Here is a 72,089-nt window from a genome sequence, read left to right on the forward strand (position 1 = left end):
AGAGACCAATAGGAGAGAGGAGTCAGGGGAGTAGGGGCCGAGCGGTGGCATTAGGATGGATTAGGGAGTCTGGGATTAGGGTTTGGTTGGTTTTATATATATACCAGGCCTTTTGTCGGGCCATAAGAAAATAAGGGTCGTGTTGTGCCAGCCCACATGCCTAGGGTGCAGCCCTAGCACGGCCTGCTCCTTTGGGCCATGCCAGCCTGGGCCCGCTCAGCACCAGGCCAGGCTGTGCTCATGTCGAGCCAAAAAAGCGGGCTTCATGCTGTGCTGTCGGGCCACGAGTTGCATGGACATCTATAATTGGCATAATGACTAGTTGAGCACTTGGGACTCTATAAATAGAACTTGGCCGGCTCAAGCTCACTCTCTTGGACATTTTGATCATTGATACACCTTTGTGAGCTAAGCCAGTCCTCTCCCACTCAATCTCTTGCTTGATTGTGCATCCATGTGAGTTGGGAGTAATCCAAAGTGCATTTGCTTGAGTGATTGCATCTAGTAGCACTTGGAGATCGATTTGTTGTGGTTTTCTTGTTACTCTTGGTGGTTGCTCCCACATAGACAACTTGGAGCAGTTGTGGAGTCTTGGCATGAGTTGGTGATTGTTCGTGGCCACTCCTGATCATGATTGTGAGGGGTTCTTGGGCTTGTTCCCTGGTGGAGCGCCAAAAGCCACTCTAGTGGAATGCTCATGACTTATGTACCCTCATCTTGTGTTTGTTCTTACGGCACCCTTGTGTAGAGTTTGGCTTGTGTATGCCAATTAGCGCATGAACCACCAAGTGAGTGAGTCTTCACAACAAGGACATAGCTTGCTGGCAAGCAAGTGAACCTCAGGATAAATCTTGGAGTCATTTCTTGGTATTCTTGATTGATTGATTGATCACTTGCTGGCTCGTTACCTTGCTATATACTCTCACTTGCGCATTACATTCTTTCATTATTGCCTAGTGTAGTAGTAACTTGCTAGTGTAGCTAAGTAGAGTAACTAAATTTAGTTAAGTGTTCTAATTAGTTAGCTCACTAGCTCCTAGATATAGAGACATAGCCTTTGAGTGCCTTGGAGATCATATCTAACTACAATTGTAGATAGCTGGCTTGCCTTTTGAATTAGAGCTAGAGCAAAACCAGTTTTCGCCATTTAGTTGTCCAACCGGTTGTTCTAGTGTTTTGTAGAGATTTTTTATTAGGCTATTCACCCCTTCTCTAGCCATTTAGGACCTTTCAAGTGGTATCGGAGCCGCGGTCACCATTGTTGATGGTCGTTAACATCAATCATAAATCGTTAACATATCCTACATTTGTACTTAATTTCATCACCAAACATAGGTCTAGGGGGTTAAACTAATAAATTTCACAAGTTTTAGTGAATCTATGTTTGCAGGAGGATTCAAAACTGGCAAGGTGGACCTATTCGTCAGAGCAAATCATATTTATCCGCGATGAAACCGATATTGGAAGACTCTAGAACCATCAAGAAGGCAACCCACCAAAGATCAAGCCAAGGCGATGATAGGTGGGGCCAGCCGGCCCCACCCCTAGGACGATCAGCCTATGGGCCCCACCTATCATGCTCTCCTTCGCATGTCAGTTCTCCACCACCTCCTAGATTGCATCTACGCTGTCCTTTTAAGTTAGTTTGATCCGAGGGTCCATAATTGATGCTACCCCCTATATATAGTAGCACCCATGCCCTCCTTGGAGCCATCCTGAAACCCTAATTCATATCTCTGATTTAGATCAAGACACACCAAGAGGAATAGGTCTAGAATTTTCCAATGTTAGATTAGTAGCTCAGGAGTGAGGGTCGAGTTGGGCTCATGCTCAAGTTCTGGATCTAGTCTTTGAGGCTTGTCAAAGCCTTGTACCTTGACATCTACATCTTGTAAGACTTATTATCAATTCATCATATTCCTATCTACATGGCTATGCTTACTTTTAATATGTATCTTGCTTAGTTGAGATTATCATTACTTTTGTGTGCAGGTTCATAGAGCGCTTAGCCTGCTAGTTTACCTTGGTTGAGCTAAGTAGCCGAGCCGCGTGTAAGCATGGTGCTTATATGATGCTCTATTTTTTAGTACACTCTGTTCCCTGGTTGTATAGTAGAAGTGAGAGGTGACAGCCCCATCTATCCTTCATAGTCCATATCGAATCGAGCAGGTTCTTAAATTGTAGGACCGTAGTCGCGTCAGTAGAGTTATCCTTTTGTGGTGCTCTACTGTCTAAGCGGCGTCCTGAAGTGCACAAGAGCAGAGTTAGTCTTAGCTATAGTTGGGTGTATATATATACTTTGACCATGTAATAAGAATATCATAGGAATCTACCTCACCCATTGTTCTCCTGAGTTAACTAGTTTACAATATCTTAGAGATCTATCCCCTGAGTGTCATTATGCTTAATTCCTATCATTACCTTAACCCCTTGCTCTAGCTATGATGGTATGTTGACTGATAGATACTCCTTTGATATTCAATAATCTTTACTCCATTGTTTCCCTGTGGTAAAATATAAATAACGATACCTAGAATACTCCTGGTAAAATGCTACAATGGTATTATGTGCGCTTGCGGAATCCTTCATATTCTATTTACATTAATAAATATCAACAAGCATTTTCGGCGCCATTGTTAGGAAAACAATTGGCATAAAGATTTAGATCATTAACATACCGCTAGCTTTAGTAGGATTACCACTGTTCTGTTATATTGTGAATAGACAAGACAACATACGCCATTTTGACCTTCCGGCAAGCTTCCACAAGAGAACAAGAAAGACATTGAAGAACCCAAGGTGCCTGAATATTCAAGATCTATCAACACTAGAACCCTACCATCTCATAGGTTTGCATATATATATATATATATATATATATATATATATATATAATTCTAACCATGTGTAGATTGGAGAAAAAAGGTCAATGTAGCACCCGGTTTTAAGAACAAAACCAGATACGCACCATATGTGAGCCCAGAAAGTCTAATATCACATATAGCTACAAATAAAGGTAATATTAGTAGACAATGCTTAATATATAACATACTTAGTATAAAGGACATAACCTTAGATAGCAAACAGTTGAAAGATAACTCCAATCTTCGGGTGAAGACTCTAGTTCCACAGGGACAACTGACTGGTTGATCACAAGCCTAATTCCTCTAAACTCTAGCAATCTATGGGGTTCATGAGGCTAAAAAGGCTAACACTGGTTCAACTGCGATTAGCATTTAATGAGTCATGATTTTAGCAATTGAGTAGCAACAAGTTTATTCACAAGCCCATATAAACACATGACCAGGTAAATATGAATAATGAATAGTATAAATAGTAATCATTAGTGAGCATCTTTATCATTAGTATCATTAGTGTTCATCATCTATTCCGTAAGGGTCCAAGGCCGCTCGTGACCATGAGCACGAATGATATACCAGTTTTACACTCTGTAGAGTTTGTACACTTTCACTAAAGTCGTGATTTACCCTTTCGCCCGAGGCGGCCAACCTCTTGACCCACTACCATGGAAGGTTAGTAGGGTTCACTATGAAGCCTTTCAAAGGTTCGTCTAACAAGTTAGGGCCATTAGATTCACTCGGCAAATAGATATATGAACCCCCCTATCGAATGGCACAATTTCATCACGACTATACACATAAGAGTAGAGGTTGTCCTATACCCGATTCGGCAAGCCATTCTTATACCAAGAAAGGTAACCACTAACAAGTTAGAAATGGTCCACATACTGAGCTAAAGCCAGAGCCATGTAGCCCTCATAGCTGTACTATAAGTCTTGGATATTCGCTTACATATAAGTCCTTAGGGAGAGGAATCTAGAGCACCATAAAATAGCCCAATGCTCTAGCCCCCTTGTGCCATGTTGTTAAAAACATCTTTTAATGTTTATTGCATATACCATTAGTCAAGTTAAAAGATCATGGCCTTAGTTGAGCACTAGCAAAGCTACCCAATGCAGTAACCCAAAGGTGTCAAGGAATCTAGGATATCAATTAGCTAGAAAAATTACTACGGTTGCCAAGGCAGACACATGCAGCATGAATTAAATTATTAAAGGTGTATAGGACAACAAGGAAGATCCCATGCTATACTTGCCTTAAAACTCTTATCCTTCTTCAAGTCCAAAACTTCAAAGGAATTCCTTCTTGATCAACACATAAAGCTCATCAACTGGACAAGATCATAAAGCACCACACAAGCATCCATGCAATCATACATGAAGCAAACAATAGATCTAAATTAGAATAGTACACCAAACATGTGAAATAGCAAGTGAAAAGGTTTGAAAGACGTTCTACACACATAGGCGCGAAGAGAACACTAATCAGAGCTATGGTTTGAGCAGGCCAGCCTGGAGGAGAGCTTGGCCTTGTGGTGGAGCAGGACTGCGCGGCTTGGGCCTACGCGAGAGAGTGGGAGAGGCATAGACCGATTGGAGTGGGCCAAGGGGAAAGGAGGAATCGGGCCAAGCGGATTGGCCTTTGGGCCAAATAGGGAGAGGTAGGCATTTTTTTCCTTTTATTTTTTTTTCAAAACCACTTTCAAAAAGAGTTTGAATCCTTTTGAATTTTGGACAAAGCCACTCATATTAATAAATCAAATGCGTAAGCATGTATGCTCAAATATGTTTCTACATCCTACGATGAATTTTAATTTAAAGAAAAAATATTATTTTTCAATATTTCATGAGCACAAAAATTCATAATAAAACCATTTTAACTCTATTTAAAAAAACAAAATTTAGGGTGTTACAATTCTATCCCCTTAAAATGAATCTCATACTTGAGATTTGGACGATGGTGATCAAAGAGATATAGATTCTCCACCTTTGGATTCTTCTTTACTTCATCGAGTAGTTCCATCTTCTTGATAAGGATCCCACTTTACTTTGCATACCTGTTGACCTTACTCCAAGTAACTTGCCAAACTAATTCCAAGATTCTGACAGACACTCCATACCATACTTAGGTATCTCCAATCACTAGGCCACCTTTCCTATAATACCAATTCTCTTTCTTAAAATATCCACCTTCCAACGAAGCCTGATGAATCTCTTAGTTAGAAGGAGATTCTACTACCAATCTTTAAAACATTAAAGATTCTGGTTAAGTTGCATGAACTTGGGATACAATTCTTAGTTCTTGGTGTCACCCATACCTTCTTAGCATAATTCTCTATTGCTAAGGGCATTGGCCATGACTTTGCTCCTTGAAGTAATAGCACTTTTCTAAGTCATAATCAATTTCATTCCAACAAGGATATCACAGGCTCAAGACCATCTTAGTGAAGATGTCTTGTAGATATTCTTGTGACCCTCCAAGATGTCACTTTTATGCCCAAGTAGATAGTACCTCCATGCTTTGTGATGGATGACTCCAGATCATACTTCAGATGTTCCATCTCTTGCTTTCTTGTATAAGCCTCTATTTTTTTCTTCTTGCATAAGGACATATCCCACACCTTTGACAAGGTGCATCATTGTAGATAAAAAGCTCTTGTCCTGATCTGACAAAGCTAATACATAGGCTTTACTTCATTCTCTTCTTGGACTCGTTCAAACACTCAGCTGAGGTCTCCTAATCCAAACAAACTTAAAACCTTCTCTAGTAATACTATCAATATCTTGATGGTCTTGGATAAACTTTCCTTGAACCAAATCTCATTATTAAAACTTTGAGTTTCTCTCACATCTTTGAGTAGGTTTCTATCACATCATTAACTTTCTTCAAACCAACCTTCTTGTCATGCTTAGTATATCATTGGGATTTCCTGAGACCCTATAGAACCATTTGTAGTTATTAGATATCTCATTCCTATGTCATCAGTGCCTACTTGGGTATGTTGAAAATTGACTCCCAATTGATAATAACTCAAAGAGAACATCAATTCTTGATGAATACATTAGTTCCTTGTAGATGACCCAACAAATTATCCATCTACGCTTGATGGTGATCTCTCATCCAGAGGCATAACCTATACTTCCAAGTGAAGCACCAGAACGTATGAAACCTTCGTCTTGCAACTTCTTCAACTTGGCTACCCCCCTTAAGAAAAGATCAAACAGGGGACACAAAAGGGTAACTTGCACCTCCTTCCAAATGAGCTAACTAGTATCAAGACGTTCTATCATCCCAATGATACTCTTGTATATGGGCAAGAATAAGAAATCTGAAATTCCTCATGAGTAGAAAAACAGCAGCACAGTAAAACAGCTGTAACTCTTAGTCTATTATTCCAATGAAGTTGTAGCTTATACCGTTGTAAAGCTTATTGAATCCTCCACAACTTCCTTATAGTATACTTTTCCAAATTCTGCAGTTCAAGTAGTCAAAAATAGGGCACAACAGAAATTGCTCCATGCTTTTAAACAGCACAGGTGCATTGTCTTGTGATAACTCCATAACCAAAATAGCTATCAGGGTGATTCTTATGGTCAGAGAAAGATATTGAAGTCTACTATTGTCCAGAAATTTTCTCATGATTTTTGGTCTTCCAAATAGATATATAAGCTGATAAAGATAGGTTGCTCCAAAAGACAAGATAGAGGAAATAGGAGAAACCAAAACCCTACTATTTATTGCGTTAATCCTTATACTTTAGGCCAATAAACTAAATGAAATTGTGAGAACACCCAACAAGATCATTGCAATCATTACAAAGATGCAAAATAATCATATGCATAATGATAATTCAACAAAGCAATAAAGGTGCACAACTCAATCATTGACTCAACTTGCGATACTATCGTCCTCATTGTACTAGGGGTAACAATCCTAAGACTCATCTTTAGATTATGCAAGAAGGTGATGAGGGATAGTTCTAAAAGCATATCAAATCAAGGAGTGAAGATGAGAACAAAGACTTCAAAATAAGCACCATGGTAGAGATGAATAACAAGGGTAGAGATATAGTAGAGAAGAAAATATCAAGGTTCATAGAGCAAAAGTTTTTGTAGCAACTTCTAAACCTTAAAACGATCAGTTTCTACTAGGCTTGCATCCTATAGTCAGCTCTGATACCACTTTGTAGCACCCAATTTTAAGAACAAAACCAGCTATGCACCATATGTGAGCCCAGGAAGTCCAATCTCACATATAGCTACAGATAAAGGTAATATCAATAGACAATGCTTAATATATAATATACTTAGTATAAAGGACATAACCTTAGATAGCAAACAGTAGAAAGACAACTCTGATCTTCAGGTGAAGACTACAGTTCCATAGGGACAACTAAGCCTAATTCCTCCAAACTCTACCAATCTGGTACCCATCCGAGATTTTTCCAAATATTTGAAAAGTAAAGCAAGCGTAAGTACATGTCATACTCAACAAATATAACATGGGGTTCATGAGGCTCAAAAGGCTGACACTGGTTCAACTGCGATTAGCTTTTAACGAGTCATGATTTTAGCAATTGAGTAGCAACAAGTTTATTCACAAGCCCATATAAACACATAATCAGGTAAAAATGAATAATGAATAGCATAAATAGTAATCATTAGTGAGCATCTTTATCATCAATATCATCAGTGTTCATCATCTATTCCATAAGGGCCCAAGACCGCTTGTGACTGTGAGCACGGCTGATATACCAGTTTTACACTCTGTAGAGGTTGTACACTTTCACTGAAGTCGTGATTTACCCTTTTGCCTGAGGCGGCCAACCTCTTGACCCACTACCAAGGAAGGTCGGTAGGGTTCACTATGAAGCCTTTCAAAGGTTCGTCTAACAAGTTAGGGCCATTAGATTTACTCAGCAAACAGATATAGGAACCCCCCTATCGAATGGCATAATTTCATCACAACTATACACATAAGAGTAGAGGTTGTCCTATACCTAATTCGGCAAGCCATTCTAATGCCAAGAAAGGTAACCACTAACAAGCTAGAAATGGTCCTCATACTAAGCTAAAGCTAGAGCCATGTAGCTGTCATTGCTATACTGTAAGTCCTGGATGTTCGCTTACAGATAAGTCCTTAGGGAGAGGAATCTAGAGCACCATAAAATAGCCCAATGCTCTAGCCCCCTTGTGCCATGTTGCTAAAAAACATATTTTAATGTTTATTGCATATACCATTAGTCAAGTTATAAGATCATGGCCTTAGTTGAGCACTAGCAAAGCTACCCAATGCAGTAACCCAAAGGTGTTAAGGAATCTAGGATATCAATTAGCTAGAAAAATTACTACGGTTGCCAAGGTAGACACATGCAGCATGAATTAAATGATTAAAGGTGTATAGGACAACAAGGAAGATCCCATGCTATACTTGCCTTAAAACTCTGATCCTTCTTCAAGTCCAAAACTTCAAAGGAATTCCTTCTTGATCAACACATAAAGCTCATCGATTGGACAAGATCATAAAGCACCACACAAGCATCCATGCAATCATACACAAAGCAAACAATAGATCTAAATTAAAATAGTACACCAAACATGTGAAATAGCAAGTGAAAAGGTTTAAAAGACGTTCTACACACACAGGCAAGAAGAGCACACTAATAGGAGCTACGGTTTGAAAGAAACGGCTATTGAAAGATCTACTCATAAGAGAAAATATAAAACTATAAGCTTCATGTGTTTTAATTATATAAAAGCTTATATAAATTGAATTAAGTCGAATTTAGATTTGAATTATAAAACTAAAGTAAAAAAATCATATTTTATTTATAAAATCTAGTTGCATAATTATTATTCAAATTAGAGTTTAAACCATGAAATTCTAAAAATAGTGACATGATAAACATTGTTACTAACACGTAGATTACGTCATTACGAACCTAACGCAACTTGAACGGGTCAAATCAGAGCTAAAACTGAGAAGATATGGCCTAATGAAGACAGCGACAATTTTGTAAATAGATGGAACTTGATTTTTGAAATTAAAATAAATAAAATCTGATTATAAACCGGCCAAGGACTGCGGGTTTAATTCCAAGAAAATGCAGGGGGGCTTTAGCAAAACTATAAGGATGGTAGGTTATATACTTAAAAACTTGGAGGACTCTTTAGCAAAATTACCTGCAAAGGGGTATCTTCTAATCTAGGCCGTTGGATCAAAGATGGACGGCTACCGAGGGTTGGGAGGATTTCTCCGGCCGGCACAGTGACTCTGGCATGGTGGTGGCCATTAACGGCGGCGAGGAGCTCACCAGCATGCACGGGGAAATGCCTATGGGCCATGTTACGACACGGGGAAGGCACCGAGAGAGAGAGCGGAGCATGACAAACTCACATAGGGGGTAAATCAAGGATGAGGATGGCATGGAGACGACTAGGGCTCATTGGAGCGGATGATGGCTCCCTACGAAGATTCAATGGCAGTTAACAGGGCATGGAGAGCAAGAGAGAGCAAGAGGCTAGGCTAGAAAGCTTTGTCACCTGGTAACGAAGGGAGGCAAGCGCTTGGAGACAGCACAGCGGCTTCCATCGTCGGGCACGACCATGGTGGCTTTGACCTCGCATCGGAGAGATCCAAAACATGGCAGGCGGGTGCTAGGGCTTGAGGTGGCATTGCCAGGGAGCAAGGCAGAGGCAGCGGCTTAGTTTTATACGTGCACTAGTCGTGGGAAGCACGCCAAATCCTAGGACGGTACGTGCGGCGGCGGGACTTCATCGGGACAGAGTTTGCTCCGGGCACGAGAGGTAGGGGACGGCGCCGACTACCAGGTGTAGCATGGCAGTGGCACAGGGCGAGGGCCAGGTTGTTAGCCAAACAGAGAGGGAAAGGGCATGTCCACGCTTAGGCTTAGGTTGCTAGGCCTCGGCTTTGGTGGGGAGAGGGGAAGTGGGAGCGAGCCTGCCTAGAGGGGAGCTAGGCCTCAGGGTGGAGCGGGCCTGCGCGGCTTGGGCCTGCATGAGAGAGTGGGAGAGGCGCAAGCCGATTGGAGTGGGCCAAGGGGAAAGGAGGAATCGGGCCAAGTGGATTGGCCTTTGGGCCAGATAGGGAGAGGGAGGCACCTTTTCCTTTTCTTTTTATTGTTTTTCAAAACCACTTTAAAAGAGTTTGAATCCTTTTGAATTTTGGACAAAGCCACTCATATTAATAAATCAAATGCGTAAGCATGTATGCTCAAAGATGTTTGTACATCCTACGATGAATTTTTATTTAAAGAAAAAAATATTATTTTCCTATATTTCATGAGCACAAAATTAATAATAAAACCGTTTTAACTCTATTAAAAAACAAAATTTATGGTGTTACAGTTGACATCACTAGAATTCAAATCACATCTCAAGTGACGAATACAGATGTTGCACTACTCACAAATTCCATCATGTGAGTCATGGTAAGTATGATCAACAAAGGTGAGATAGTCTTACTCATGGAGTCTAAACATGATGAGTAGTTATCTTTTAATTTCTTGCATTCCACTGCATGTTTACTTGGAAAAATCCTTGCATCCATTCCGTTTAATTTGAAATTTTTTCATATGAAATCCACAACATGTTTAGTTCCTTTCATATATCCATCCCACTTGCATCTTTATGAAAAAAAGAAAAAAAATATGAGCACATGAAGGCTCATGATTAGTAAAAAACAAAAATTCCTTGCCATGATCATGCTCTTTCATCTCCATTTAAGTACATCTCTATAGTACTTTCATGCTACCCTTGTCTGCCATAGTAAGTTTTGGTTTGGAAGTAATGGACATACTTCCAAAGGCTTTTTAAATTAAGTGTGGTGGTTAGGTTAAATTGCCTTCCTTAATCAAATTAGACATGGAGTCCAGTTTGGTTATTGAACTCAAAATTGCTTTAGTGGGCACTGGTTATTTCTAAACTAACCCCTACAAGGAACTCTCAAATTCAATCAGGGTAAGTCAAGAGATAAATTCACATAAAACATGAAACAAGGCATGTGATGAACTCCAATAACTTTGCACAAAAAAGACCCAGCTCATTCTTCATGGAAGGAAGAACTGTGAGTATCAAAAATTTATTCACTTATCTTTTATTGCAAGTTACCTATGCCTTGAACCATGTTAGAATGCAGCAACCACATAAAATTTGCTACAAGAACAAAATCTATGCTAAAGTAATCCTAAAACCATCCTTTCATTATCATAGAGGAAAATTACATAAGTTATGGACAACAACCCATGTTTCAAATTCATTGTATTCCCTTGGGTATGTGTCCATTAACATTTTACAGGAAGAATGAATATAAGCTATGCATGTTCAAGGTTTGGTATGAACCTACCAAACCACCACTATAGTTGTGGAAGTGGATGAACAAATTGATAGGCTAAGGCAACATCAAAAGACAACCTAGCATTAAGCTTTCCTAAGACTAAAGCTTGGATGCTGATGAGAAGCAGAATGCAACCCACTTTGTATTATCCAGAATACGTCTGCTCCCATCATGTTCGGAGATACCGATTCACACGTCGACAGTAAGAACCAAGACAACGAGATGCCACTACATCATGGCGTGTAATCACCTGTCAACAAAATGTCATCAATCAGTGGTGGTCTGTCGATGATGTCTCGTGAAATCATGAACAACCATGGGCACACCAAGACATCCCTAAGTCATTGGTGATGAAGCTTTCATGCAAATTCCAATGAGGTTCCTTCCTCGACTATCAAGATGGCTGGCGTATCACTAACAAACAAAGAAGAAGAACTCTCTGCCATGCCATTAGAGGATAAAGACAACCAAGGAACAACTTGAGTTTGTATCTCCAATGGACCCCAAGTCATCAACCAAGAATCAACAAAAATCAAGAAAGGCTGATAGAAGAAGAGCAAGCAATAGTCTGTATCCTCATCAGATGGTGCAAAGACAAAGCTTAATGTAAGGAAAGGTCTTGCTCAATGGACCATGAGCTCTCACCCATAGGTAAATTGGACGTACCTCCTTCAGTTAGTTCTATCACTGATCATCTAAGTAAAAAAGGAAGGATAAAAACATAAGGTATGTTCAACCAAACTTGATGCAACATTGAATCACATTCATATGAGAGTTCTATCATCCAAACTTGCTTTTGCACTCCGCAAAATTTAGGTCTAGGGGATGGAGTTCTTTAAAATATCTCAAAACATGTTGCTAATTTGTCTTGGTTGCTACATTGAATCACATTCATATGAGAGTTCTATCATCCAAACTTGCTTTTGCACTCTGCAAAATTTAGGTCTGGGGGATGGAGTTCTTTAAAATATCTCAAAACATGTTGCTAATTTGTCTTGGTTATCTCTACCTTTATGCCATGCTTAAACTGCTAAATCACAAGTAAAAATTTAAATAATCATACTCCTTTGGTTCACCATACATATTCTTGTTTCTACTTGAATGAATCTCTTTAGTCTTTCAAACTTTCTTATTCTATTATAAGTATGCTTTGGAATATTATTCGAACATAATTATTAAATCAAAACATATTTGTATAGAATTTTGTTGTATATGTGGACTAACCCTTGCGGGCAAATATTCAAATTTTATTGGGAATGTTAGGAGATCATTCGTAGAAACAAATCAAGGTTTGAGGTATTCTTCAAAACAATTTTGCACATCTTTGCCTGAACCTTGTTGAAAATGTGAAGTAGTGATGAATAATAAAGGCATATTATTTAAAACATGGGATATAGATTGACCTTTAACTCCATGGCAACAGTATCGTTACTTTGAATCATTTGTATACTCCTTCGGGTATGTATTTTCTACTAATCCCTTATAGAGAATAAATAATGAGAGGAGCAGAAGGTTCGATCAAAATACCAAGAAAGAACAAAAGATGGCATGATGAAAGAGTGAGAAAGAAGGAGTGCAACATATGAGACTAGATGCTCATGAACAACTCAAGATGCAAGGGAGGAAAGGACCACTGAAAGTTGTTGTTGGCATTTCTTAGCATCACTTGTTACTAGGTTGTCATCCCTAGCATAATCCTAGAAATGCGTGGTTGGTAATTATTAATGACACTTATAAACTTCAAAGAAAATTGCATATATTAAAGTATCTGCAAGCGCACAGATAATAAACTATTGTAGCATTTCACCCGGGAGTATACCAGGTATCGTTATTTATATTTTTACCATAGGGAGGAACTTATGGAGTGGTGTTGGCATAGAGATATTGACAAATATGCATACTTATGATAATAATCACTCTCAAGCTATTGGAGGGGTAAGTCAAAGGGTAAATAAATGATAAGTGTAAGATAATAGTGGTATTCCAGAGATAGAAATAGAGACTCAAAAAATGTAATATAGAGCAAAAGATTCCTAAGTCATTACTTATCTACTACGTCTTTTGTACACCCTAATATATACACTCTCATCTATAGTATAACTAACTTTGTATCTATGCATAAGGAACATTACTAAGGAAGATCAAGAACAGAGCTTGTCTACCTTCGCAATCACGTTCTATGTGGTCTACAAAACTTGCAGAATCTACATCTAATATGGATTGTGAATGAAATCCTAGAAGTTCACTAAAGTTCTTCCAAGGGATAGAAAATTCCTGCCCAAAAAAACCTAAATGAAACTTCTAAGTCGGTAGGTTGCAATGTACATAGGAATTCAATGGTTAGAAGCTTGCACCCTTGCTCATCAATATCCCAGGCATTTTCCCATCCTACGGTCTTAAAGATAAGATCAAATTCAGAATTCGTACCTATGGACTGGAGCAAGGCTAGATCATAGGATGGAGTAAGGACAAAATCTTGGTTCTTCAACATCTTGTATATGTCCTTCTCTCAGTCTCCTCGGAGCTTCAGCTGCTTTTCTTGGAGTAGAACATTCTTCTCTATAGGGGCAACTTAGGATGATTGTCCAACAGCGGGGGATGGAGGATCGATATACATGTCGGCACTCGCCTAGGATGATGAACTCCTTGTTGAATGAAACGAGGTCACCCGCTTGATCTTGCCTAGCAGCTTGCTCATCTTCCTCCCAGCGAGGGTTTAGGATTTTGAGTCCTCCAAACCGGACTTCTCCATTCAGGTTTATTCTTCGGGTGCATCTATTGGTCCCAGAGATAGAGACCTTAACGGTGCACTTGTTTTTCATGCCACTCCAAATTAGAGTATTGTTTCGCTCTTGGCTTGAAGGCGAATCGCTCTTCCTTTCCATTGATATGGAATTTAATTTCTCTAGCTCTAACATCAATGTGAGCATTTGTAGTGCTCAGAAAGGGTCTCCCGAGAATGAGGGTGTCTTCATGTCTTCCTGCATGTCAAGTACTACAAAATCTACAAGAACGAAAAAGTTTTGTATTTTTACCGGAATATTTTCGGCGATTCCCGTAGGATAGCGGACCGATTGGTTGGCTAGTTACAAGCACATTGATGTTGGTGTGAGTGTTGAATAGTTGAGCTTGTCGAAGACCTTTTTGGGCATGACACTGACACTTGCTCCAAGATCGCACAACACATTCTCGAAGTTTTAGCTTCCGATCGAACAATCGATAGTGGGACATCCTGGATCCTTCTTCTTGACAGGTGAAGTATTTAGGATGGACACACTACACTCCTCCATTAACTTGATTACCTCGATGGAAGGCAGTGGTCTTTTGTTGTTGAGGATGTCTCAAACTGCTCATCTATTTTGGTTCTCCAATTTCTGTCCTTGTTGGGTATGGTGGATCATGAGTAGACTTGCCACCTCTTGTAGTTATGGCATTTACCTTCTCAAGGTTAGTAGCAAAAGGCAGAGCAGCAACCAACTGGGCTAATGGTGATTCTATCTTTTTATTATAGCTAAGTTGGTCTTTTATAGTAGAAGAAAAACTATCTATTTTAGTATTTATGCTTTCTAGGACCTTATCATTAAAAGCAAGCTTCTTAGAAATATTCTCATTAATCCTAGCTTATTCTAAGATCAGGTCTCTCAAGGATGGTTGCTTTGGGGTATTAGAGTAATTACATGGGTACTTACGTTGGTAAGTCGACCATTGTTGTCTATTCCACCCTTGTCTCTGTTGTTGTGGAGAAGAGTTGTTGATGATGTTTTCATCCTCTTGATATTCAGGGAATTCTACCCCCAAATATTCTCCACATACATTTTGAGCATTAAATGCATCTTGAATAGCCTGACGATCTTTCTTGTAATTGGCTCGTTGTTCAAGCCAATTCAACGGTGTGTCCATCTTAGTTGATACTGCACACACCTCTTCTAGTACTTCTTCACTCTTATTACATGATTGGATGTTGCATGATGACCAGCCTTGATTAGAGGCTATCTTTTCTATAAGAATTTCACCTTTTCTAGGGGTGAGTGACATAAATGATCCTCTAGCAGTGGCATCGAGTTGTTCATGAGCTTTTTGAGTTAATCCATGGTAGAAACTTTGCATGAGCAACCAACTTCCATCTCATGATGAGGACAATCTGAAATGTATTCTTGAAAATGTTCCCATGCTTCTAGAATGGTTTCTCCTTTCTGCTGTTGGACGTTTGAAATCTTTCCTCTTAAGGCATTTGTCTTGCCTATAGGGAAGAACTTTTCTAGAAAGGCCTTTGAACCTCTTGCCCATGTGTTGATGTGATCTTTGTTGATGTAGAACCATTGCTTCGCTCTTCCCACTAGTGAGAATGGAAATAGGTGGAATAGTATGATGTCTTGAGCAATGTCCTTGATGACTACTGTGCTTCTAATCTCCAAAAAATTCTGAAGGTGAGCACTAGCATCTTCATATGCCTTTCCACTAAATGGAGTAGCTTGCACCATGCTGATGAGGCTTGGCTTGAGCTCAAACTCAAGGTTATTGGTTTTGAGTGTTGGTCCAGTGCGGATGTTCTCAGTGCTTGGAGTAGACAATTCACGCAGAGTCTTCTCAGCCATGACTTCAGGAACTGGTGTTGAGCTTCCTCTTGATTCGGTTGATTCTAATTGGAAATTGTTGGTGAATCACAACCAAGTCTGCAATACCCTATATAAGATATGAACAAAGACAAACAAGGGTAAGCCTACTAAGGCAGAGGTTATGATTTTATCAATAAGTATTTATTTGGTCAATTCTCTTAGCCACGTGCCCCTACCCGGCAACGGCGCCAGAAATACTTGTTGGCATTTCTTAGCATCACTTGTTACTAGGTTGTCATCCCTAGCATAATGCCAGAAATGTGTGGTTGGTAATTATTAATGACACTTGTAAACTTTAGAGAAAATTGTATATATTAAAGTATCCGCAAGCGCACAGATAATGTACCATTATAGCATTTCACCCAGGAGTATACCAGGTATCGTTATTTACATTTTTACCACAGTGAGGAGCTTATGGAGTGGTGTTGTCATAGAGATATTGACAAATATGCATACTTATGATAATAATCACTCTCATTCTATTGCAGGGGTAAATCAAAGGGTAAATAAATGATAAGTGTAAGGTAATAGTGGTATCCCATAGATAGAAATAGAGACCCATAAAATATAGTATAGCTAAGCAGGAGATTCGTTAAGAGCAAAAGATTCCTAAGTCATTACTTATCTACTAAGTCTTTTGTACACCCTAATATATACACTCTCATCTATAGTATAACTAACTTTGGATCTATGCATAAGGAACATTACTAAGGAAGATCAAGAATAGAGCTTGTCTACCTTCTCAATCACGTTCTTCGTGCTCTACAAACGGGGAGTGGACTACAAAGGACTCAATGGGAGTGTCACATCCATGATCTACCACAAGACCTAGAGTATAGAGGGCATCTGCAAGCAAACAATATCTAAGCACCATGCTTATATAGTGTCAACTACTTAACTCACGCGCATAATGAGCTAAGCGCTTTGCGAACATGTGCATAAACTCATCATTAATCATAACTATATCAAGCATACAACTTGAGCAAACTAGGAACATAATAAATAGCAACACAATAATATTAAAGTAGCACAAAGTCATAAATATAGAGATACAATGGCTATACCAGTCTCCAGATGGTAGATTCATAATCCTAAGCAATAGCCCACACTCTTGTTGAAACTTGCTAGCTAATCTATACTAGAAACTTGAAGAACTAGAGCTCTAATCTCTAATCTCTAGAAACCCTAGTTTTCTATCTAGCCCTAACTTATGATCTGATGACTTGATTCTTCCTAGAGGAGGGGCTGGATTATATAGCCCTAAGGACACAACATGAGCACTTGGATCAAATGGGCTTAAGCAATGGCTTAGATACATCCTAGGAGGTGGTGGGAAACCGATATAGCGACAAGACTGATAGGTGGGCCCCTAGTGGGCCAGGTGGCCCCACTTGGTAGCCTCTCGGCCTCCACTTTGGCATGGAGTCCTCCTGAGTCTTCTGGAACCTTCTGGAGTTGGTTTCGCATTGGAATTCTAATTTTTCCTTTGACATGTAGATCCCCCTTGACGGTTTTCTCATTAAACCCTGCTGAAAACACAGATTCACCAAAACTTGTGGAAATTGTTAGTTTAAACCCCTAAATCTATGTTGGTGATCATTTTCATGTATTATCTCGGATTATATTGATGTTTATAATGGTTGGTAACTACCGTCAATAGTCGTCTACCCTTCATCACATGGTGTCATCATGCTCCAATGATGAAGGTAACATCTTAAGGTAAATGATCATTATTTAAAAAGCTTCCCTTTGATCTTGGTATTCACATAAATGATGAAACAAACATGTCTGAGTTACAACTTTGCTTGATTCTTCCTGATTAACTCAACATGTCTTGTTCCTTAAGCTTGTTCATAGCACCACTTTCTTGATCTCATAATCTTAACCAAATGAGCTAAAATGTTGCATATCTTATCTCTGAAAGATGATAGTCATAATCATGTAAAGTTTGATACATTTGTAAAGATGGACAATCCTTCCATAGGTTAAGCAACTCCACTCTTTTTGACAAATTTATTCAAATATCACAATCATCCTTCTAATCATATCATCCATGTTACAAGAATGAACAATGCACATAACGTCAACCTTAACATGATTCGATGTGCCTAAGGTTAGAGAAGAATAAAAAAGTTTTGGTTCTGTTGGTGTTTTCCCACCAATAGAGCCCATGCACTTGATCTCTACCTTGTCTTTATGAGTAGAACACACTTCGAGCAAACTTTGAGGGAGTTGATCCCCCAAATTCTATAAATGAAAGTTCTGAACTGACAATAATGATGCACACAAGATGTCACCAGTTTCTATTACTAATGGTTGACTTCGAAATGATGCACCTGTCAAACCTAAATCAAACTCAAGACCAAGACAGGTTTGTCAAAATAAGGTGGCACCACCATTGAAAGCGCCACTACTGGAGGCGCCACCTCAAGAATCCTCGTCTTCAAGAGTGAACCGAGGGAGGACGCATGTCTTTCTCTGGCCGAGGGTATCATGACTCTTAGGAGGCCTTCCACCGCTTCAACAATAGACTCACAACCATTGAACAGACAAATGATGCCATACAACGTACGTTACATAATCATACACAATGGCAAGTAAGCATGGGACAAGAGATGGCTAGCCTCCAGCAACAACAGCAACAGCAAAATCAAAATTGGGAGGCTTTGTTCCAGCACCTCCACATTCGGCCACCTCGTTGAGCAACCATGACAACAACCAGCTTAGGGGAGAAGGCATCCCCCTGTATCTAGATAAATATTTCTTTTCCTTTTATTATTCTTAGTTTGCTTTTTATATATATTAAAATAGAAATGATGAATAGTTTCTCTGTTGTAATTCCTTTCAAGTACCTAGTTTTCAGTCTAGAATTCTCCCGAGTTTTAGATAAGATTGTTTTGATATAAGGATTTACTCTAAACTTGAAACAGGTGGGTAGCATATGCTTGATCTAAGTCTAGGTAATTGACGGATATGATATGAGAAGGTCTGAGCTGCTATTTATCTTGTTCCAAGTAACACTAAAGTTTTAGAGATTTATCTTTTGAAAAACAAAAAAATGCTACATGATGAGTTCCTGTATGAGAAAACTTGAATTCCCACCAGAGCCATACATGTTATTTAGGCTAGAAAAACTTCCACATATATGTTGCTTATAATAGCATTGAGTTTTGTCAAGCTTTGTTGACCCTTATGAGAGATTTGTCATGCTCTTAAAATCAAGATCACGTACACACCACCCAAATATGCACTACTCCTACACTGGGGGTAAGAGCAAAAACATGCCTTCCATCTAGATCCACCCAAAAATGTTCTATTCCTACACTAGGAGTGAACACAAAAACATGTCTGCTAGGTTTTCACTCAAAATAAATGCTCCAAGTTCTTGTTGCTATCTCTCTAAAGTTTTGTCGCAGAAAAGAGAAATGGGGCTATGCAAAAGTTATTCATAAAAAAAGAAGAAAAAAAGGAGTTGAAAAAAATGGACAAGTGTCCGAGATATTTAAAACAATGGGTACTTAGATGTCCGCCTAAAAAAAGATAGATGAATAAGATGGCCCCTATTCTCTAGCAAATATTTTCAAGTTTTCAAAAGAGAGAGATAAGTTTCCAAGGAGCAAAGTAGAATTAGGTTAGCCACCATATATTCCACACACATGCACATCTTGATTTGATTTGTATGACTCAGCTTTCTTTGGATCCTGTTGTTTGACTTTACAATATATGCATTGCAAGTATGCCCTAGCTTTCTCCCTACCTATGAACTCCACATAAAGCCTTAATGGTAGGAAGAGAAAAGGCATAACATTATTATTGCCTTGGTGAGGATCCACAAATACCACATATATCGAGAGACTTGAGAGTGTCATACAATGGAATCTCTGAGTTTTATTTTGAAAAACTTATAAAAACTCTAGGAACAATGGTGGAACAAAGAACTTGAGACATAGTGCTTGACTTGATCGTTCTGTCTTTCAATTGCTCAAGACCCAAGTGAAGGCTAAGAAGCCCTATGGTTAAGGTAATATGAGTAAGTTTTAAAGTTAGATCAGTTTATTCTAATCCAGAGGAAAATTCTTGATTGAACGCATGTGTACTTTTGAGGCGTGAAGCATTGTAGCACCTCCTAATCCATTGCTAAGTTTAGCTTTGCTCAAGGGACTGGCAAAGGTTAAGTGTGAGGGAGCTTGTTGATAGTCGTTAACATCAATCATAAACCATCAACATATCCTGCATTTGTACTTAATTCCATCACCAAACATAGGTCTAGGGGTTTAAACTAATAAATTCCACAAGTTTTGGTGAATCTGTGTTTGCAGGAGGATTTAATCAGAAAATCAGGCAAGGTGGACCTATTCGTCAGAGCAAATCATGTTTATCTGCGACGAAACTGACATTGGAAGACTCTAGAACCATCCAGAAGGCAACCCACCAAAGATCGAGCCGAGGCGCTGACTAGTGGGGCTGGCTGGCCTATGGGCCTTACCTGTCAGGCTCTCCTTCATATGTCAGTTCTCCATCCGCCTCTTAGATTGCATCTACGCTCTCCTTTTAACTTGGTTTGATCTGAGGGTCCAGAATTGATGCTACCCCATATATATAGCAGCCCCTACCCCCCTCCGTGGAGCCATCTTAAACCCTAATTCATATCTCTGATTCAGATCAAGACACACCTAGGAGGAATAGGTCTAGAACTTTCCAATGTAGTAGATTAGTAGCTCGGGAGTGAGGGTCGAGTTGGGCTCATGCTCAAGTTCTAGATCTAGTCTTCGAGGCTCGGCAAAGCCTTGTATCTTCACTTCTACATCTTGTAAGACTTATTATCAATTCATCATATTCCTATCTACATGCTATGCTTACTTTTAATATGTATCTTGCTTAGTTGAGGTTATCATTACTTTTGTGTGCGGGTTCATAGAGCGCTTAGCCTGCTAGTTTACCATGGTTGGGCTAAGTAGCCGAGCCGCATGTAAGCATGGTGCTTATACGATGCTTTGCCTATGAGTACACCCTGTTCTCTGGTTGTATAGTAGCAAGTGGGAGGTGACAGTCCCATCTATCCTTCGTAGTCCATACCGAATCGAGTAGGTTCTTAAATTGTAGGACCATAGTCGCGTTAGTAGAGTTATCCTTTTGCGGTGCTCTACTGTCTAAGTGGCATCCCGAAGTGCACAAGAGTAGAGTTAGTCTTAGCTATACTTGGGTGTATATATATATACTTTGACCATGTAATAAGAATATCAAAGGAATCTACCTCACTCGTTGTTCTCCTGAGTTAACTAGTTTACAATATCTTAGTGATCTATCCCCTGAGTGTCATTATGCTCAATTCCTATCAGTTACCTTAACCCCTTGCTCTAGCTATGATGGTATGTTGACTGATAGATACTCCTTTGATATTCAATAATCTTTACTCCATTGTTTCCCTGTGGTAAAATATAAATAACGATACCTGGAATACTCCTGGTAAAATGCTACAATGTTATTCTGTGCGCTTGCAGAATCCTTCATATTCTATTTGCGTTAATAAATACCAACAACCATCATTTGAGGCTCAACAACCTACGATATAAAAATGACTCAAATCAACCATATGGGAAAGCCACCACACCTAGACGTCACAAGCTATGATTATTGGAAGAGGAAGATGTGTGCACACTAGAAATCAATCAATAGAAAGATATGGGAAGTTGTGGAGAAGGACTTTGCGGTGCTTGATCCATCAAGTCCAACCGCAAGAGAAGAAGAGAAGCTTCAACACAATGACATTGCTATTAACCTCTTGTATGAAGCTTTGGATTAGAAGGTGTTTGAGCAAATCAAAGATCTTGAGAGAGCTCATGATGTGTGGACAAGATTGGAGGAGTCATATGATGGCATCAAGGCGGTGAACGGTGCCAAGCTATATATGCTCAATGACAAGTACACATCATTCAAGATGAAGGAAGATGAAACAATACTGGAGATGTTCTATAGGCTCCAAACAACTATCAATGATTTGAAGAGTTTGGGTGAGAAAGTTGAAGACAAGGACTTCTCTCATAGGTTCTTGAGATGCCTACCACCGAGGCTTGATACGTTGGTGACTATTCTTGTGAGAGATGGATTGGATACTTAAGCTATTCAACCCCTCTAGCCATTTAGGACCTTTCACCATGCTTGGCCTTGCGAAAACCAACCAAACTGGTTCAGAAATGGCTAGGCCAGTTTGGAAATGGCAAGGCCGATTTTCCTGCCTATTCCAAACCAATTTGTTTCCAAATCGGTTTTGGATCTATTTTCAATGTGGGAAACTTTGAGATTGCGTTTTAGACTTGTTTTCTACAAGACTAAGACCAGTCCCCACTATATAAATGAGAGGATCATGGCCAATTGAGCAATCTAACTTCAATCATAAAAAACACAACAACTACCCTTTTGCCCTAACTTCCTCTTTACCTTGTTGTTTGTCACATCTCTCATGAGATTTGGCGACGTTCTAGGTGTCCTCGAAAAGGATCATATATCATAGGAGTTCTGGTAAGCATGCTACTCTAAGTTGAAACTTGATGAGATTACGCCAAACTATGTCATTAATAATATCATCGCCCATGAGCTTCGCATGTGCATTAAAAATAACTCTTCTTCACCACCATCACCAAGTGTCAAGATCTTGGCCACCACAAGCAACCACTAGTACAAGAACAAACTATGACAGAAAGAACCAAACTCATGTGAAGAAGAGGAGAGAGATGACGATGAAGAAGAAAGCTCATCAAGTGAAGAGTGCACCCCCAAGAATCATCCACGCACATGCCAACAAGATAAGCATGTGTGCATCATTTTGAGGATGGGGGGTACTCAACAAGCCTTGACCATCTCCATGTCTACATAGAGAGGACCAAGAAGAAGGAGAAGGTCATGAAAAAAGGAGCAAAGAAGGAAGCAAAAGTATGTTGTAACATAAAGGGATCAAGAGTGGAACCTTATGACGATAAGAACCCTAGCTCACCCACATCGTCATGTTACTCATTATGTTCCTCATTATAAAACATCCTCATTATTTATGCAATTTTTATTAATCATGCATTGCATCACTACATATCGTCTAGGTACAATAGTTGTTGAACGAGCAAGTGAAGGAGCTAGAAGATGGAGTGATCTGTGGTCAATTCCCAAAGATGGAGGTGTACAGTGAGCATATCCTAACGATTAAAGAAAACTAACTTAATAAGTATTAAGCAAGTTATCCAGGCAAGCTCATAGCATCCTAACTCCTATATATTTTAAATGCTTTACATGCGTCCTTATGTTATATATATTGTGCATTGAAGTTTATAGGAGTTGTTTAACAAAGTTGTTGCATGATCTACTTTGTCCATATGATATGATATTTTATCCTAGAACTAGCATGTGTAGGATTCTCTAATTGCTTTACCATGTTAGGGATGCGATAGAAGATGAGTGATGGGCTGTCACTCGCGAGATATAGGATATGTTATGTTGGAAAATGATGATGACCATGATTTTGATAAACTGAGACCGGGTGAGAAGTAAGTTAACGATTAATTGACCAATGACTTCCTAATTTGTTTTGTCCCACCTATGTTGAGTAAAGACCATTTGTTGTCTGAACCATTGGTCAAGTGGAACATACTAGACACATACTGAGGATATGGGACACAGGAAGCCTATGTACCTTGTTTTCCAACCGATCTCGAATTGTCAACCACACTTCTGAGGGGAGGCAATGGTAGGCTGCTAGTTAGAACTCTTGAGACAAGCAAGGCTTTGATACCATGGGGACTATGCCTTACTATGTGGCTAGCTCCACCATATTGCCATGCAAACTCTTGGAGTCTTATGTTATATTTAGTCAGGTAAGTCTTGCAAGAGTACAATTCAATACTTAATAGCCCGTTTGGATGTTGGTATTGAGGCCTAGAATTTGGAATTGGCATTGATAGCCCCTAGCTCCATTGTTTGGATGGCCTTGGTATTGGTTTGTGGAAACGGGCTCCAATACCAGGCGACATTCGGGCTCGCCTGCTCAACCTCGCGCACAATACCTGAGGCCACCCCCTCTATATTCATATGAATCGGTAGCTCTGCTTTCTTCCCACACGACGCGCCCATGAAAAAAGCCACCGGCACGGATGGGAAGTGACCCGAGGAGGATGGCGGCATCGCAGATGCCCTCCCTCTCACTCTCGTTTGGCTAGGGTCGAGACCCCCCATGGTCAGTGGCTCCTGAGGTCCGCCTGCCATGGCCGGGGTTGAGCTCCCCCCATGGTGGCTGGCGAGCTTCCCCCGTTGTGGCCGGGGTCAACCTCACCCCATGGCCACATCGGAGCCCCCTCCCCCCCCCCCCCCGCCCTGGTGCCATTGAGATTCGCCCCCGCTTTCCATGGACGTTGTCGTCGAGCTTCCTCCACGGTCAACCTCAGCCCGACATGGGCGCCGCCATCAATCTCCCACCCAAGGTTGAGCTCTGCCTGCCATGGACGCCGACGACGAGTCTGTCCTAACGGCGCGTGAGAGAGTTTCAATTGCATGCTTTTGCATCCAAACAGGAATCAGATTTGAGCTACTTGCTAGGATTCCAAAATCTAATTCAATAGTCATCCAAACAATAATATTTGAATTGTGGCTATTTCAATACTATGGCTGCTTTGGCATTGAACCCAATTCAATTCCAACCCTCTCAATTATCTACATCCATACAGACCCTAAGGTTTATTCTCGATCTAATGTTGCAGGTGAGCTTGTTGAGTTCTATGATTGTTGTGGCAAGTTCATCTTGCTAAATAATAGCCACCAGGAGTAGGCCTTGAGTTATTGTTGTAGGCTCACTCGGTGGGCTCAATTTGGACTTGCGCTTGCCTTTTGCTACCTCTATTCAAACTGTATTGCAGTATCTATGTATAAATATTTTTGAACTATTTGATATCTAGTGCAAAAAAAACTCTGAACTCTGGTGTATAATACCTTCTATTAGAACATAGCTATGCATTATATAATTTCATTATAAAATTGTTGTAACGATGGGTGTGACCCATGATCATCGTTTAGTCTATAAATGTCATAACATCGAGTCTTTTCATGTGGTGACTCGATGCATTACCGGGTTAAGCTTGCTTCAAGGCGTGCTTAGCGTCATGTTGGTGCCCGAGAGCACTTGAATTGGGTTAGATCGAGCAGGTCTGTGGCATGCATGGCACGGGGAGGAGCAGCACGGCGTGGGGCACAGGACACAATGGCGTAGTGGCAGTGGCGCGGCGCGGCGCTTGTGATGATGGTTTGGCAATGTGGACTCGAGATGTCAATGAAAGAGGAAGAAAGTAAGGGAATTGAGAAAAAAATATTGCTTGTTTCCCTTTGTTTGAGGAAGACAGGCATGATTATTAGGGATTAAAAAATATTTTAGGAAAAGGGATTTGCTATAGCATAGTTTTTTTATTATCTTAATAGTCCTCTTTATTGCTTGTTATAGGGAAAGTAGGTTGCTTTTAGTCAATCTGGAGTTGCTCTTAATGGGCTACCAAATGACTTTGCTACTGGGTCTAAAGCATGGGCCTTCAACCAAATACAGTGTTAATGGGCCACTAGTACAATCATTCAGTTCTGTTTCTGTCCAACCAAAGTGTTTTCCCATCATTTTCTTTCTCTTCGGAGATAAAAAAAAACTAAGCAGACTATGTCCATCTTGAGAAGAAATATTGAAAAAGAAATGTTGAAATTTGTGAAGAGAAGCTGACGATGAAACCAACAGCGTGACAACCGACAAGGTATTATGTGCTCCCTCCGTCCCAAAATAAGTGACGTTTTTTATTTTCAGATATCTTATTTGACTATTCGTTTTATTATTTTTTTATAAATATAATCTATTTTGTTATGACTTATTTTATTATTAGAGATACTTTAATAATGATTTATTTATTTTATAATTTACATAAAATTTTGAATAAGACGAACGGCTAAACAAGATGTCTAAAAGTAAAAAAACATCACTTATTTTGGGACGGATGAAGTACTCTGTTGTTTCTGCAGGTTGTGGACCCACTTGTACCTCAGCGTAGCCAAATTAATTTCAAAGTCTTTGCAAAAGGAAAAAAATAACTGTCAACGGCCATTTATTTACAAATGCGCAAAATGGTTATACATGATGCAGCCTTTTTTGCAAAGAACATCATAAGGAAACAGCAAAAAAAAAGCACTTGTCCTAGGTGTCAGATAAGATATGATATCATATATAAAACAATATAACACATAAAACGGACTCAAAGTTCCTTTTTACAAGTGCATATTGATCAAAGCTTGAGCTTCTTTGGAATGATCATCGAAAGTAGCTTCCTCTTGGACTTCTCATTTGGAGAAGTAGAAAGGATCTTGTCATCTTCGTTAGCACTAATAATAACGTTGTTGTTGCTAGTGCTGCCAGCACCTGCAGCCTGTATGGCAGTATGCTTTTTCACCTGCTCCCTCACAAACCTGTTGTAGATGAATGCTGCTCCCCTGAAGTTTGGAAGAACCAGCCAGGCCATGAACAGCAGCTTCAACTCATACCAAACAGGAATCCTGAAATTCATAGAGATGCTAATCAGACGGCCATGATTGCACATAAGTAACGGGATCCTGTTGACCTGTTCCCACTGGATGTTAGCCTCTATGTGGAATTGCAGAGAGGGAAACTGGGCAGAAATCAGAATAACAAAATTACCAGTAGATTAGGGACTGCAGGAGCATCTCCATGAGTGTGATGAATGAATACAGGATCCAGTAGGCCAGCCACTGCTCGTCGTCGAGCTTGGACGAGCTCTCCATCGCCTGCACCGATGCATATCTGTAGAGTGCAGTCCCATCCATAGGAAAGTATATCATGTATAAATTTTCCATAAAAACACACCAAATTCATGTAGTATCAGATTTTACAGATAAGAGAGTAGAAATTGCTGTGAACTTACAAGGGGTAAAGCAGAGTGACAGTTGGCCTGCAGCAACGTTGAAAGGGGAAGAGAACCAAAATTATGAAACTGAATCACCGTTGGGCGTTGGTAGAAAAGAAAAACAGGCCAAGCCAATCATAGGTGTGAAACTGAATTCGCAAATGAATAAATGAAACTGCACATCACATACCCTGCTAAGGAGTGAAGGTGAGATAGGATCGTCCACAGCTTGCCCATTTGGAGCGACGCTAACAATTAACTGCACCCTTGCCTCCTTAGTTTGCAATTGCAAGCCTGTGGTTTATTGACGGCATGACCTATGCTTGTTGTTTGGATGATGGTGATGCGTACAAAGGGGCGGCAAAAAAAACAGATGGTTGCCGGCCAAGTGAGCTTTAAGATGTCAACAGTAGATGTGTTGACTGCATGGTTGCCAGGCAGGTGAAACATTAGGCCCCAGCCACCTTTGTTCATAAGAATTAGTTCATTTTCACATAAAAATGTTGGAAACGTAAAAAAATCCGGCAATCCAAAAGGTGTCTTAAAGGAAGCCGCCCAACAGGTGCAAAGTAGAAATTGTCCAATTAACTGGTATACTTTCATGTTCAAACAACAGAATATGAACTCATTCAGCAGCAAGGAAAGTCTGTTTTATTTCCACAAACAGTACGAATTTGCAGGCCATCCACAAGGGCTGGGCTCGATTTTTGGCCCATCGAGACAGGCCTTTAGGAAACTACAAAGTGATGTTTTATGGGATGTCTCAGAAGAGACTATAAAGTGATGTTTTAATGACTTGTTCAGAATTGCACTTAATCATAAGATTTAGGCCCTAGCAACAGAAACGGGCCGTTTTCAGAGAGAACGGAAGCAGAGAAATTATTCAGAGTGAAAAGTCTGTCCCAGAACATTGTATATTTTGACATAAAGTTCACACATTCATATCATCAACACCGAAAGGTGGTCTCGTCTCCATTCCATGTTAAAGTTGATGTTCACACATACAGGATGGCCATACACACATCGAACAACTCTATTTCAAGAGAAGAACAAAAGTCAAAAACAAACAACAGAAATCTAGTGGAGTACACTACAGGTTGCCGGGACATGGTCCAGGGATGGGATCACTGCACCCAGCTTCATCTTCAGTAAGCTTCATCATCCTGAAACATTCAGACAGAACACACCGATGACATCTTCAGTCAAAGAAAGGAAATACTCGTACTTTAAAATAACCGTGATCTGCAGGTGTGGCAAGAGCTGAATCTGGTGTTGAGGAGCTCACCTTCTTGGGTGTGACGAAAGCGAGGAACTTGCTCTTGGGCTTGTCCTTGTCCTTGGACGACGGCGACACCGACGACGACTTGCCGTCGTCCTTCTTGCCGGAGCCGGCGGCGGTGAGGCCGTGCTTCCGGAGCTGCTCCCGCACGAACTTGTCGTAGATGAACGCGGCGCCCCTGAAGTTGGGGAGCACCAGCCACGCGATGAACAGCAGCTTCAGCTCGTACCAAATCGGGATCCTGAAATAAACAAACAGAGTCCATTTGAGATAAATCTTCCGGTTAAGGGCCTGTTTGGTTCCTTTAGTCCGCGGACTAAAGTTTAGTCCCTGGACTAAAGTTTAGTCCAGATCCTGTTTGGTTTCAGAGACTAAAGTCTATTAATGCAGTTGTATAAAGATAATATTACCCCTGTTGAGATAAAGATATTACAGCTGCTGGCCACGGGTGGGATAGGGAGTAACCAGGGGCAGGATTTGCTATAGCATGTTTTTTTTTATTATCTTAATAGTCCTCTTTATTGCTTGTTATAGGGAAAGTAGGTTGCTTTTAGTCAATCTGGAGTTGCTCTTAATGGGCTACCAAATGACTTTGCTACTGGGTCTAAAGCATGGGCCTTCAACCAAATACACTGTTAATGGGCCACTAGTACAATCATTCAGTTCTGTTTCTGTCCAACCAAAGTGTTTTCCCATCATTTTCTTTCTCTTCGGAGATAAAAAAAACTAAGCAGACTATGTCCATCTTGAGAAGAAATATTGAAAAAGAAATGCTGAAATTTGTGAAGAGAAGCTGACGATGAAACCAACAGCGTGACAACCGACAAGGTATTATGTGCTCCTTCCATCCCAAAATAAGTGACGTTTTTTATTTTCAGATATCTTATTTGACTATTCGTTTTATTCATTTTTTTATAAATATAATCTATTTTGTTATGACTTATTTTATTATTAGAGATACTTTAATAATGATTTATTTATTTTATAATTTACATAAAAAATTTGAATAAGATGAACAGCTAAACAAGATGTCTAAAAGTAAAAAACATCACTTATTTTGGGACGGATGAAGTACTCTGTTGTTTCTGCAGGTTGTGGACCCACTTGTACCTCAGCGTAGCCAAATTAATTTCAAAGTCTTTGCAAAAGGAAAAAATAACTGTCAACGGCCATTTATTTACAAATGCGCAAAATGGTTATACATGATGCAGCCTTTTTTGCAAAGAACATCATAAGGAAACAGCAAAAAAAAAGCACTTGTCCTAGGTGTCAGATAAGATATGATATCATATATAAAACAATATAACACATAAAACGGACTCAAAGTTCCTTTTTACAAGTGCATATTGATCAAAGCTTGAGCTTCTTTGGAATGATCATCGAAAGTAGCTTCCTCTTGGACTTCTCTTTTGGAGAAGTAGAAAGGATCTTGTCATCTTCGTTAGCACTAATAATAACGTTGTTGTTGCTAGTGCTGCCAGCACCTGCAGCCTGTATGGCAGTATGCTTTTGCACCTGCTCCCTCACAAACCTGTTGTAGATGAATGCTGCTCCCCTGAAGTTTGGAAGAACCAGCCAGGCCATGAACAGCAGCTTCAACTCATACCAAACAGGAATCCTGAAATTCATAGAGATGCTAATCAGACGGCCATGATTGCACATAAGTAACGGGATCCTGTTGACCTGTTCCCACTGGATGTTAGCCTCTATGTGGAATTGCAGAGAGGGAAACTGGGCAGAAATCAGAATAACAAAATTACCAGTAGATTAGGGACTGCAGGAGCATCTCCATGAGTGTGATGAATGAATACAGGATCCAGTAGGCCAGCCACTGCTCGTCGTCGAGCTTGGACGAGCTCTCCATCGCCTGCACCGATGCATATCTGTAGAGTGCAGTCCCATCCATAGGAAAGTATATCATGTATAAATTTTCCATAAAAACACACCAAATTCATGTAGTATCAGATTTTACAGATAAGAGGGTAGAAATTGCTGTGAACTTACAAGGGGTAAAGCAGAGTGACAGTTGGCCTGCAGCAACGTTGAAAGGGGAAGAGAACCAAAATTATGAAACTGAATCACCGTTGGGCGTTGGTAGAAAAGAAAAACAGGCCAAGCTAATCATAGGTGTGAAACTGAATTCGCAAATGAATAAATGAAACTGCACATCACATACCCTGCTAAGGAGTGAAGGTGAGATAGGATCGTCCACAGCTTGCCCATTTGGAGCGACGCTAACAATTAACTGCACCCTTGCCTCCTTAGTTTGCAATTGCAAGCCTGTGGTTTATTGACGGCATGACCTATGCTTGTTGTTTGGATGATGGTGATGCGTACAAAGGGGCGGCAAAAAAAAACAGATGGTTGCCGGCCAAGTGAGCTTTAAGCTGTCAACAGTAGATGTGTTGACTGCATGGTTGCCAGGCAGGTGAAACATTAGGCCCCAGCCACCTTTGTTCATAAGAATTATTTCATTTTCACATAAAAATGTTGGAAACGTAAAAAAATCGGGCAATCCAAAAGGTGTCTTAAAGGGAAGCCGCCCAACAGGTGCAAAGTAGAAATTGTCCAATTAACTGGTATACTTTCATGTTCAAACAACAGAATATGAACTCATTCAGCAGCAAGGAAAGTCTGTTTTATAGCCTGTTTGGTTCCCATGAACTAAAACATTTTGGACTGAAATCTGCATTTTAATTAGACTAAACAGCCAAACACTTGACTAAAAGTGGATTAAAATCCTTTAGTCCTTTAGTCCATAAAACTAGACTAAAATGGACTAAAAGGTGTTGGGGATACCCATGACTCTTATTTATTGCTCTCTCTCTCCACTTTAGTCCATTTTAGTTCAAGGAACCAAACACCACTTTAGTCAATTTTTAGTTCATGAACTAAAGTAGACTAAAACTTTTAGTCCATGAACTAGAGAACCAAACAAGCCCTTATTTCCATAAACAGTACGAATTTGCAGGCCATCCACAAGGGGCTGGGCTCGATTTTTGGCCCATCGAGACAGGCCTTTAGGAAACTACAAAGTGATGTTTTATGGGATGTCTCAGAAGAGACTATAAAGTGATGTTTAAATGACTCTGTTCAGATTTGCACTTAATCATAAGATTTAGGCCCTAGCAACAGAAACGGGCCGTTTTCAGAGAGAACGGAAGCAGAGAAATTATTCAGAGTGAAAAGTCTGTCCCAGAACACTGTATATTTTGACATAAAGTTCACACATTCACATCATCAACACCGAAAGGTGGTCTCGTCTCCATTCCATGTTAAAGTTGATGTTCACACATACAGGATGGCCATACACACATCGAACAACTCTATTTCAAGAGAAGAACAAAAACAAACAACAGAAATCTAGTGGAGTACACTACAGGTTGCCGGGACATGGTCCAGGGATGGGATCACTGCACCCAGCTTCATCTTCAGCAAGCTTCATGATCCTGAAACATTCAGACAGAACACACCGATGACATCTTCAGTCAAAGAAAGGAAATACTCGTACTTTAAAATAATCGTGATCTGCAGGTGTGGCAAGAGCTGAATCTGGTGTTGAGGAGCTCACCTACTTGGGTGTGACGAAAGCGAGGAACTTGCTCTTGGGCTTGTCCTTGTCCTTGGACGACGGCGACACCGACGACGACTTGCCGTCGTCCTTCTTGCCGGAGCCGGCGGCGGTGAGGCCGTGCTTTCGGAGCTGCTCCCGCACGAACTTGTCGTAGATGAACGCGGCGCCCCTGAAGTTGGGGAGCACCAGCCACGCGATGAACAGCAGCTTCAGCTCGTACCAAATCGGGATCCTGAAATAAACAAACAGAGTCCATTTGAGACAAATCTTCCGGTTAAGTCTTCTCAAGAAGATTATGCCACCAAGATCACGGATGAGATTTATCAGTCAGTAAAGTGATTACCAGTAGATGAGGGACTCGAGGACCATCTCCATGAGCGTGATGAAGGAGTAGAGGATCCAGTAGGCCAGCCACTGCTCGTCGTCCAGCTTGGACGGGGTCTCCATCGCCTGCACCGACGCGTACAGGGGGTAAAGGAGCATCACCGTTGGCCTGCAGGAACAAACAAACAGCAGATGGTTTTCACACTCGATCATAACTGAATTAACAAAAGGCTGAAAACAGAAGCACGACAAAAGCAAATAAAAGAAGTGAAGAAAAAAAAAACAGAAGCAGTGAAGATGAACTGGACATACCCTGCAAGCGAGTGGAGGTGGGTGAGGATCGTCCACAGCTTGCCCATCTTCTACAACCTTCTTCTCAGCTGGTTGTGCTGGTGGTGGTCTGGTTGTGCTGTCGCTTGCAGGTTTCACTGAAAGCTAGCTAGAGATGATAGACGGACAGGTGATGTTTCAGGAAGGGGAAGTACTCTAAACGAAACCAGTGTGACAGGGATAGAGGATACTTGGCGTGGCGCTATTGGAGGTTCGCCTGCATTTGTCTCGGTATGACGGAGATGGGGACGTGCACACGTGGCAACATGGTACCGCACCGACCAAGTCAGGTACTTTATGAATTTGGGAGTTGTTTAAGACTTTGGATATCGGAAGGACAGAGAAAATAGGGAACTGTATCCGAAGATGCTTATGGTCTTGGTTCATGTGGACTGGATGGACAGAGAACATGGGAAATTGCACCTAGAGATGGTCAAGCTTCAGTTCCATCTTCCATGCGGATTCTCATGAAATCGGCTTTCAATTTGTCAAAAAAAAAACAGTCTATTTTGGTTGTTAATTTTTTTAGTGCTCTTTGCCCGCGCAATTTGGGTCATATACATGTTGCATTACTGTATCAATTCGATATAATTATTGTGAATTAATAAAATCCTTCCTTTAAAAAATATATGTCTTTGCTCGCGCAATAACAGAGTAAATATGGAGGTGAGCTGCGCTGATCCTATAGACAATGGTTGGTATGCTTAGATCATCTCCAACAGTCCCCGTTCCACCCCCAGTAAGAAAAAACTGTAATTTGAGGGATTTGAGAGCTTCAGCAGTACCCCAATCTCACTCCCAATGAGCAATTTTTTTTCTCAGCTAGCCGCTCAAAATCTAGCCCCCGACCCCTCAATGATGTGGGACCTAGACTCGCCCCAATACAAGTGGAAGCAAGCACTTGACGTCTTCAAGTCACCGACGGTCTCAGAGTAGGAGGGCGGCGGAAGAGGATGCAGCGCGGCTTGGCGATGTGCCCAACAAACGAGGTGACGGCGGAGGAGGAGAGGTGGCCGAGGAGAAGCAGAATCGGAGGAGGAGCATAGGAAGGGAGGGAGTGGCGACAGAGTAGGGTGGCAGAGGAAGAGGATGCGGTGCTCAGAGAGTCGGAGATCACGGGGGAACGAACGGGTGGGTAGAGAAAGAATAGAAGAAAGGGTGTGAATGACAAATTGGCCCCACGTGTCAGAGGAGATATTGGGGGTGAGATTTTCTCATTCTGTTAGAGACGAAACCTTTTAAAAGCCTCAAGACAAAATCATAGCTCCTCCAATAACTAGTTTTGGGTTGAGATTAACTGCTACTGTTAGAGAAGCTCTTAGAGCATCTTCCCCAAATTGAGAAAAAGCAATCCCCTATAACCGGTTAAAGGGGATCGAGAAAACATGATTTGTGGTTAAAGGGGATGACGCCCTAGCTGATCGGGGGGAAATGCATCCTCTATATTACCTTTTCTCCATTTCCACTCTCTTTTAGTCTAAACCTCATTCTGATGCCATAAAAAACTCAAATTTATGGCGGAGATCGACATGCCGACGGCGTTGGAATGGTGGAATCGGGGAAGGTCGACATAGCTGCAACGACCTAATTCCGACTAGTTCCTGGCCTCGTGGTTGCCAGCCGGTAGCAAAGAAGTGCCAACAGTGCTAGATGTAATGGGAACCGACGATTAACGACAAGGAACAGAACATTGGGAGAAATGATTCGTGGCAAAAGGAAAAGGCGACCGATGGGTCTCTCCTTTCTTTAGAGGCGTGGGGGGAGTTTTTGAGGAATTGAGAAAAATAGAAAAAAAAAGAGATCTATTGGAGCTATTTTTTTCATCTAATTTTCTTGGTCTTAGATCCTAACGGGGTATTTGGTTTCAGGAACTGGGTGGTGCATTATCTTCTTACTCATTTCTTTTTTATTTGGTTTATAGAAAAAGAATGAGTTGATGAATCATCACATCATTTCTTATAAGACAATAGATAGTATAAGCACCATCTCATCATCTAGGACGGGTGATTTATTGTCCCTCTATAAAAAGCGTGTGTACAAATGGACAAAGTATTATAATTTTTTATATACTAATATAATAATACTTACTCCCGGCAGGGCGGCTGGCACTGGCACTGACAGGGGCAGGCATAAAGATACCTGAGTACTCGCGCGCCGCGCGCTGACCCGTACATGTCGCCTCCGCCCACACGGCCTCTGCCCACTGCCCGGCCGACCCCGCGGATGCAGCCGAGGAAGCGGTCCACCCAACGCATGGCGTGCCTCCGTGATTACGTGGATTAGTTAGAAGGTGGAAGTCATTATCAACCTGAGTCCGAGGCACTTTCGATTCAATTTTCTACACTACAGACGAACCTGAAGGTGTTAAGAAGGTGAAGCACTAAAGGAAAAAGAAGGAAATTCTTAAAAAAGGATTGGAAAATACAGAAGCTAGCACTTGATAGTCCCGCAACAGGCACAACGAGCAAAAGGCTTGATGCCGGTAGTCCTCCACTGAGCACAAGAAGTACAGGAAGATTGAGTCCTTAAAAAATCTCATGTTTTTTGGTCCTTAAAAAAATAGAAATTGTACGACCAAGCATAGTACCAAGACAGATGGGAAATTACAATAATGCCCCTAGAAACCATATCTGTTCATAAGGGTTGTGGTAGCTCTTTTTTTATTTCACGTGTGGTAGCTTCTTGTCTACCAGACACGAATCAAGAGTGGAAGATGCATTGCGCTGCTCTTACTCTAGATGGGTTCAATGCTCTGAGATGCAGGCCCGTGTGGCAGAACCCCTAATCTAATGCCTTCTAGGAGTGATTGTCTTCCATTAGACACTAAGTACTCAGGGAAGAACACTAAATTACTCGGTTCCGTCGGCACACCCCAGGGAAGAACCCGAAAATCCATATTTTTGCCATCAGGATCACAAATGAGATAATAAAGCTTACATCATTCATAACCATTTCTTACATCACTTTTAATACAACATCAGAGTATAACATTTATTATTATAATAACGGAATGTAATCATATTATCAGAGTTATGAATAATTTAATTGAACAGCGGAATATAAACATGTGAACAGAGTTACAGCGGAAATAAACATCTATTAATGACATGATGAAGTATTGATATATAAACTACGACAACAGATTATGAAACTTTCATTTATAAAAACATTTGGTGGGAGTTATAAATAACAATTACGATCGCAGCGTAAAGAAATCCTCGCTGAGCCCACTAGGAGGTATCCACACACAAGGGTCGGCTCTAGCATCCACCTATCACCTGCAACAGGACGAATAAAACCCTGAGTACTCAATTGTACTCAATAAGACTTACCCGACAGGAGGAAAGAAAAGACTCCAAAGATATGCAAGGCTATCTGGCTGGTGGGTTTATTGCATTTGCAGGAAGCATTACTAAGCGTGCGTCCTTATATTCGATTTTTATTAATAGCCGCATTGGTTCATTAACTAACCATTCTATGTAAGCATCTGTGCTACTTTCAAGCAGGTGGTAAGCAATCAGATTCCTTTTTCCATCTTCCATCTTTCATCTTTCAGTTCTTACAACGGTGCTTAGAGTCAAGACAAGCCGTACCGACTCGGCGACGATTCGCGAACCAATGTGCCCAGCTGGGTGCCCCGAAAACACACGCCCCGCTTGTACCCAAGGTACAAGCAGGACCAACCCATCACCCTCCTGTCCTGGGTGTCCAGGTCCCCGTCCGAACTGGGACTCCAAGCCCCCGCTCCTGAGTCACGGACTCAGTGCGGTGCAAGGACCTCCTCCAACAAAAAGAAACCCTGACAGTCGGTCCGGAAAGAGCCGGATCCACGACAAGAGAGCAACAAGTCTTCCAAGCACCCATACCCAAGTATGTGCTCGGGACAATAGATCTGTGACTTGCCTAGCATCCAATGCAACGGCCGGTCCTTAACCGATCAGACAGGGAAAGCAGTGTAACCAAGCTATGCTCCGCATCCGCGGCGACACAACCTCTTACACCCACCAATACCCAACTATATCCCTGCCCAGTCACCATTTTCCTTTCCACTATTTATTTTTTCAAGTGATAATAATACAGTAATATATTTCCTATCTCTCGCGAGTGACAGTCATCACTCGACTTCTACCGGAGTCCTGTAGCATAGCATTCTACACGATCCTGTCATACTAGTAAGACTCATAGGATAAAGATATATATGCAAGTGGGTTTCATTCAACTCCTTAAAACTTAATGCACAAATATAATTTAAACTACAGAAAGTAGGGGTTATGCACCGGGGCTTGCGTGGGTAAAATATAACCAAAAGTTAGTATTTGCATCTTCGGATCATCCACCATCATCTGAATAGAAAGCCCATTGCATCATCTCCTCGAGAGAATACAATTACACCATCTTCGGATTCCCAATCATCCTTCAACTGATCCGTTGATCCATCATCGTACCTATATGATATGCAATGTGATGCAATGCAAAGACGTAATTAATCAACTGCAATCGTGACTTGTAAAATACGCTTTACGCCACTCAAGTTAACGGGCTAGTTCTAACGACGATCGTACCTAGGCTACATATACACGTTGTCGGATAAGGCGTTATTTCCCAACCAAAGTTTTAGTTATACAAACCCAAGTTGTTTCTTTATCCCGTTCTATCAATTTAATCTTTATTTAAAATAGGACATCATTATCTATCTAGCAAACTAACTATCCTGGAGCTACAAAAATTACAATGAGTACCTAATATTGCTAGAAACATACTATAGAAATTTCAGATCCAACACTATTACCAGTTTATCACAACAATTCCTACAAGTTTATATTTTACAATATTAAGTACCTTAAATTAATTATATAGCTCTCAAGAATATTATCAAACTATGTGAAAAAATATACTAAAAGGTAGATCATGATTTTAGGACATTAACAAAACTGGTTTCACTATTTTTGAATCCCTATACTATTTTATATTAATTTTACAAATTTACTTTATAAGCTAAATTTAAAATCTCTCTAGAAATAAAAAAGACCGACGACACGACCACAGCCCAACGGCGCGCGGGCAGGGGACGGCTTACTTGGACCAATGGGCGGGGAACTTTCAAAGATTCGATACCTGACCCGAGTGCATGTGCAGACGGGATAGATTGGTACTCCCACCTGTGTATTGAATTTATATCTGTTTCATCTTTTTCACGTGGCGAAAGTGACATGTCTCATAACATACTCGAGGCTCTCCCTTGTACTTATAGGGTTATAACCCAATGATATTTTCATTCACCTATATGAATATGTAGATCTTACTTTCATATACTTCCGTGGACTAATGAACTTATGGTCTATTTGGATAAAAGAGCTAATTGCTACTTCCTCCGTTTTAAATTATAAGCCATTTTAAAATTTTCTTAGAGAGTTAAAGCATTTTAAGTTTGATCAAATTTATAAAAAAGATAATAACATTTATGATACCAAATAAGTACCATTAATTTTTTTCTCAATCATATCTTCCTAGTATAACTATTTAATGTCATAAATCTTTGTAATTTTCTCTATAGTTTTGATCAAACTTGAGATGCTTTGACTCTCCAAGAAAGTTAGAATGACTTATAATTTAGAATGGAGAAAGTAGCTAGCTAAAAATTATCTATAGTGCATCCAAAAAGAAGGGCTAAGAGCATCTACAAGAACCTTTCTAAATCTAACTCTCTAAATTATCATTTGAAGAGTCATTTGCATAAAACTCGCTTTATATATCTTTCCACTCTCCAACAAGTCTTCTATATCTCGTGCATAGTCTATAGAGTCATTTTCGTCTTCTATTTTTGGCTAGCGAAAAATCTGGAATAGAAGATGGTTATATTTAGATAACAATTTAGAGAAGCTGTTGGAGGGTAATTTTTCACCAAAATCTGTATTCCTAGCATCTAAGAAGGATATAGAGAATCTCTTGGAATTCATCTAATAAGTGGGCTATTTTTTTAGATAAGCCTTTAACTAGTTGTTAGCCAACTAGTCAACCAACCTTAACTAATAAATTAATTTTGAGTCTAACTAGTAACTAGCACTAGCTAAGAGTCTTAAATCATAGTTTGGTTGACGTGACATTAGTCTGTGAGAATGTGGCATAAGCAAAATAGTCGAATCGATTTAAAATTTGGTACAGGGAATAAGGGGACCATGCTTCAGAATGTTCATCCGCAGCAAGAGGGAAGGGGAACAAATTTAAAGCGGCAGGTTCAGGGCCGTGTCAGCATTGATCGGCAAATGCCGGTGTCCATTCGTATGAGCAAAAGTAGGGCAGCCCTGAGAGACCGCCCTATGAATTGGCAGTTGGATACCCAGATGTTTCAGTTCAACGCTCAAAATCGGTGCACCTAATCCTCCCAATGTCTAACCATACATTACCTGTGCATATACAATGTGGTCCTTTTTATCGTATTTTGATGTGCCAGTTTTTGCTTTGACAGTGAACTGTTTGATACATGCATGCAGAGTGCAGCCAACTGAGAGATGCAGTGTTTTTTTTTTCTTGTTCATTGTTGACAGCATTTCTGCATGTGTCACAACAGACGGATGGTTGATGGTACCACAAAGAACACGAAACCAAATGGATTGTATGTTTTTAGATATGATATAATAAAAAATAATCATCAAAATTACGCGATCAAACAGTAAATTTTTTGTGCGAGGAGGCACATATATCAAACAGATAAAGATGTTACTGATATTTTTACAAAAGGATGAGGAAGGTGTCAAAATTGGATGGCTAATATTATTTAACACTGTTTAACCTACTCCCATTGTATCAAGTAAAGATCAGTAACATATTTATCTCACTATTAGTATAAGGGTCCTTGTCATATCGGACATTTTGATGCTAATTAGGAGATCTAAATATGAACTGATTATAAAACTAATTGCACAGATGAAGACTAATTTGTGAGACGAATCTATTAAGTCTAATTAATTCATCATTAGTGCAGCACCACATTGTCAAATCATAGACTAATTAGGCTTAATAGATTTGTCTCGCAAATTAGTCTACATCTGTGCAATTAGTTTTGTAATTAGTCTATGTTTAATACTCTAAATTAGTGTCTAAACATTCGATTTGAGAGTGACTAAAGTTTAGAAGAGGTATCAGAACACCTTCTAACTGGAGGCTCCAACTCTACTTTAGTCCTCTTGGGACGTGTTGGTAAAAGATAAAATTTAGAAATTCTAACAAAAATCAGAGACATCTAGCCATCTACTTGGCATTTAGTAGACTGTAATAGCCATAGATCTTTTTCCCTAAATATTTACCACAACTATCTTAATTAAAAAAACTCCCCTTAATCTTCATGAAAAGTACACATACATGCCATTATAAAATGTAATGCTGACTCTATTCTAAATTATAAGATGTTTTGACACTTTTAAATACATAGATCTACTCATGCATGGCTATTGGGATGGTGAACTTAGGCCACGACCAATCAAGCATGCGTAGAATGGGGCCAGGAGAGGGCGACATCGGAGCGCTGCATATCTAGTGGACAATTAGTCCACCATGATAACCGTTTTGGTATCTAGCTTAAATTCCTTCACGCTGGCCTAATAAAAAAAGAATATGGAGAGAGTATTTCATAACACGGGGTGTTTGAATCAACTATACATCATTTTATCTGATTATACTGCTACTATATATAAACCAAAGGCGTGATCAATCCATGCCCTTAAGATCATTATCACATAGCACTACTAGAGAACAGACTTTAGAACGATGTCATAATTTGGCATTAGCATCGGCATTTTTTTTTGCCCCCGGGACTAAAGGTCCCTGCCCAACGGTCGTCCGCGGGGCATGGATCTTTAGTCCCGGCTGGTATTACCAACCGGGATGATAATACCAGCCGGGACTAAAGCTTTTAGTCCCGGTTTGGGTGATGCCCCGGGAATAAAGATTAATCTTTAGTCCTGGTTTGGCCTTCTAACCGGGACTAATTATCCCGGCCTATAATCCAGCTCATTTCTTACTCTCCAAGCCCGAGCCATTCCATTCAAACTCACTGCCTCTGTTCTTCAGCTTACTGTTGTTTTTGCTCTCTCCCCCTCCATTGGTGTTGCTCTTCGATTTTGGAGGTAACAAACTTAATCCTCTTATGTTTTATCGGTAGCTTATCTCATTTTGCGATGTAGATGCATGTGTAACTTTATATGTTGGACTTTATTATGATTTTATATGTCATTTTTAGCTCAAAATCACATGATGATTTGCATATATGTTTGAATAAACAAAAGTTAAATTAGTTCATCAAAATCACGCCTTGCTCGTCCTCGCTGGAGCACGCGCCATCCTCGTCCCCGACGGCTTACGTGATCTTAGAATTAATTTTTCCATGAAATGAAAAACTTAGAAAATAGTTAGAAAATTATAGAAAATCCGTACTAGTTGAACTTGCGGACCGTGTTCAGCTCGGCGAGCATGTTCTCTGCCGAGCGGTAACGGACGTCAAGGAGGAGCTATGATTCTACGAGGGAGAGCGGCAACGGTCGTGGAAGACCGTGTTCCCTTTCTTGTAGAATTGGAGCTCTTCCTTGGCCAAGTACGGTGCCGTCCGGTGAAGAAATGCTCACTGAGATGATCACGTAAGCAAGGTCAACTAGTACGGATGGTTATTTATTGAAACATGTTTTTGAGCAATAATTTGATGGATATTTGATAACTTCAGACCTACAAATGTCATCTACAAATGTTACTATCCTCGGTAACCTAAACGCCCGTGAGCTCGCCGATATCGAGCAGGTCACTTAGAATTATTTTTTCCATGAAATGAAATACATAGAAATCATGCCTTTTATTTCTTAGAATTAAATTTTCCATGAAATGAAAAACTTAGAAAATAGTTAGAAAATTATAGAAAATCCGTACAAGTTGAACTTGCGGACCGTGTTCATCTCGGCGAGCATGTTCTCTGCCGAGCGGTAACGGACGTCAAGGAGGAGCTTTGATTCCACGAGGGAGAGCGGCAACGGTCGTGGAAGACCGTGTTCCCTTTCTCGTAGAATCGGAGCTCTTCCTTGGCCAAGTACGGTGCCGTCCGGTAGAGAAATGCTCGCCGAGATGATCACGTAAGCAAGGTCAACTAGTACGGATGGTTATTTATTGAAACATGTTTTTGAGCAATAATTTGATGAATATTTGATAACTTTAGACCTACAAATGTCATCTACAAATGTTACTATCCTCGGCAACCTAAACGCCAGCGAGCTCACCGATATCGAGCAGGTCACTTAGAATTATTTTTTCCATAAAATGAACTACTTAGAAATCATGCCTTTTATTTTTTAGAATTAAATTTTCCATGAAATAAAAAACTTAGAAAATTATAGAAAATCCGTACTAGTTGAACTTGCGGACCGTGTTCATTTCGCCGAGCATGTTCTCTGCCGAGCGGTAACGGACGTCAATGAGGAGCTTTGATTCTACGAGGGAGAGCGGCAACGGTCGTGGAAGACCGTGTTGCCTTCCTCGTAGAATCGGAGCTCTTCCTTGGCCAAGTACGGTGCTGTCCGGTGGAGAAATGCTCGTCGAGATGATCATGTAAGTAAGGTCAACTAGTACGGATGGTTATTTATTGAAACATGTTTTTGAGCTATGTGATTTCTGTCATTTTTAGCTCAAAATTACATGATGATTTACAATAGTAAAATCACTTGATAGTTTGGTATTTTACTATTATACATAGTACATATTTCATGGTTTAGTTAGATAAATAAATAATTTTAGTTTTGTTTAAATATATCATTTTAGAAAATGTGAATTTTACACTAGTTTGCAAAAACAAGTATAGAAAGTAGATGACAACTGGTACCGGATCCTCGGCCTCTTGTTCGGTTGCAAAACGACTGAGGCCAGAACTCCCTCTCATTATCCGCGGCAAGTGTAAGCAGAAGATTGTGATGGAGTACCGAGTCAAGAGACAGGGACCCAACAAGGGTCGTGTTTTCTACAAGTGCCCGGATCGCGATGTGAGTTTCTTACGCATTTGATTATTATGGCTAATTGACCTGCTTTTCTTAAATATTTTTGACTAAATATTTTTTGGCTTTAATTTCAGTGGGAGGGCAATGGATGTGATGGTTGGTACTGGGAGGAAGATTATGCTACATACGTGCAGAATTCAGGTGCGCTTGAGGTAGCGGCTGCTGATGATGAGACAGTGAGCCAACAGGAGAAGCTTATTGATATTCAACAGAAGAATGATTTGTCTGTTTTAGTTGCGTACGATCACGAAATAATTATGTTACTGAAGTGCATTGTAGTTTTAGTTTGTTTAGTGATAGTTGGGATTGCTTATGTTGTAGCCAGGCTTAGTTAATTAATCAACCATGTGTGTGTCATCTATGTTGTGTAATAAAATGCTTAATTATGTTCAAGGTTTTCATAATTTGTCGTGTAATGCAGATTATGTCACGCCATTGGATGTACAATGCCGATCGCCGCTCCCAAGACTTTATTGAGGGCATGCACTATTTCTTAGGTGTGGCCGAGGCAAATAAGCGGGATGGTTTCATGTGCTATCCATGTGCCATATGTAAGAATTTAAAGGAATATTCAAGCTCAATGAGTCTTCATTCATATTTGCTTAAGTCAGGTTTCATGTCAAACTATATATGTTGGACTAAGCATGGAGAAAGCGGGGTCATGATGAAAGAAGGTGAAGGAGAAGATTTAGACATTGATGACATTATTGCTCACTATGGTGCCTTTGATGATACTACAATGGGGAGAGATGAAGAAGAGGTAGCGGCAGAAGATGATCTCGGTGATGCTCTTGGCGATGCCATTTGTGATGCACAACAAGAATGCGAAAGTGAAAAAGAGAAAGTTAAGTTCGAGCGCATGCTTGAGGATCATAGTAAGTTGCTATACCCGACGGCCGAAGAGGGGCAAAAAAAGCTGGGTACAACAGTGGAAGGCAAAGAATGGTGTATCCGACAAGGCATTTAGGAATTTATTGAACCTCATAAAGAAGATGCTTCCGAAGCCAAATGAATTGCCCACCACTACGTATGAAGCAAAAAAGGTTGTCTGCCCTTTGGGATTAAAAATCCAGAAGATACATGTATGTCCTAATGACTGCATCCTCTACCATGGCAATGAATACAAGAATTTGGATGAATGCCCAGTATGGAAAGCAGCGCGGTATAAGATCAGGCGCGATGATCCTGGTGACGTCGAGGGTGAACAACGTCCTAGAAAGAAAATCCCTGCCAAGGTTATGTGGTATGCTCCTATAATACCACGCTTAAAACATTTGTTTAGAAATAAAGACCATGCAAAGTTGTTGCGGTGGCATAAAGAAGATCGTAAGGTAGACAATATGCAGAGACACCCAGCTGATGGGTCCCAGTGGAGAGCGATAGACAGGGAATTTCTAGAGTTTGCAAATGAGGCTAGAAACTTAAGGTTCGCCTTAAGTACAGATGGTATGAATCCTTTTGGGGAGCAGAGCACTAGTCATAGCACTTGACCAGTTACTCTATGTATCTACAACCTTCCTCCATGGTTATGCATGAAGCGGAAGTTCATTATGATGCCAATCCTCATCCAAGGTCTAAGGCAACCTGGCAACGACATTGATGTCTATCTGAAGCCATTAGTTGAAGAACTTCTAGTTTTATGGAACAAACCAGGTGTATGTGTCTGGGATGAGTACAAACAAGAACACTTTGACCTACGAGCAATGTTGTTCGTAACAATCAATGATTGGCCTGCTTTAAGTAATCTTTCAGGTCAGACAAACAAAGGATATAATGCATGCACATATTGTTTTGATGACCTTGACAGTATATATTTGAAAAGATGTTGAAAGGTCGTGTACCTTGGCCATCATCGATTCCTTCCTTTAAATCACCAAGAAAGAAAGAAAGGTAAGCATTTTAAAGGTAAGCCAGACCACCGGAAGAAGCCTCATAACCGAACCGGGGATGATGTACTCACAATGGTCAAGGATGTGAAAGTAGTATTTGGAAAGGGACAAGGCAGCGAATCTGTTCCCAAAGATACTAAGGGACACGCACCCATGTGGAAGAAGAAGTCTATCTTTTGGGAGCTACCCTACTGGCAAGTCCTAGAGGTCCGCAACGCAATCGACGTGATGCACCTGACAAAGAATCTTTGTGTGAACCTGTTAGGATTTATGGGTGTGTACGGGAAGCCAAAAGATTCACTTGAAGCACGCCAGGACTTGCAGGGCATGAAAGAACGAGACAACCTTCATCCAGAGAAGACAGATGATGGACGTCATTACTTAAGTCCTACTAGCTACACGCTTAGCAAAGAAGAGAGGGACAACATGTTTGAATGTCTAAGCAGCATCAAGGTCCCATCGGGATTCTCCTCCAATATAAAGGGTATAATAAATGTGCCAGAGAAGAAATTCCTAAACTTAAAGTCCCACGACTACCATGTGCTTATGATGCAATTGCTTCCAGTTGCTTTAAGAGGAATTCTACCTTCACATGTACGTCTAGCCACCGTGAAGCTATGTGCATTCCTCAATGCAATTTCTCATAAGGCAATCAATCTAGTGAAACTAGCTACTCTACAGAATGATGTGGTTCAATGTCTTGTCAGCTTTGAGTTGGTGTTCCCTCCATCCTTCTTTAATATCATGACACACCTCCTAGTTCATTTGGTGAAGGAGATTAGTATTCTTGGACCTGTGTTCTTACATAACATGTTCCTCTTCGAGAGGTTTATGGGAGTCTTGAAGAAATATGTGAAAGTCCATTCTAAGCTTGAAGGAAGCATCGCCTAGGGCTATGGAACAGAGGAGGTCATTGAGTTCTATGTTGACTTTATTCCTGACCTTGCCCCGATTAGCGTTCCCGAATCACGACACGAGGGGAGACTCAGTGGTAAAGGAACTTTAGGGAAGAAAACATATATTGGCATGGAAGACGATTATTTCAATAAAGCACACTACACAGTTCTTCAGAACTCGTCATTGGTGCATCCGTACATCGAGATACATAAGGAGTTCTTACGATCCAAGTTTCCAGGGAAGACTGAAGCTTGGATTAGGCGTCAGCACATGGAAAGTTTCAGTGGTTGGTTGCGAAAAGAATGTCAAGGCGATGACAATATTGATGAGCAACTGTATTTGTTGGCTAGGCAACCATCATGGCATATCCTCACGTACCAAGGGTACGAGATAAATGGGAATACATTTTATACAGTTGCCCAAGATAAAAGGAGCACCAATCAAAATAGTGGTGTTTGCATCGATGGCACAGATCCAAATGGGAATATACAAACATATTATGGCCGCATAAAAGATATATGGGAACTAGACTACGCACCTAATTTTAAAGTCCCTTTGTTCTGGTGCCAATGGGTGAAGCTGACCGGAGGAGGGGTAACAGTCGACAAAGAGTATGGAATGACAACAGTGGACCTCAACAATATTGGGTACAAAGACGAACCATTCGTCCTTGCTGCCGATGTGAGTCAGATGTTCTATGTGAAAGACATATCTACAAAATCAAAGAGAGGAAAAAATGAAGACATCAACTCAATGATCAATGAGCCAAAGCGCCACATAGTTCTTTCTGGGAAAATAAATATAGTGGAAATTGAAGACAAGTCAGACATGTCAGAAGATTATGAAAGAAATGTCCGAATTCCATCCTTCATAGTGAAGAAAGATCCAAGCATCATATTAAATGATGAAGACACTCCATGGTTACGACAAGATCATAACCAAGGGTCATACGTCAAGAAAAAATTCACTGTTGTGCCCGCATGATACAACGATGCACTGTTGTGACATAGTTTTAGAAAGTCTATATGAGATTCAAGAATTTATGACTAGTGTTTAATAAAACTTTCTCAAATGGGAAAATGAGCTATGTAACAATTGTAGATCTTGCTGAGATGATCAAACTTGGTATTCAGAGATTTTTCATCTAAGGTCATTTAGTGTCTCATTTGAGCAAGTTTGACCAAGTCAAATTTGGTCAAATGAAAAAACAACACTTTGACTCTAGTATTATAAACTCTAAATGACTTAAAATTGAAAAGTTTTGAATACGAAGTTTGTTAAAATCATCAAGATCTACAATTGTTGTTTTGGTCAACTTTCCATTTGAGATAGTTTGGATGGTTCAAATTTGTGATTTTTAAATTTCGATGCCTACAAACTAGTTTTCAGAACCCTAGATTGTCTCCAATTAAAAAGTTTTGAATACCAAGTTTGTTCAGGTCTTCAAGATCTACAATCCTTATATAGAACATTTTTTCATTTGAGAAAGTTTGAATAAAATGTAGTTCAAATTTCACAAGTGTGTGACATAGTTTTAGAAAGTCTATGAGATTCAAGAATTTGTGACTAGTGTTTGATAAAACTTTCTCAAATGGGAAAATGAGCTATGTAACAATTGTAGATCTTGCTGAGATGATCAAACTTGGTATTCAGAGATTTTTCATCTAAGGTCATTTAGTGTCTCATTTGAGCAAGTTTGACCAAGTCAAATTTGGTCAATTGAAAAAACAACACTTTGACTCTAGTATTATGAACTCTAAATGACTTCAAATTGAAAAGTTTTGAATATCAAGTTTGTTAAAATCATCAAGATCTACAATTGTTGTTTTGGTCAACTTTACATTTGAGATAGTTTGGATGGTTCAAATTTGTGATTTTTAAATTTCGAAGCCTACAAACTAGTTTTCGGAACCCTAGATTGTCTCCAATTGAAAAGTTTTGAATACCAAGTTTGTTTAGATCTTCAAGATCTACAATCCTTATATAGGCCATTTTTTCATTTGAGAAAGTTTGAATAAAATGTAGTTCAAATTTCACAAGTGTGTAACATAGTTTTAGAAAGTCTATATGAGATTCAAGAATTTGTGACTAGTGTTTGATAAAACTTTCTCAAATAGGAAAATGAGCTATGTAACAATTGTAGATCTTGCTGAGATGATCAAACTTGGTATTTAGAGATTTTTCATCTGAGGTCATTTAGTGTCTTATTTGAGCAGCTCATCAAGATCTACAATCCTTAATGAAGAACAACACTTTGGCGGGCTGCAAAAATTTTAGGCCTTCAGTCTCGGTCTAGGCCAGGAACCGGGACTAAAGGGTGGGCAGAATTGTCCGCCCAAAAATACCTTTAGTCCCGGCTGGTAACACCAACCGGGACTAAAGATCCTTTAGTCCTGGCTGGTAAGCCGAGCTGGGACTAAAGGGTTGGACCTTTAGTCCTGGTTCGGCTTACCAGCCGGGACTAAAGGATCTTTAGTTCCGGTTGGTGTTACAAGCCGGGACTAAAGGGTCCTGGCCTATATATATCGAATGGTTCATCTTCTACTTTTTGATCTACAACGTCGATCTCGTCGTCTCTGCCGCGCCCGCGCCGCCGTCGTCATCAACCCCTGCCTGGCCTCGATCTCGTCGCCTCTACCACGCCCGCGCCGCCGTTGTCGTCGAGCCCCGCCCGACGGCCATCGAGTCTCCGCCGTACGTCGTCCTCGCGCGGCTCTGCTCGGCCCCGTGGCCAGCCAGCACGCCTAGCCGCCATGCATGGCCATCCATAGCCTGTTTTAGATAGTTTTTTAGATACTTTTTAGGTAGTGTTTGATATATATGTTAGATTAAAATGTATTAAAATTTAATTAGTAGTTTATTCTTAGTTTTTAGATAGTTTTTTATATATGTTAATTAGATTTAAATGTATTAAAATTTAATTAGTACTTTATTTAGATAATTTTTATTATAGTTTTTGATATATTTAGTAATTATTATTCTATCTCTCTCTCTATATGTGTTAGATTTAATTTTGATTTAGTAATTCTATCTATGTATATATGTTAGGTTTAATTAGATTTAGTAATTAATTCTATCTAGAGATTCTATATGTATATACATATATATGTACTTAATTATTTCTATGTGTATATATACATGTACTTAATTATTTCCATGTGTTGAGAGAGAGAGAAAATTATATCTAGAGAGACATTCTATGTGTTATCACATGCATATCTAGAGATATATACATATGCACTTATTCTATGTGTTGAGAGAGAGAGAAAATTGTATCATTCTATGTGTATATATACATGTACTTATTTCCATGTTTTTTGGATTGAAAGTGTTTTTTATTCGATTCCAAAGCCTATACCTTATTATTGTTTATCCTTATGAAATATTATGTGTTATTATATTTAATTGGATTTAGTAATTCTATATGTGTTATCACATGTACTTATGTTATGTGCCATAGTAATTCTATCTATGTGTTATCTTGAAGATACAAATGGCTGCTTCGGATGATAACTTGAATGATGACATAATGGCGAATATTATCAACGCCGGCACCAATGTGGATGTAGACGACACGAGTCAGTACTTTGCTGATTATGAGGATATCCTGAATATACCGGTGGTTGAAGATCAACAAATTGTCGCGCAAGAAAATACTGGCGAGGTATATTCGATTATCTATCATCTCTTATAGATGTATGCGTACGTATATTTGTTGTTAATCGTTGTGTTTCTACTCATGTAGCCGGTCTCTGGATCTACATCAACCACCGGCAAGAGTAGGAAAGTCCGAGGGCCAAAAAAGCCATTAGAGGGCCGTTTCATAATATCAGAATTCGACACCGACACCGGCAAACCATTGGGACCACATGCTCAGACATATGTCAATCAATGTGGGTTCATTGTAAGGGATAGGATCCCAGTTAGTGCTCGTGAATGGAAGCAGAAGATATCCGCTCCTAATGTTAGTTTTGTATCTGATCATGACAAGAACCTAGCTTGGAGAGATATCACTCAGCATTTCACATTACAAGCAGATGATGCTTTGAAGGAGCTAGTGAGGGATTGGACAATGAAGAAGATGGCAACATTGTTCCAGAGTTGGAAGAAGACATTGTATAAAAAGTTTATCTTGAAGAATGAAACGCCGAATTTCAATGCTAAGGCATTTGTCAAGTTGGAGTCTCATTGGGATGACTTCGTACAATACAAGACATCTCAAGAGAGTGAGGAACATGTGATGAGGAATCAGCAGAATGCCCGATAGAAGCAATACCATCATCGCATGGGATTAGGTGGTTATAGAAGTGCTATTCCCAAGTGACAGAACCTAGAAGCAGAGATTACTGCCAAGGGAATCATACCTGAAACAATAGAGAAGAACTGGCCTCAACGCGCGAAGAATTGGTTCTACGCTCATTGGGGAAGCCTAGACCCAGACACTGGCAAGCTAATTTTCAGCCAAAAAATTGAGAGAGCAACACAGAGACTAGCTCATGCTAGGAAAGAAGCTGATAGTGGTGTTTTCAAGCCCAACAAAGAAAATGATGAATTGACATATGCCCTAGAGAATCCCGAACACGGTGGTCGAACAAGAGGCTATGGGGCGGTTTCGTGGCTACAAGCATTCCCAGCAGACAGGGATACCTACAGAAGCCGCCAGAGAAAGAAGGATGAGGTGGCAGACCGAATCCGTGTATTGGAGCAATTTATTAATGAGTCACGACAAGCATTGCTTGAATCACGTGAACGAGAAAAATCTCTTGAGGCAAGAATGCAGGAGGAGATCAAGAGGCAAGTGCAGCTAGCAATGAGTCAAATGCAATCGCAATCAACGCCGGGAGTCACCATTAGCCCTGTTGGTCAGATGAAAAGCAGTTGTGCTTCCACAGAGCTGCCAGTTATTCAAGGTGATGCTGGGTTGTGCTTCCCTATTGATGACATTACCGAGCCTCTAACAACATGTGAGCTGCACATTCCAGATGGTAATAATGCATCAATCATGGTGGCTGTCGGGGTTGTATCTCCAATAGACCGAACGAAGACACCAAGAATCTATGGGTCAGTTATTCAACCTGGATATGCTAGCGTCTCGGTCGATAGAGTGCTCAAAGGTTACAGCAATGTTCCTCTTGACATTGAAGGCAGTGATGGGGAGAAGACATTAGGAGAAGCAGAGAAGATATTTATTCAATGGCGCAAACGCTTCATCATCATTCCTGGGGCGCCACCGCTTCCCCTACCTCACCCTAGGTACGAATGAAAGTGAATGAAATATTATTTTTCCATTAATTTTATATTGGATTAAAAAATAATTGACCCACAACTTATTTTTGTAGCAGGGTCTCCCCCCAGCCTAGCCCAATCATTCATTCCCCATCTCATCACAGCGTCGCGGGGGGCGAGACGACTTCATCCCCATGGCGATCTCCAACTCCTACACTGGCCCCATCACCTCCACAACGATCTCCAACTCCTACACCAGCCCCACCGCCTCCACAACGATCTCCAATGCCTCCACGCCGGACTCCAACACCAGCCTCATCGCCTCCACGCCGGTCTCCAACACCGCCCCCACCCCCTCCACAGCGACGCACTACAAAGACGTCTAAGGTCCCGACGGCAAAGAAGACAAAAAAAGAGTTATTTCTCAAGAAATACCTCCTAAAAAGACTGATGAGCAAATAACAGCTGAAGAAGACAAAAAAGTGAAAGATTTTTTTATAGATATCCAAAAGCAGAGACAAGCAAAGCTTAAGGAGAAGTCGTACTTTTACATACCACGAGATCAGCTGAGGCAGAAGGTCAAAGCTCACAAGAAAAAGATGCTTGAAGTTCGTAAGCCTCCGCCACTATCAGACTATGACCGCTCCCTTGTGAAGTCACATGATGCACATAAGAAAAGGAAAAGAGCATCAGGGAAGGATGTCCCACAGCTCGGACAACAGAAGCAACCAATGCAAAATCTTGTTGTTGCTAATGAATATGGTTCCAACATCGAAGTCTATTGACCAGACAACTCTAGAGAAGTGTCGGTTCAAGACCTTAATGCTTTTTTTGAACAAACTGGTTTAACCTTGGATCAAGTGACGGGCAAAGCTCCAATCCAAAACCTGGAAGTTGATACCTAGAAGACTTATAAATTTGGCAAAAGTCTGTACAACCCTACGGCTCTGAATGAATTGGGTACGCAAATGTACTTGCTCAACAAGTGGTACATGCAGGCGTGTGGCAGAGATGAGCAGTGGATCTTTGTCAGATTTAGAGACCATCATTACTTCCATGGAGATGACATCTTACATATTAGTTTCGAAGAATTGCATCAACTATTCCACTTGGACGCTCTGGACAAATCAATCATTAGCTCCTTTTGTTTGTAAGTGATTCTTACTTTTATTTAATAAACTCACTTCCATGCGTACGTGTATATAATTATCCTCACATGTAACTTATATTTATATACAGATTCCAGATATCAGAGCTCCAAAGAATACAAGACACCAGTGTTGGCTTCATTGATCCTTATATCGTATTCAAAACCGATATTATTGTCAAGGAGCACTAGGTATCTGAAGCACAGATGAATATCATGAAGTTCTTCGTGAAGCAGCACGACAAGACAACAATACTTTTCCCGTACAACTTTGAGTAAGTGTTAATAATAATGTAGTCTATACATTTTATGTAATATCAATACAACTTATATGCATGTACGTGTGTGTATAAACCAATGCAGGTTTCACTGGATACTCATTGTCATTGAGTTAAACTCAAGTCAGTTAGTAATCTTGGACTCATTGAGAAAAGAGCGAGCACTATACTAAGATATGATAGACATTATCCAGGGGTAATTTCGATCTCTCGCGCACAACTATTATTGAATAGACTTTGCCATAATTTATTAACGATCGTACAGGGTTTGGAAATAGTTTATTCGGCAACACTGCAAGGATTGCAAGGCACCACTTAATGTAGTTGAAATACCAGTAAGTTGTACTATATATACTTCCCCACGTGTTTAATTACTATATCGTACTTCAATTTACGTGTGAGATGATGAGAATAATCTTCTTCTCGTACAGTGGTGTTTGCGGCAGGAACCAGGTAATAACTTGTGTGGATACTACGTTTGTGAATTTATCACTGCATACATAAGAAGAACTCCTGAAGATGTCCTCAGAGTACGTATATATCAATTTTTTATTTATTTTTAAATGAATATATATATATATGTATGTATTAATACTTTTCCTTTTATTTCAAATGCAAGACTGAATGGTTGAAACAAAGGGTCATGCAAAAAGACCATCTGAAAGTAGTTCAAGAGTCAATAGCAGGATATCTTCTAGAAAAAGTGCTAAATCCCAACGGCGAGTTCTACTTTGATCTAAGGAACTAATGATGTAAATTAAATGTTTATTGATATCGTTATTTTCGAGAACAAGATTATGAAAGTGTTGTATATATACATATATATCTATAATATATATAGTTTCATACTTTATTCGAATATAATAATGCTCGAGATGAGAATTAGATGTAATTATATGCGTGCGTGTATTTATATTAGCAGCGTATAATACATACATAAAAACATATTACATATTAAACAAATATGTGTAACTGAACTGAAAACAAATTAAACAAAAAAGAAAAGAAAAAGAAAAGGAACCTTTAGTCCCGGTTGGGGTTACCAACCGGGACTAAAGGGTGCGGCCAGGTTTGCTCGGCTGGAGGGCCTTTAGTCCCGGTTGGTAACACCAACCGGGACTAAAGGTCCCTCTTTAGTCCCGGCTCGATGACCCGGGACTGAAGGTTCCACCTTTAGTCCCGGGATCGTTGTCCCGGCGTGGTAACCGGGACTAAAGGCCGTTACCGCCCGGGACAACAAGTCCATTCTGTAGTAGTGTAGGGATTCAACTTCAAGACATGTTTTACCCTCTCCTCTAATTTCCCGTTTTCCTACTATTAAATTTGACCCTAATAACCTAAAGCGTTGCAAAAATGTACATGCCAACTAACGTAACTATAACAATAATGGCTCTTGTTCAGGAGGACCATTCTCTACCATCACCCCAGCTTAATCCCCGAACACATGTACAGGACCAAACAGAGTATTAATGAAAAACATTTTTTTTTGTCTGCTCACTAAGGCCACGTTCAGTTATTTCGGAATGGGCCATTATATTCTAGGCCTGGAACTATTCCTCCGTAGTATACATTTGTGAAGAAAAGGCTCGGCTGGGAATCAATCCCAGATAACCGAACAGAGCCTAAATGGAAACATACAATGAGGACCAATTTTGGACGACACGGCCTAACTTAGGCCCTCTTTGGCGTAGCTCCCGGGTGCTCCGGCTCCTCCTCCGTGTGCACTGTAGCGACACTGTTTGAGCCGTTTCGGAAACCGAGGCAGAAAATGAACTGAGAAGAGGAGGAGCCGAAGAAACCACATAATAATAAAAACTTTTTTATATACAAATAAAAGACAATTATTGTATAACTTGGATCTTATGACCTGATCTATAGCCTAGCACTTGCCTTTATTATGTATCGACCTTGCTCTAATCCTCCTCGCCGCTAAATGCCAAGGCACGTACGCCTATCCTGAACCCTGATAGGACATACTCCGTATATAATTTTGCTCCAAACTATACCACTATATATTTTTAGCCCATTCTCCCGATCTTAACCAAATTAATGCCGGCGGCTGCATGCTCACTGTGCAGGCCCTGATCGAACAACAGTTTTGACCAATAAACAGGTTGAGCATGGGCAAATGCAGAAGAACTGAATCAGGTCGGTCTGTATCCTGGACGTACGACGAGATCCATGCCATGGCCATGGTCAATTGGTCATGCATAGCCTCGCCGGCGACGACAGAGACCAGACAACCGTTTTATTGCATGTCATGGGCGGCCCGCAATGTCAGCAGCCTTTGCTCGTAGCAGACAACAGTTTTATTCCACCCAACCCTCATCATCATATATATCGAATGCATGAATGCCCACGGCACTTGGGAAGTTGGAACAGCAGCTTTACTTCATCTTGCCGTGGTGTGGTCTTGACGACGCTACAGGCACAGAACCCCCACGCATGCATGCATGCATGCTCCCACATGACTTGCTGGTGTCTTTGATGCCGTGTTCTATCCATCTGTCCCCGTTGGTGTCTTTGATGAGCTTCTTGCAAAATGCGCTCGCCTCTGCGTTCGCCCAATGTTCAATCCTGCGATATGGCAAACTGATGTCCACTTACATACTCGCATCAGATGTTTTGGGTTTTTTTAATACATAACTTTTGCTAGACACACTAAGATATACACTATGTCTAGATATATATTAAAAATAATATATCTAAAAACAACCAAATATTTTATAATTTAAAACAGGGGAAGCAGTTACATATGCATTAATTGTCTCATGGAAGATTTCGGTATTTGACACTCAATCTCAAACTCTCCATTCATGTACCCTTAAGCCCGCTTAGGTTATCTCCGTTCCGGGCTGTTCCTGGCCGGAACTGTTCCAAAGCTATTTAAATTATTGAAGGAAACTTGGCTGGGAATCGTTCCCAACCCCAACCGAACGAGGCCTTAAGGATTCAACACACTGACCCTGGAGTCAACGACTTTTACTTCTGATAAATTATGCGTGTCAAATATTGAAGATATGTCTTGCACAGCACAGTTGCACCACACTCAGGGACATCATGCATGGCGCCACGGGCCTGCGTTGTCGGTGTTCTTTTCATTTTGAAACCGAAAGAGCACACCAAAATTGCCCATTCTAGAACTCTTCCTACATGCATGATGCATGCTACCAGCGTGCCCTTGGAAGCCGAATTATTGGTCACTGCACGTCTGTACGTAGTCACGCACGTATTTATGAGTACTATTACACAGCGGAGTACCTTGGAAGCCTATTGGCCTCGTTCGGCTCGTTAAAACTTGGCTGAAACTAACTGAAAAAAACTGTTCTGGCTGAATTGTTGTGAGAGAAAAACACTGTTCCAGCTAAAAAAAAAACAAACCGAATAAGCCAGTTTCTAGGTAAGCCGAATTGGCCAATGCGTGCTATATTTTACAATAATAAATGATTGCACAGAAATTAATCTTCTTCAAAGTTGATGATTTCAAGACAGCATGGACTCTGCACTTCTAAACTTTATGGGCGGTATAATAATAGTATTTTTTAAAGATCTAGAATTCCCCATATCACTACTAGAGAATAGATTTTAAAACGATGTCCCAATTTGGCATTAGTCTCGGCATTTTTTTGCCCCCAGGACTAGAAGGCCTTTAGTCCCGGTTGGTGTCTCCAACCGAGACTAAAGGTCCCTGCCCAACGGTTAAACCGGGACTAAAAGTCCTCTAACCTTTAGTCCCGGTTGGTAATACCAACCCAGACTAAAGGTAGACCCTTTAGTCCCGGTTGGTAACACCAACCGGGACTAAAGGTCCACGGATGGGTTAGTTCAAAAGGAAAGCATCCCATCCATTGTTAGATGTGTTGTGTAGGTAGGGTGGTAAGCTACGCGCGAGACAGTGCATGAGGTCTTGGGTTCGAATCTCATATGGCGCAGTGGTGGGAGGCATTTTTTTAAGCTGGGAGGATCTTTAGTCCGAGTTGTGGCAAACCGGGATTAAAGAACAACACCTTTAGCTCCGGATTGCTAGTCCCGGTTGGGAAACCGGGAGTAGAGCTAGTTCCCAACCGGGACTAGATCTTATTTCTGTAGTAGTGTATGTATTAATAAAAACAAGAGAGTTGACCTAGTTTACTATTAATCGGACCTGAAAACCTCACAATTACTACCTAAGAGTAAGTCCAATAACAAAGTCAAATGTTTTGCTATTAACCAAGTTGTAAGTGCCATACTATACAATAGTGGTCTCTTGTTATTTTTATCCATGTCCCCACCTTGTCTTTCACAATCCTCCTCATATTACTTAATGTATGGACCCAACACTGCATATGCTTTCGTGTCTAGCTTGTTGCTTGCATGAGAGCCAAGTTCTCCTCTCTCATCTCTTCTCTCATCCGCAGCATTTGCTTGGCTATAAGTCAATTATTATACTTATTTTGAGAAATTACACTATAAACAACTACATAAAACAAACGACGGATCTCATCATGTGTGTCATTGTTGCCAAGCTTTAATTTGCCACTCACGACAAGCAGCTCCAACTTCACAATAAAGGACCTCGGCCATGTCTGAATACCCTGTCTGTTGCAGTTCTTTTTTTCCTGTTGTACTTGTTTAACTTGTTTTATTCTTAATTCAATAAATACTGTAGGGGCTTTGGCCCCTCCAAAATCTTAAAAAAAAGAGCGCGAAAATACGGGAGAAAGCCTCGTCAAACGACCAAGTAGCTACCAAGTCCAACACAACCAAGCACGAGGTCTACCACCAAAGTCCTCCTTGCCAACCATTGTCCGTGACGAATCACAAATTTGAGTCATTGTTACCGAGCTCGTTGGCACTTTAATGCAGCGGCTCTGACTTCTCAAACTGCTGTAATTAGGAGCTACCTCTAGTTAGGAGAAACTGAGCATGATGTAAGGTTTCCATGATAATGCATTGAAAAAGTCAAACCCACAAATAAACTAGCTAGGTTTTCACCGTACAGAGCCAATAAGGTAGGACAGGGTGGACACCTCCAAGAAGGAAGCGGTGCTCACAGGCGTCACAGCCCGGGGCTTTTACCCTAACCTAGCTCAGTCGTGCTATCAAGTTGACTGGATTTATTGAGCACCTCGTATTAATAAGTATAGCTGTTGCAACCTCTTATCAAGTATAGCTGTTGCGACCTAAACATTGCAATTATACTAGCTGATTCTCAGTCGTAATCAATCAAGCCGCCCATGCCTTGAATTGAATAACTGCTCATCATATCACCCAAGAAGAAGCCACAAGATTCGGAGGCAAAAGTCAACAGGCGTTACTGCCCGAGCCTCATGTAGCACTGCAGCACACGTAACAGAACAGTTGGCCATTAAAAGAGGGAACTCAGGAATGATGATGGGCATGGCCCGACGGACAAACGACGGACCAATCTCAGACTCGATCGCCCTCATCTCGCCGGCGACAGAGACGACGACGTGACAGGTTGCGCGTCATATGGCCGGCGGGGCAAAGCACGCCCTATCACCGCCGCCGCCTGCAGGTTCGTTCAAAGAGACGATGGAGATGAGAGTTACACGCTCGTACTCGTACCAAATGGGGACGATGCCGATTGTTGCCATTTTGTGGACTGGAGTGGCCTGGCTTTGATATATATGTAGTACATGCATATGTGCAGCGCGGCTGACTGCGCGTCGTGGGCGGCCGCGCCACGCAATTAAGCACACATCCATGGCGATATTTTCATCTTGACAACGGGAATAGCCGTTGCGTGCGTCGTCCCAAACCGGCTGCGCCGTACGTATGTTCCTTTTGTGGACTGGAGTGGGCGAGGTTTGATGAGGTCAAGGCAGTCGACGGCGACACGCATGTTCATTGGTAGTCAGGTCAAACCAACGGCTTCCTTTTTGCCACTCGATCGTTTTTCGTCTGTACACCGTACACGCAACGCAACATTTCACCAGCTGAATCTGAATGCCCGTTGATTCTTCACAAAAAGAAAAAAGAAAAGATTGTGAATGCCACAATAAATTTTATGTAATCCGTCGCCTCGGCACAAACATGAACATGAGAGCGATGCTGTATTCAGGCTCTTGGCACGATGGACGGCTCAGCACCACGGGCCGTGGTTGGGATGGCACACGGAACCAAAATTAGTTTACCTATGTCAGTGCTTGCTTACACTGCTATATAAAACCATTTTTAGATGTTTTTTTTCTATCAAAAACCGTCTTTATAATTATAATGGTTTTAGAGACGACCCTCGAGAACTATATTCAAACTATCTCTTCAAATGATTTATAGAGACGATGGGTGTTTTCAGCCATCTCTTGTCCTCTATTTCTAGAGGTATAGCTATAAAATGCACTCTCCATTAGAATTCGATTAAATTGTAGAATTCAAAGAGATCTACTCCCTCCGTTTCAAATTATAAAACGTTTGATTTTTCTAGATACATTGTTTTACTATATATCTATACATAGTGTATAGAAAAAGCTACGTACCTAGAAAATCAAAAACATTTTGATAATAATTTGGAAGGGGGAAGTATAACTTCGTAGTTGATCACTACAGGCTGTACTTGGGCTATGGCGCCGTCAAGCATGTTCTCTAAACCTAGCGGTCACGACGTGAATATAGCACGAAACACGACAGATCGATTTATATATATTATATCGTGCCGGACAGCCAGCACGGCCGATATCCCACGGCTTACCTCAGGACCTCTACAGGGATTGGGAGGGTGACACCGCAGCAAACATCATCACTAGCCATTGATCTGATGAATAACAGAATTGTACATTTGTGCCGTCTGAATAAATTAAGCCTGCTGTGCTACTTGCTATTCGATATGTTGCAGTCGAATTGGCTATTTATTGACAGCAGACGTACGTGTAGTATGGGCACCAGGCTGCTACGGTGGAGTTTGAATCCAACTCGGCCCTGCTTCGTGCTCTTCATGCCGGTCAGTGAGGTTGGCACAAAGCAACCGTGCAGTCTCTTTCGGCGTCCATACCACACGCTCCTGTGTTGTATCCATCCATCTAGCCGGTTTTAGTTGTGCAAAGATTAGTCAAAAGTTTGGAGGTGGTACCATCTAGGTTGTAAACTTTCATTTTTTAGATTTAAGTTAAAGTCCTTAAACTTGTCACGAGCTCCACTATTAGTCTAAACAGGTTTTGACATGCTCAATGTCTTCAACAAGATCAACAGAACACCTGCACAAGTCTTCGGTGCAATACAGGATGAGGCAAGAGTTTGGATCCACGATGGGAACAAAGGCCTGGAAATGGTGCTACAATAGCCGGCGCAGCTACCAGGAGTTGCGCCAAATGGGCCAATAGTATAGATGATGATCTTATTAGTTGTTACACAAGCATCGTGTAAATTGAGCTCTTATACTGTAGGGGTGGCGTGGTTCTCACTTAACTGTGAAACCGTGCAAAAATGGGCGCTCCTTGCGCCTTAAAGACTTGTAATTGCTCTCCTCTTATCAATAAAAGCTTGTAACGGATCTTTCGAGAAAAAAGGTTTTGACATGCTCAATGCGCTGACGTGACATGCTAACTGAACGTTAATATGGATCTAACCTATTGAGTAAGGTACCTAAACTTGCACAGTGGTGCCATCTAGGTCTCAAACTTCTAAAATTACATATCTAAATCTCCGAACTTGCTAAACGAACAACATAAGGTAATTAAACTTATACAACTATGCCATCTAGGTCCCTAACTTTTGTAAAGATGCATATATAAGTCTCCAAACTTGCTAATCGAGCTAGACCAGGTTCAATATAACATTGCTTGGATAAACTGCCTACAGGGCTGCTGACTCGCACCAGTCATGTTAAGCCCACATGATGTCCATCACTCTCATCTCCTTCCCGGCTCCCTCCCGTGCGGCCATCGCCACTATCAGTTGCACCACCACAGCCCTAGCACCAAGTAGCAACAGCGAACCACCAATCCAAGCAGCAGAAGAAGCACCGTCACTATGACTAAGTAACAGCAGCTGGCTTTTGGCGCTTCCACTTATCCTCCACACGCATGTCGAGCTTGGCCATGGCCAAGGCCAAAAGGCTACTGACTATGGGCGAGCTAGGCTCGCTGCCCTTGGCTTCGATGGTGGACGAATCCATGGTCCACCAAACCTTGCTATAGAGTGGATTCTACTAGACCTAGGGTAGGGAGCATTGTTTGAACGGGCACCGGAGGGAGCGGGGAAGGAGATGAGAGGGGATGACATATGGGCCCACATGTCAGGTGCCTAGTTAGTAGCCATGTAGACGATTTATAACCTAGTGTGTCCCGATTAGAAAGTTTGGGGACCTATACTTTAGTTTTAGAAGTTAGGGACCTAGATGGCACCGCTCTACGTGTTTAGGAATTTCGTGTGTCCTCTTTAGCAAGTTTGGGACCTAGATATGCAATTTTGGAAGCTTGGCACCTTGATAACATCAAAGTGCAAGTTTAGGTACTTGACCAAACATGTTAGATATATGTTAATGATGAGTCAACATGTCACGTAATATGCATTGATGAGCGGGTTGAAACTCATTTGGACTAGATTGAAGTCTGGAACAAGTTTAAGAGCTCAGAAAATCAAAAAATGAAAGTTTGAGACTTGATGACACTGTCTCTTAAATTTTGGGGACCACCAATGTATTTTACTTAATGGCATCGTGATCGGAGGAGGCTCGCCGCCATCATGACCGAGGGGGCACCGCCGGTGAGAGGAAGGCGTAGCAGTAGGCGCCGTCGGTGTGGGCGAGCCCTGGCCTACCGGCTGCCACATTTGTGGGGATGGATTCGAGGAGAGAGAGAGAGTATGATGGGAGAAATGAGAGATAGGGGTTTGGGGTATATTTTGGGCCCCTTTGGCTGAGTTCCTGCCTGCTCCAGGTCCTACACTATAGCATCATTGTAGCCGGAGCAAGGGGAGCCAAGAAAACTAGACCCCTCGGCTCTATGAGAGAGAGAGAGAAGAGAGAAAAAGAGCTTATGTGAACCGTAGCTATGTTAGAGAAGCTAGAGCCGGCGAGAGCTCCACCATAGGGAGCCTTGTATATGGTGAATGATGGAGATTGGAGATTTTACAACTGTAATGGAGACATTTGGTTCCATTCCTAGGAGGACCCGACCCGTAGCAGAGATACAGGCAGCGGATGGCCAGGTGTAGGGTCGAGATGACGGACTAGAGGGGGGTGAATAGTCATTTCTAAAATTTAATCACGCCGGCTAACCAAAATAAATGTGGAATTAAAACTATCAGTCTAGCCAAGACTACACCCCTCTATCTAAGTTCACAAGCACCTTATAAAGATCCTAATTAGGCAACAAAGGTGCCGAGCTAGCTAGAGCTCACCTAACCAATTCTAGAGTAAGGTCACACAAACCTATGCACTAGTACTTTGCACAACCAAGGGAGCTCCTACACAATCTAGTAAGCAAAAGCACAAAGCGCCTAAGCTCACTAGCAATGCTCAATAACAAGGCTACACAAGCCAAATCAGAGAGCGCAAATTACTTAGCTATACAAATTAAGCAATGTAACTAACAAGGTTACTAAAACCAAATTAGTTACGCAAGGGAGCTACTTCTATGCTACACAAGCAAGAAGGTAACTAGCAAGCTACACAAGCCAACTAATTACTAGAGCAACTATACAAGCACAATGTATAAGAAAGTAAATACAAGTTTGTGTAAGGGAAATGCAAACCAACGAGAACACAAGGATGACATGGTGATTTTATCCCGATGTTCACGTGCTTGCCAACACGCTAGTCCCCATTGTGTCGACCACTCACTTGGTGGTTCGGCGGCTAATTGGCATCACCTACCAAGCCCACACATTGGGAACCGCAAGAATCTACCCCAAAAGTGAGGGTAGCTCAATGACACGCTCTACTAAAGTTGCTCTTCGTGATCCCCCCGGGGTGAGCACAATCCTCCTCATAAATCCTCCTCCGAAGCACCACACAATCTTCTTGCGTGCTTCAACACAGTCACAAGCCACCAAGCCATCTAGGAGGTGGCACCCTCCAAGAGTAACAAGCATCACTGGCTTGCAACTCGATCACTTAGTGCCACTCGAAGCAACCTCACGATGCAACGCACTAGAATCGCTCACTCACTCGATCGAATGATCACTATCAAGCATAAGTGAGTTAGAGGGCTCCCAAGCACTACCACACAAGCCACCAAGGCTCTAGTGTGCTTAGCTGCTAGTCTAAGGCCGGCCACCACTTCTATTTATAGCCCCATGGGCTAAACTAGCCGTTACCCCTTCACTAGGCTGAAATCACAACGACCAAACGTGTCGGCCGTGATGATCGGACGTGCCAGGCCCTGCGTCTAGTCACTCCCAGCCGTCCATGTGTCATCTGCATTTGACCACGGTCGCTCGATCCCAATGGTCGACATCCTTCGTGCGTGTGTTAAGTTAAGACCGAACACACCGTCCCGAGGACCGAACATGCCGATCTACATTAGAGCACGCGCGCGTGCACCAAGGCCACGCCATGACCGGATGCACTGCTCCCCGTGGTTGCCCAGCGTCAGGTCACATCCAATAAGCATCTAGAGGTAAAAATTCACGACCGGACATGTCAGATTGTTGATGACTATACACCACCCTATGTCCAATCGCCTCTGGCCACATGCACTCACATATGTCAGCCTTCAGCGAACGCACCTTCAGCGCGTCCGTTCACCACTTCACGCTAGCATCCAGTCACTCGACCGAGGCCACACCACTATGCGCCAACTGACCAAATGCACCCAACAGAGTTCGATCCTACCGAGGCTAGCATCCAGTCATCTCTAATGACCCTTTTCGCCTCCTTTTCTTCACCGAGTTGTTCCACATCAACTCCAACTTCTTCTCCTTTGCAAATATGACAACAACACCATATGTACAACACCTTGTGCACTTGTGTTAGGTTTTCACAAACAATTTCAAAGGAGTTAACCACTCAATTCACCACGCCACTCGATCCTAACACGTATGTAAAGTTAGATCGCTCAAGTGGCACTAGATGATGACCGATATGCAACCAAGTTTGCTCCTCTTGATAGCATGGCCATCTATCCTAAACTCAGTCATAAACTTCTCTACACACCTATGATCGGTGAAATAAAATGCCCTACAAATATACCTTTGCCTTGCGCATTCTATTCCATCTCCTCTGATTTTGAAGCAACATATGCACCAACCATATCACAAATGATATGATTCACTTTATATCATTACGTGGCCATATTGGTTCATTGATCTTGACCTCACTTGCTCTTCACCATTGCTTTGGTCCATCGGTGCCAAATCATCACTCAACTTGCTCTTCACCCTTGCAACCAGTCCATCAAGCCAAGCCTTGTCTTGATCTTCTCCACCTTAGTCACATGACTCAATGTCATGTCTCATATGCAATGAGCTCCTTCATCACATGTGTGAGCCTTGCGACATATCCAAGTCATTTCACCTCCATGGCATGTATTACTCACACACAAGTTCCTGTGGACTAATCACATGTGTATCTCACATTGAACACAATTAGTACACCTCAATTACCAAAACCAAACAAGGACCTTTCACCAGGCTTTCAAGGTGAAGGTGCATGCTATTTGGTTCCCGTATGCATGTAGCCTGGCTCATGAAAGAACATGTTTGGTTGCCTGAATCCTGTAGTTTTCGCTCTCTCAAACAGTCATCCACACACTTGCTCTCACACCACTTCGACCTAGCTCAATTAGAACATAGAAAAATCCTGTATGGGGAGAGCCAGGCCCAACAACGCCTTTTGCACGAACTCAGCCTGGCTAGGAGACGCGTGCACCCAACCAATCATGTTGTGCTTGCATTAGATGGGCCTAGTTCGGCCTCGTGCAGGGAACAAAACGCCCCCAATATGTTTGTATGGTTTGAGACATCCTGCTTTTACGGTTTGGATGGTGAAAATATGGTGCTCCGAATTTTACACCGGGGTATTTTACAATAGTGGGTGGGTTGGTTGTTGTAACACTCCAGTGTTAAGCATTGCATTTGACATTTGCATTTCATAAGCACAAGCATCATCCAAGCATTCATGAACATGAGCATATGAACATTGTCACATGAAATGTTGATTATATATATATGCTTATGCTTGTAATCATATATGACCAATGTATAAAATGGTTGTGAGGTCATGAAAACACCTTAGACACATCTATAATGATAAAAGGAACAATGTTTATATTCATGACATAGACCAAATTTGCTTCTAAGTGTTGGTTTCATTCGAAATGCCATTTTCATGATACTAGTTTGACCAAAGTTGAACATTAGCTTAGAGTATTTGCATGGCTATGTGACCTAAATAAAAGTTGTAGTTCTTGTCATGAGTAACAAACTTTATTTAAGGGTCATGAGCTAATTCATTGTCTAACATGGTTAAATAGAGCTCACAAGTATCAACAAAATGCTATTTTCAAAACTTGAAATTTTTCTAAGTGTTGAAGCTGTTTTCAGTTTCAAAGTACCTCACTTTAGAACTTTGTAGTTTGAAAACCATTAACAATTAGATGATGGTTCCTAAAGAAAAGTTGGAGATCTCACGTAGCTCTACAATTGTTATTAAATAAGTTTTCAAAAATTCACCATGGATTAGGAGTTATAGAGTCACGAAGTCACGCTGCTAGTCGAGTTCAGCGGTGTCTGAACCTGCGTCGAGCGCGCGCATCATGGCCGACCGGCGTAGGCCGTGTGCACCACGTGGTGGCTGTACACCAGTGCCGGCCCTACCGGTCAGACCGACATGGGTAACAATGCCGCGCGATGCCGCTGCCCTCCCTCGCTCGCCCGCATTCGCACTCCTCTACCTCGCTCGCTTCTCTCTCGCTGTGCCAGAGCAAGCCGAGCACTACGCCATCGCCGCCTCACCTCCATCGATCTCACATGCCACCGCCACCGTGCCATTGTGTGATTGCTCATGCACACCGCTCGGCCATCACCTCCTCCACCTCACCGACCCGCTATTGCCTTAGTTAGAGCCCGGGTAATGTGACATTTTATGTCGTCGTCGCCGCCATGGTCACGGAGCACCGCCGAGCTCTGAGCTCGCCATGGACAGCCCTATCCACTGCTCCTCCCATATCTCTCTCTTGATTCAACTTTGTCGTAGGTCCTAGAAGCTATAGCCGTAGCTCGTTGAGCCACTACCGCGTCGCCGGTGCCGGAACGCGAGCCGCACTGCCATGAGCCGAGAGCGTCGCCGCCATGCACGATGCCGTGGTTGTGCATGCCAGGTTCTCTTCCTCGCACGCTTCTTGACGTTAGAGTTAGGTTAGAGCTAGGTCTAGCTCAAGGCAAGAGCCTAAGGCCAATGCCAGCTTTGTCGGAGCAGAATGCCGTCGTGCCGCCGTTGCGCTCATGCCGTCGTGCTGCCATGCATGCGGCCAAGCTTTACCACCGCTCCACCCTGACCTAATCCACACCGTAGAGCTTCGCTAGGGTTTGTAGATGTCATAGCCATGCTCGCCTAGCCATGTCATCACAGGGGATGGCTGGAGCACCACCGCATGCCGCAGCCGAGCCGCCATGCTCACCGACGAGCTAGCTTTGGTGAACCTCCGAGCAAACCGAGGGTACCTGTAGGTGCGGGTTGAGTTGGGGAACACGTCGGTGGTGATGCTACCACCGGTGAGCTTTTCGCCGGTCAAGCCGCTCCCCTGCTCTGTGTGTCGTGACGGGTGGGTCACAGCTGCCGGTCAGTATTTGAAATGTTTTTCTTGATTTATTTTCACAAATTTGAATGCAAACTTCAAAAATTCATATATAGAGCGAGGAGTATTCAAATGGGGTGAACCAAATTTTGTTGGATTCATCTTGAAGTGTACTATTTGATAAAAATATGAAATCTACTGTTTAGGGTAGTTTTCTAGGTGAATTAAATTAGGCAAGATAAGTGCTTTTAAAGTAGTTTATATCTTATAAAATGCATAACTTGAGCTAGGAAAGTGATAAAAATGTGATTCTAATTTTGCTGGTCTTGTGTTGACATGCTCTAGCTAGAAAAAATACTAAACCTATAGTAAGCATAATTTTAATATGGTCTTCATATTTAATCCTAATTAATTGCTAGTTTCTAGTGAAAATAAATGGGGTAAAAATACATAACATATGATCATACAAATTTTTACACAGTATTCTAATACTAGGAGGAAAGTAAGAAAAATATTAAATCTATTTCTTAACACTTTTCACTATACTAAACTATTTTTGCTAAAATAAGCATATGTAATTTGTCATTTTTGTAGAGGTAGCTATACTAGTCCAAATGGCATGAAATTTGTTCAGTAGACTATTAGGGTCTTGTGTAGGCTACTGTAATTTTCTTAGAATTTAGAAAGCATTGGAAATATTTATCCTTTAATTCACCTTATTATCTAAGGAAATTAATAAATGAATATAAATACATTGGTTATGTTTAACCATGATGTTTTCTATAGTGATTGTGATGCATATGATCTATTGATGTTATTAGTTAGGCTTAGAAGTAATTGGTTATATGCAACTAGTTAATTATTGCTTTATAATTCAACTAGATGACTACATGTGTAGTTTCTGTTGTGGTAATAATTCCATGATGATAATGACCTTTTATGTGAAACTTGTTAATAACAAAGTTGGATATAACTTACTTATCTAACTTGTGTTAAATTTTTATAATCATAGGCCTTATGGTCTAAGAATTATACCTGTTAGAAGTCTGCTGCCAGAAATACTTACTCTCTAGATAGATCTGAATGATTGAATTGTTTGATCTAGATAACTGCTGATTCACATTAAGATGATTAAAATAAAGTTGTAGGCAATTTCATAAGCTTTTCATAAAGAATACAACCATATTATTTTGATGTGTATAACTCCAGTTATGATCAAAACAAGTGGCTACTATCTTGTAGTCTAGAAAATAATTTACATAAGTATTTGTTTAAGTTACTAGAGAAGAGATATGCACCTACTCAGTAAAAGAAAATGAAACTTATTATCACCGTAATACAATGCTGCTGAGAACACTTATGAGGATGCATTCATCACATCATATCATCTTATACATGTCATTATATATGTATTCGTGATATCTTATTTCATGCTCATGCATATAGGATCGTTCAAAGGGATACCTCTTTTGGAGTTCAACGAAGAAGCAGAGGAGGAACAACAGGAAACACCTCAGGCTGTAGATCTAGAAGAAGAGTAGCAAACTCTTGAGGACCTCCCTGAGTGCCTAGATCACAGGCCAACCTCTTTCCTCAAAGGCAAGCACCGGAGCATTTTAAGCCTCCCATGCTTTACAAAATATCACTTGAGTCCTTTATGTTTGATGCATTAGGTTATAAGAGTTGATTGGAAACACTTGATGCATAGAACTACCTTATCCAGATACATATACCTTTAACCCTGTGTAGGTCCAGAATCGAATATATGCTTAGCCATGCTTAGATCGGTAGAAGTCGGGTGATTTCCTGTCACCTGTGAGATATAGGTGGATACCGAAGCACGGTTGGTTATATTTGCTATCGTAGAACAGAACCGTGGGGTAATGTAACTAGAGGCCAAGCGTAGTCTATGTGTGGGTTGACTCATGTGATTCCGTCTGTGCTGCTTAAGGATCGTACCGTTGTTGGCGACTCTATTGAGATTGAACGCATGCCCCTCACTTAGCTGGCCGAGTTATTAGCTGGCCGGATAACTCGTTTTGATCGCGAAGCTGAGTAACTCAACTCAGGCTGGGTCCCGTACTGTTAGAGTGCACACTCTAGATGGTAGTAAGGATATGCGGGGAGCCAGACGTGAGCCCAAGGGCAGACCAGGCCTGAACGTCCTGGCAGCTGGTTGTCCCTAATTGTGCGGCGCTGGATGAACCTGCGAAATATGGACCTAAGTTGTACCAAAGGTGACATAAGATGACCGTTGATCTGGTCTGTCTGGGTTTGTGTTAGGAATAAATTCCTAGCTTATTAAAATCGATTCGAATCGTTATCTCTCTCGGATAGTGAGAAACTCTGACTCACACCAACATCGTAGTAACTGTGTTATGGAATATGATATTTCGGATGAACATGGAATTATTATACCGGCTATGGTTACTACTGTATGCTACTAGTTGATATACCGCATGTTTGGCATAGGTTAGCTGCTAATCTAGAGATGAATAGATATAATTAACCTAATGACCGAATTATAACTGTATACTTATTGGTAAGCTTTTTATGCAAAATGTTGTCAAGCTAGCTCCACTTATAAAGCCTTGCATAATCCTTGGAGTCACTTTATTTTTGGTTTATGACGGGTAAGTTTAGCTGAGTACCTTCTCGTACTCAGGGTTTTATTCCCATTGTTGCAGATGGTATAGTTTATCATTGTTATTGCAAGAACTGCTTCTATCCCGCCGTGGATGAGGAGTAAGCCCTGGGGAGGCATCTCTTATTATTCCCCCCCTTATGCTTTTGTGGAAGTGTGACCGTGAGCTGGCACTATATTTAAACAATGTTGCAGATGTAGGTTTTAAACTTTTAATTTGCTTCTGCTACTATGTTACCTGAACGTGGTTTGTAATAACCTTAATTCGTACTCTGATGGATGAACTGTATTTGTGAATTTTATGTAACGTGTGATATATATGTTGAATCGTGTACGATCTTGGTTGTATGTTGATTGAATTGAGACCCTTCGCGGTACTCGATAGACTACCGGGTTTATATGAGCTTAAGTATCATAATGCGACTATTTACGGGCTGCCATTGTACTTGTGCTCTTACAAATTGGCCGGTTCTGCTATAGATGTTTAGTGTTGTACTTGTTGAATACTATCTAATTAACACCCAAACTATGAACAGTGTTCACTAGCGCATTGTACAAGTTCATAGGACATAACTGACAGTCTTGTCGCTGCTACAGGCACTTCCGTCCGTTACCTTCAGCTTCTTGCAATGCGCTCGCCCACTGTTGAATTCTGCCATAAGGCAAACCAAATGCAGAAACCAATCCTCATGCCAGCGACTTATACTGCCGATTCTCTACATGTCTAGTGTGATAGTACTACATACATACAGGAACCAAATAAAAGAAGCTGTCTCTTGCACCACATTCTCCCATTGCTAAACTTACTGCTGACAGTAAGATTTCTCCATCGAGTTGACCTATTGGAGTCACCTTGAACCTCGTACTATAAGTAGCATAGATGTCATTGCAACCTATTCTCATTCGTAGTCAGTCAAGCCCATGCCACGAATAACCGCTCATCATACAGTCAAAAGGCGTAAACTCCCTGAGCCTGTCAGATGAGGGTCAATGCAGCAGACGGCGATATATATCCATGTGTACAACATGATGACGAGGGAGATGCAGTTTTGGTCTTGCTATGTGTGATGCACATGCTTCTAACTAACTGCATCTCCGATAATTTCTAAAAAGTTACTCTGTCTAATCTGTGATTATTTCAACTGATATGAAGGAATAAGGAGAGTATTTGTTGTCTTTCTCCGACAGTTTCCAATAATATGCTTTAAAAAAATCAAAACAACGAGTGCCATGCAACACCCATCAATGTGAGATGGAGAAAAAACTAGGATAGAAGTTGCGTGGGATGAAAAAAATTAGAAGAAAATGACCCAATGTGAGATGGAGAAAAAACTAAGATAGAAGGATATTCTCAAATCATCAATCAAGTCTATGTCTAGCAGCCAATCACACAAGTAAGATACCACTTATCAAATTAACCTATGCTATTCATGCAAATGCAAGCAGTGATGTGTTTTGCACAATCCAAATGCAACAATCAAGTGTTCATGAGCTTGCTGCCCCTACTTTTGTGCCTTTTCAAATTTTGATCCCTCTCTATTCTTCAATGTTGCTCTTCATCTCCACTTTATCTTTGTTTCCACTCTCCCCATTCTATCTTTGTGTTCAACTTATCCCCCTTTGTCATCAATGTAACACCACTTGATATGTATGCTTGAAAGTCAAGGTAGACAACTTGAATCTGGGGAAGACACCACATTTGATGGAGATGATGACTTATAGTTGAGGACCCCTTGGCATCTTCTTGGATTGTTTCTATGAGCTTCCTTCTCTTTGGCTTGAACTAGTTGATTTTCATAATAAGCTTCAAACTCGGTTTGAACCCTCTTCAACCTTCTTCACACACCTTTGAGCGATTATCTTATTGAGGTTGAATTTATCACTTCTGTAGATCATCAACATAATTCAAACAATTGGGTTCACATTCTCATGAATGAGTCACACTACCACTAGAAACAATCAAACACATAAGACATAGTGGTACAATATGAACTCAAACTCATTTGATATTCAATGAATGTCCTAGTAGTCTCCATATATGCCTACTGCGAATAATGAATTTCGTAATAAAACGAAAATGATAGATTTCTTTTGCTAACCTCAAGAGTAGAAGAGCCTTGCAATCATTGGACCGAATTGACTTCAAGTGTCCATGTCGAAAGTTTTCTCTAAGTATTGAACATCGCAGCCCCTTGTTCGTAGGATCACAAGAACCAAAAGTAGCTGCATCTACACATGCCGAATTATCATTCACATTTGTAGCTTATGTGGCTTCACTTTGTAACTAAGCTAGGATGGATTTTGTAATTGTTGGGCAAATCTTGATTCCACCGCATGTTTTCCAAAGCAAGTGGCTTCTTATCCTAGAGTAACTTCCCTTATACTCGAGATTTTATTACTTGCATCGCCTAACCATCGTTGCCTCCTAAAACAACCTTCCCTAAAAGCACAACAACTTTCCACAATGGATTTTTCTTCTTTTGCTAGTCATAAACTCCAACAGGTTAATTGATAGCCATACTTTGCCGCACTTCGCCTTAGGCAACCTACAACCAAGTTGTCAAGTGTTTGTCTCTCAACTAAACTTAGACAAGATTTTTTAGGCTCTATGTAACAGAACCGACCAAATCATAAGAACGTAAGTACAAAAACAATCACCGAAGCGATCAAATTCCTGTACTTAAGCTCCCATAATCCCGGTAGTCCGGAAACCACGAAGGATTTCAACCAACTCTCGACATACAAACCAAGATTGTAGTGATTCAACACAACACATCATCCGTTACAACATTTCACAAGTAGCATTCGGATTACATCCATCAGAGTTGAAATAGAATATTACAAACCAAGTTTGAGTGTGCGGAAGCAACATAGTTTGGTACAAAACATCATAGTTTTCAAATACATTGCCAAGTCTGAGTCATGTCCCACAAAAGCATTATCAGGTACGAGAACTAGTAGAGACCGTGCCCAACGGTCTAGTCTTCATCCCCAGCTGGGAGAAGGCAGTACTTGCAGCAACCAAAGTAGAACTGGTCATCTGCAACAGGTGGGAGATAAACCCTGAGTACGAGAAGGTACTCAGCTAGACTTACCCGACAAAAACCAGAAATAAAAGACACCAAGGATCATGCAAGGCTTTTCAGGTGGGCTAGCTTGACACAGTTGCATAAAAGAACTTATGATTATAGTAACCAATTTAAACTGATTATCAAGCTTATCATTAATTGCCTGTCCACTAGATTAGCACCTGTACTAGAGCACTCACTTATTAGGAGCAAACAATATTAACCATAGCAGGTATAATAAGGCTGTCATCATCATATCATCATTTCCGAACCATTAAGTTATTAAGTGTATCTACATTGGAGATAAGCCCGTCAAGTTCTCACTAACCGGGAGAGACGGCGACTCGAATCGAATTACAACTCAGCTGAGGGGGTATTCCTAACTCTCACCTTGGCATACTTTGCAAGGGTAGCCGTGGGTCACCTTTGGAACATCTCAGGAACCAAATTCGCGGGTTCGATCAGTGCCAGCACTCTCAGGGATAACCCTTCTGCCAGGACGATCAGGACTTTTAAATCACCTGCCCTTGGACTCATGCCTACGGCTCCCTTCCGAGGCGCACTTTATACTTATCGACTCCCAGCCTGAGGTGAGCTACTCGGCTTCGTGGTCGGTCTCCAGACCCGGCCAACTAAGAGAGAGGCATGCGTTCAACATGAACAGGAAAGGCTCCAAGAATCAGTCCTTAAGCGACACAGACGGAGTCACTGCGAACCGGCAAGCCTCCGTCCGGTCTTCATTTCAAATTAAGACTGGTTCTTTTCCACGATAGCAAATATAGCCAACCGTGCCACATGTATCTTCCTATATCTCGCAGGTGACAGGAAATCACCCGACTTCTACCGCGTTTAAGCAGGGCTAAGCACTACTCGAGCCTGAGCTACATAGGATTCAGGGTAACAATATCTGGACAAGGAATGGGTAACCAATGCAGCAAGTGTTTGCATCCAACACCTAAACTTAATGCAACA

At 41.1% G+C, this 72,089-nt stretch overlaps 3 protein-coding genes, 1 long non-coding RNA gene and 1 other non-coding gene across 6 annotated transcripts; 1 reads left to right on the plus strand and 4 right to left on the minus strand.

Annotated features, from left to right (window-relative positions):
* Positions 1 to 15,338: 15,338 nt before the first annotated feature.
* On the plus strand, positions 15,339 to 15,445 carry LOC136490481 (small nucleolar RNA R71). The gene has a single exon (XR_010767759.1). It is a non-coding gene; the product is annotated as a small nucleolar RNA R71 (small nucleolar RNA).
* A 10,558-nt stretch (positions 15,446 to 26,003) lies between these two features.
* Positions 26,004 to 26,858, minus strand: LOC136485056 (HVA22-like protein e). Its single transcript, XM_066482007.1, has 3 exons — positions 26,776 to 26,858; positions 26,532 to 26,654; positions 26,004 to 26,389 (listed from the first exon to the last, which is right to left on the minus strand). The coding sequence occupies exons 2-3, from the start codon at positions 26,633 to 26,635 to the stop codon at positions 26,122 to 26,124; spliced, it is 372 nt and encodes a 123-aa protein (XP_066338104.1). The 5' UTR covers positions 26,636 to 26,654; positions 26,776 to 26,858; the 3' UTR covers positions 26,004 to 26,121.
* An 843-nt stretch (positions 26,859 to 27,701) lies between these two features.
* On the minus strand, positions 27,702 to 28,311 carry LOC136485060 (uncharacterized). The gene is made up of 2 exons (XR_010766311.1): positions 28,043 to 28,311; positions 27,702 to 27,920 (listed from the first exon to the last, which is right to left on the minus strand). It is a non-coding gene; the product is annotated as an uncharacterized lncRNA (long non-coding RNA).
* Positions 28,312 to 29,268: 957 nt separating this feature from the next.
* On the minus strand, positions 29,269 to 30,656 carry LOC136485059 (HVA22-like protein e). The gene is made up of 4 exons (XM_066482010.1): positions 30,213 to 30,656; positions 30,041 to 30,067; positions 29,797 to 29,919; positions 29,269 to 29,654 (listed from the first exon to the last, which is right to left on the minus strand). The coding sequence occupies exons 1-4, from the start codon at positions 30,257 to 30,259 to the stop codon at positions 29,387 to 29,389; spliced, it is 465 nt and encodes a 154-aa protein (XP_066338107.1). The 5' UTR covers positions 30,260 to 30,656; the 3' UTR covers positions 29,269 to 29,386.
* A 617-nt stretch (positions 30,657 to 31,273) lies between these two features.
* On the minus strand, positions 31,274 to 32,392 carry LOC136485057 (HVA22-like protein e). Of its 2 annotated transcripts, none has more exons than XM_066482008.1 (4): positions 32,247 to 32,392; positions 31,954 to 32,103; positions 31,612 to 31,842; positions 31,274 to 31,485 (listed from the first exon to the last, which is right to left on the minus strand). In XM_066482008.1, the coding sequence occupies exons 1-4, from the start codon at positions 32,291 to 32,293 to the stop codon at positions 31,413 to 31,415; spliced, it is 501 nt and encodes a 166-aa protein (XP_066338105.1). In that variant the 5' UTR covers positions 32,294 to 32,392; the 3' UTR covers positions 31,274 to 31,412. The 2 variants fall into 2 exon arrangements, with proteins under 2 accessions (XP_066338105.1, XP_066338106.1); XM_066482009.1 differs by having other exon boundaries at positions 31,608 to 31,842.
* Positions 32,393 to 72,089: the final 39,697 nt, after the last annotated feature.

This window comes from Miscanthus floridulus, chromosome 10, assembly GCF_019320115.1.
Source record: "Miscanthus floridulus cultivar M001 chromosome 10, ASM1932011v1, whole genome shotgun sequence".
Classification (NCBI taxonomy): domain Eukaryota; kingdom Viridiplantae; phylum Streptophyta; class Magnoliopsida; order Poales; family Poaceae; genus Miscanthus; species Miscanthus floridulus.

Bases quoted from the DNA above. Each gene is read 5' to 3' on its own strand.
- LOC136485057 (XM_066482008.1), bottom strand. From the start codon at position 32,293: ATGGGCAAGCTGTGGACGATCCTCACCCACCTCCACTCGCTTGCAGG. The intron at 31,843-31,953 runs GTAATCACTTTA...TGTTTATTTCAG, and splicing joins CTCGAGTCCCTCATCTACTG to GATCCCGATTTGGTACGAGC. The intron at 31,486-31,611 runs GTAGGTGAGCTC...TGAATGTTTCAG, and splicing joins CTCGCTTTCGTCACACCCAA to GATCATGAAGCTTGCTGAAG.
- LOC136485056 (XM_066482007.1), bottom strand. From the start codon at position 26,635: ATGGAGAGCTCGTCCAAGCTCGACGACGAGCAGTGGCTGGCCTACTGG. The intron at 26,390-26,531 runs GTAATTTTGTTA...TATGAATTTCAG, and splicing joins CTGCAGTCCCTAATCTACTG to GATTCCTGTTTGGTATGAGT.
- LOC136485059 (XM_066482010.1), bottom strand. From the start codon at position 30,259: ATGGGCAAGCTGTGGACGATCCTATCTCACCTTCACTCCTTAGCAGG. The intron at 30,068-30,212 runs GTATGTGATGTG...ACGTTGCTGCAG, and splicing joins CACCTTCACTCCTTAGCAGG to GCCAACTGTCACTCTGCTTT. The intron at 29,920-30,040 runs GTAAGTTCACAG...TGCACTCTACAG, and splicing joins GTCACTCTGCTTTACCCCTT to ATATGCATCGGTGCAGGCGA.